Consider the following 60,948-nt stretch of genomic DNA (forward strand, 5'->3'; position numbering starts at 1 on the left):
AGCATTTACAACCTCACAGAGCCACCCTGAAACTGAGACTTCAGTTTGTGTACGAATCAGATGAGTCTGGCAAATAAAAAGACCAGATAAATCTGCAAATTATTTCAAGGTCACCTGTTCCCTTCTTCCTTATTTTCTGCAATATGTGCAATGTTACCATGGTGGGGAGTCATAGTAAACAAAGACAAAGGCACAAGTAATTCCCGTTACCCAAATGGTCAGGCTCAGGCACCAGACTGCTCTAAATGCTGGATTTCTGTACAGGCATTTTTAAAACAATTTGGGTATGTCTGGTCAGACATGGTCATCAATAAGCACAGCAGCCACACCCACCTACTCTTCAAACTTTCTGTTTGCATGGTTCAGCCAATCAGGATGTTTTGAACAGCTGATATATGTAAGGCTTGCAAAAAATATATATATTTTGAAATATGAGTCAAGCAAAGTTACCCTTTGAGGTCTGTCATCACATATGATAACTCTAACCCTAATCCTACAACACACTTTGGGAAAGAAGCAATTATTCAAATCAACTTTATTTATAAAGCGCCAAATTACAACATTCACTTCAAGGCGAATATAAGGTAAAGACCCTATGAGAATACAGAGAACAAGAAACTTCTGGCCGAACCAGGCTTAGGGATGGGGGGCTATCTGCTGCCACTGACTGGGTGTGAGGGGGAGGAACACAGGACAAAGACACGCTGTGGAAGAGAGCCAGAGTTTAATATAGTAACATTAAGATTAAAGATTGATGTGTAAACACATAGTGAGTGAAACACTCTATAACACTATATGTACTATATTTTTTAACAAAAAGGAAAGTTTCCAGCCTCATTTTAAAAGTAGATGCTCTGTCTCCTGAATAAGCACCAAATATTTTAAATCCCCACTGATAGCAAATGGTGCTTTGGTATATCAGTCTAAAGCAAATATCTGCATAGTGCAACATAGTCAATGTATGCATGGTTATTTTGTTGGCTTCAGTCCTTTTTTGTGGTATAAAACTTGTATGCATCAAATTGTCGATAAAATCATCATAACTGTAGGGTCCATGAGTTGAAACAGAGATTCAGTGAGCCTGCATCTTGCTGTCATCTTAAATCGGTCATGTGATTTGGACATGCCGGCACATCCATGGACTCCAGAGGGTTAGAGTCCAAGGATAAAAATATGAAGTTGGAAATGAGCATACAGCTACACATTAAAGTTGCAGAAATCATGATGACAGTTAGCAGAACTAGATGTATTCATTACCTATCTCAGCTCCATTGGAGCAGTTGAGCATGCTACTACCATGGATCTGTTAAAGCCAAATTAATATCTGTATGTTACAGACTAAGTGTCTTGGACGCTTGTGACGACAATGCTAAAATGCTAGCTAGCTTGGTTAGCTAACGTTCAAAAACAGACACTTCCTCATTTGTAAGAAACGTAAAAAAATATAAAACACTATTTAATACTACAACTCTATCCTTCAGCAAGAAGGTTCTGAGAATTAATTTGTGGGCCAGCTGGGACCCTTCTGTGGGTTCTTTAGTACTCTGGCCTCCTCACAGTCAAAACACGTGCTTGTTAAGTTAATTGGTGCTTCTAAATTGGCCTTAGGTGTGAATGTGAGTACGAATGGTTGTCTCTTGTCTCTCTGTGTTAGCTCTGATGGACAGGTGAACTGTCCAGGATGTTTTCTGCCTCTTGTCCAGTGACAGCTGGGATAGGTTCCAGCCGGGAGACCCAGATTTCAATTAGCAGTTAAGAAAATGGATGGATAGCCTTCTTGAGAAGACCTTTGGTGCACAGCTGTTATTTGTGAGAGAACCTTGATTTTCATTTTGACAAAGTAGCAATAAATAAAGTTCAAAATGAATAAGCATTATGTTCACCGAGGCTCAAAAAAGGGCTAATTTTGAGGTCCCAGTGAATGTCAATAATGGGATTGAGATTAACAGTGAATTACCACTTCCAGTGACGTAAAATCTCTATTCGAATGCCTGCCAGGTTGCTGAATCCACCCACGGGCACCCACGTGTCTGATAATCTGATAAACATTAATTTTTACACAACAAACACAGTTTGTGTCACCATTAATCATGTCTGCATGTTACAGCGGGTACATAGCACACTGCACATATGTCACACCGAGATGCGGCGCCTCGATACAGTATGCAGGATGTGTCATAGGTTGCACGTGTCATCCTGTCTTCATTCTCTCTCCCTCCATCTCTCTCCCGCTCTCTCGAAACCTGCTTTCTAATCAATAACTCATCTCTCGATGTCGATTCCCCTCTACCCCCACAGGAAAACAAATGTCCTTCCACAGGACAAACAAAGAGAGGGGAGGATGATGGTGGCAGGGGGTGAGGAGGGATGGCAGTGAAGTAAAGAGGTAAGTAGATAATTGAGAAAATACTGTAAACCCAGTGAAATGGCAAAAAAGCCTGTTGCAGTGAAGAGGAGGGGAAAGGTGGAGAGGACATGGGAGGGAAAGATGGGGAGTAGAGTTACAGAGGGAGGTGGAGGGAGAAGGATTAAACGGGCAGCCATGGGATGGATGATTAGCCCCTGTCTCCAAGGTTACACTTTACAACTGTATCACTGCAGAGCGGGACAGTGGTGATGTGAAGGAAGAGCGAGTGTGGGGCAGTGGAAGGGTGACACGGACCGTTCATCACACCAGAATGAATTAAAGAAGACAGAGACACCTCTTTCTGGCTGTGACCTTCACATCCAGAACTAACTCCAGCCTTGACCTCCAGACGAAGCTCACCTCCCAGAGTAACCATGCAGATGACGCCAACGTAGCATAAGCACCAGAGCAGAAAGAGAGACAAATGGCAGTGAGGAGCAGAGTGACATCCGACGGGCCCCAGAAGGGAAGAGGCAGGAGGGAGAAATCACTTAGATTCCAGCCAACTGCAAGAATTGGCCTTTAAAAAGGGAAGGAGAGACAAACCCCCCCCCCCCCCCCCCCCCCAAAAAAAACCCCCCAAAAACTCATTTGGTCCTCCCTTTTCCTTTTTTTCTCCGCCTCTTTCTCAAATCACTATTCCAATCCCCCCGTCACTTTGTTCCCCACTGCCTTCAATCACAACTATTTTAACATAAGTAAAGCTGAGAGAGAAATAGACTCTTGTGATTGAGTTGCATGCTTTTGCCTCAGTGTTTTGTCACATATAAATTGCCCTGGATTTCATGCAGTCTGTTCTAATCTTATACATACTGCTGCTCTACCCTTGAGTCATGTAGATACTCGTGTCGGTGAGGTGAAAATGAGAATTGTTAGGTGGTTTTGCATAATCTATTCAGTGCGGTCGTGGACTGCACTCTTGATAGCATGTATGCAAAAGGAGGTGGCGTTGTATCAGCATTTTGAAGTTCCACCACATGACTCCACTGGAAAGAGCTAGCATTCGCCTTACTGATATCCTTCCACCATGCACTTAAACTAATCCACCCATGCAGAGGACGTGTCACTTTTTTTTTTCATATGGTAATACAAGTTACATGATGTTCATGCAATTCAAACCTGTTTTATTTAACACTGATTGTGCACAGACTTCATGCAAAAGAGGACAGTGCTTGTTTGCATTCCCCCCCTTCATGCACACACCCACACAAAGGCTGGAGGAGTAATACATAATGTGTAACTGGATTACAATAATCTGATTACAGAATTTACAGAATTTTGGAGGGGGGGAAAGGAAAAGCTAAGATTACATGCTAGATTACAGCTTTGAAAAAAGAATAAATACGTCCTGGTTTACATGTCAAAGCTGCTTGAAAGAAAATGGAAAAGTTCATGTATTAGATTTGAACAATTGGAGTAATCTGAAACAAGTAAAGCCAGATTGCAGTACCTACATATAAAACACCGTGGCGAACAAATTCACACAGTGCTGAATATTTTTAGTATTTCTGCACTGTTGCTTTGAGGTAAAGTTATATTTCTCTTTATTTTCATGTACGTCATAAGCCCACGTCAACAGTGCCAGAAGGGGGAGACAAAAGTTGTGCACTGCAGATATAAAGGCAAACAAAGTAAGAATGATACATTGGGTCTTGAATGCTTCTAAAAAATAAATGAGGCATTTTAGGCCAATTTATTAGACTTGATTTTTCCACAAGGGAAACACCAAGTCAAGTTTTCACACTGGATGCTGTCTTGCATGTTCGAATGATACAATATTTAAAGGTTTTCCCTTCAAAGCTGTGTTAACGGATTTACTTTACTGACTCTAAGGAATGTTGGTCTTTTGATTTTGCTGGTCAGTGCACCACTTTGATTCCAAAAACGATTTGATGGCTTGTTGCGAAGTTTTTTTATAAGGTTCTATGGTCCCAGTGATGGATAGGAATATGTTTTTTTATCCCTTGGCAACACCATGAAGTGCACATCGTAGTGCACATCGTAGTTTAAGGTAAAATGTCTTAAACAAAAAGTGCCAGCATAACATTTCATTTTTGCAGCTATGCTATGCAGGCAGTCTTCAATGCACGTGCAAATTTTAGTTTAAATTTGGCGAACGCTAACCACAACTGTGCACTTTGCCTGCACGTTGCTTGCTGCAAACCACTGAAAATAATGAGTGTCAGATCAGAGCGCAGGCAGGTGCTAGATCCTGTCCGAAAGCACCTTAACAGATCTGCTACCTTGGCTCAAAATTATCATGTTTTTTTAAATATACATGTTGCTGTGCAAGCACGATTTTAGCACTGCAACTTGCAAGACCCAAGACCCATCAAGTCTTTGATCTATTAGCCATCTCCAGCAGAGAATCATTGATTATGTTTCATTCCTGATTACATTATTGAACACGTTTTAAACCTGGACATTTAGAGAACTGTTCAATGCCCCAGCTAGAACACTGAACATTCTTTTTGAGGAAAGAGACATATATGCATGTTATCTGTTTTCTCGGATTAATTGTGCTCAGATCTCGACAGATTTGCGGCAATATTTAGTGAAAAATATCTTTTCAGAACTTTCATCCATAGTTTTTCTCAAATGATTATCTGGTCCAGGGCTGCAAAGCTGTTTTAGTCATAGGACAAGAGGCAGTATGCCCGTCTGTCACATACAATCACATCTTCACCCAGTTTAAAATCACTAATTAAACTAACATCAGTGTCGTGGGGCGATCGTGGCTCAAGGGTGTTCGTCTTGTAATCGGAAGGTTGCCGGTTCGAGCCCTGGCTCGGACAGTCTCGGTCATTGTGTCCTTGGGCAAGACACTTCACCTACCGCCTACTGGTGATGGCCAGAGGGGCCGTTGGCACGATATGGCAGGCTCGCCTCTGTCAGTCTGCCCCAGGGCAGCTGTGGCTACAATTGTAGCTGCCATCACCAGTGTGTGAATATGAGAGTGAATGAATAGTGGTATTGTAAAGCGCTTTGAGGGGTCCCAAAAAGCGCTATATAAATGCAATCCATTATTATTATTATTATTCTTGGAACGCAGCTGGAGTATCTAGAGAGAACCCACGCAGGAGGGACATATGCAAACTCAGAGTACTTTGGAGTTTTGAGTCCCCAGTTTGGACCTTCTTGCGGTGCTTCATCATTGCACCACTGTGGATGGATGGATAGCACCAGACCTTGGTGCTTTTCTTGTCCACTGTCAGGCAGATAGCCACAAGAATTATGATATTAAAATTGTTTATGATAGACTTTATTTCACAAACATGACAGGAGAATCAGTATCACAGTAAAGCGGATTAAACCTAACACACCCCTACACCCATAATCTGCACCCATACACGCAAACGCACATATAAACGCACACAAATATTGTAAGCCAATAATTGTAACCCTGAGTCAGTACTATTCCGAAGCTGACCTCTTGGCAATCCCCCAGCCAGCACGAGCTAAGTGTTCACCGCAGGCTAAACAACATCCCACAGAACAACACACGCAGACATGCACCCACGTGAACACAAAGACACACAGGCATACAAGCAGACGTAGGGCGCAGGCGTAGGTCAGCAGCTCGGGTCACAATACACACCCTGCAGCCAGCCGGTCCACAGCCTCAGTGTCAAATCAGGTTTAACACAGTGACACAATCTCTTGGAAACACACTGCTGCAGCACGCTGAGGGGAAAAAAATGATGCTGACTGAAGGAAAATAACAGCGACATGGAAGAACACACACATTAAAAATTCACATGAATTCATTCACACATATGCGAGGCAAAATAACCTGCGGAAACAACATTTGTTACTCTAATGATGTGGCACACATGGTCTTCCACTTTTTTTTTTCTGTCTCACTGATTTTCATTAATAGACCTACAGTCATAAATAAGCAACACGATCTCACATTGCAATTTGTGAAAAAACGTTATTTTTATTTCATAAATTTCTCAGTATGGCACATGAACAGAGATCGAATGTTCTGAAAAAGATTTGGCACGGAACCTTGAAGCAGAACAAATCCACCGTTCTCCACACACACCATCTCTCTCTCACACACACACACGCACGCGCACACACCCCTGTGACATGTTCCTTCAGTGTTAATATGCACATCTGTGGTTATAACAGGTTAAAACACAGTCTTAAAAACAATCACAAGAACAACCATAGTCAATATTGCAGAAGAAAAGCTGAAGAGAAACAAAGAAGCAGATGGAGGCCATGTTTAATTGAACAGAGGGAAGGAAATATCAGAAGCCTTGGTTTGTTGTGGGTTTGTTTTCCATTTTCCTGAGAGAGGATCGGAGTGGTGCAGGGGGCTAACCTGGAGCACGACTGCACGTGTACTTGTTTATGTATGGGAGGATTAAGGGGTTAATGCAGAATCACAACATCTAGCTGCAGGGGGGGTGGAAAATGGCAGTAGGAGAAGGTGGGTGGGGTGAAACACCAAATATGAGGTAGATAGAGAAGAGCGGAGGAGGAGAACAGAAGGGTTAAGGGGATGAGAAGCATGAGGGGAAGAAAGGGGGATAATGTAAGACGTACTCCTGTGAGCAAGCAAGCATACGAGTGTGTGTGTGTGTGTGTGTGTGACTCAGAGGGAGAGAGAGGGGGGAGAGGCTGTGACTGAGGCTTTAGCTACATTTCTTAAGGAGAGGGTGAGAAAAGGCAGAGAAGCAGGAGAAGTCAGCCATGCTCCTCCTCTGCCTCCCTTGGGTCGGGGACAGAAAGGAGTCATTTCCCCTCTGGCGCTGGGTGACATATAAGCACCACAGCGGCCCTTCCTCCTTCATGTCTTTATCTCTGCCGCACACAATTACACAAACACGGATACCGTGCGCACTCGAGTGCACACAAGCACGCACGCAGCCCACTCGGACGTATGCATAAATATGCATACTTATGCCACTCATGCGGCTATTACACAAGCGCACACTGAGCTGGAGCCTTACACTGGTGCACACGCATGCAAACACACTCGCACATGTAGAGTAAAAAAACTGTACAGATATGGAGTGACAGGATGTCTCTCATTGTCAGCTTTCATTCCTCCTGTCATCCTCGTCCCTTTGCAGTCTATCTCTCCTTTCGCTTTCTCTATTTCTGTCTACTCTGTCCTCCCTCGTCACTCTGTTTCCTTTGGGCTCAGAGGGTGGGGAAGCCAGAGGCGACAGAAGCTGTTGCGTGGTAAGCAGGCTCTAGCGAATGTGGCACTGGCATGACGGGATGCACAGAAAACGCCGCAGCTTGAGCACAATCGAGGCCACTGCGGTGCCCGTCGAACGTCGCTCGTAGCCGTTCTCGAGCATCAGGGTTAAAAATATAACTTGAAAGGTTGGTGTCACATAGACTGCGAGCAGAAATGAGAGCAGACATGAAATGAGGGTACTAAGGGCCAGACCGGATAAATAAATCAGCACCAATGAGAGAAGCAGCATGCCTCACTGGCTGACATGAGGGGGTGGAGACAAAAAAGGGTAAAGAAAAATCAATATCTCCAGTAAAAGTTTATTTCATATTGATGACTGTTTACAACCGCTTCATCTTTTTCTAAACTTGAGAGGATGAACCAGGTCTGATTCAAAGCTCAGCCGGGGAAGCCTTAACTGGGTCAGTGCTGATTTCTACTCTAGTTTCACCTCTCCGAGACCAGACACCGTCTGACTTGACACTGAGTTGACATCCAGTGAGGGTTTGACCTCATGTCCTCTGGGGGCTCTGTTGCCTCAGTAGACAGATAAGCGGTTAGACAACTCCATTATCAAACCACCAGCCTACATACATATGGCTGTCGCTATCTCCTCCCTGCCCCCCATAAGGTGCTCCAACCAGACCTGAATTTACACTTCAAAGCGTTGAAATGTACTCCGTGGCCCCTGCCCAGCTTCAAACAAACATCACACACACACACACCAGAGTGCGAATATGATGCCGAGCCAAGGCTCCCAGAAACAGTAAATCTGGAAGCTAGACTGCTGTGGATAGCAGGGAATATGCGTTTGGAAACTTAACTGTAAGCATGTCCGCTGAGAGGAGCACAGCTGCTAGGTCAGCACATCCTTTAATAGTTACGAGCTTGTTCAGGCCACAACACAAGTCCCCGAGTCGGCGCTCATCACAAAACAGGAGGGGAGTTTTCCACAGCGCTCGAGGGCATGAAGTCTCTCCAGAAGTTTCCAAATCCCAACACGAGCCACAACATCCCAGATTGTTCTCAAAACACAAATCTGCATTTGAAAGTGCAATATGGTCGCTGTCAGATGAAAACCTTCCACAGCCCCAAATGTCAGCTTTTCAGGATCTAAGAAAGAACGGGCCTCTTTTGTGGAGTTCTGAAAAGGTTTCACTTCCAAAACGGCCTGTAGCGTCTAAGAACAAATACTAAAATATAATCACTCCACTGATGTTCAAAACTGCAGTTGGAAGGTTTTCACACGACAACACTGATATTCTCCTTTATGAAGCATTCATGAGAAGCTCTGTGTTAAGCAGTGCTCCAGCTTTATGATTCCCATTAATCGGTACTTTACAATTACATGGGCTGTGAGCGTGTCCCATTTTGCTATTCACAGCAACTCTGTGGATTTTTCTCAGTTTTCCTCTGAGCTGCAGCTCAGCGGCCCTCTGACCCACAGCTGAGTGACACAGAGGAGATAGTCATCTGGGATGAAACACCACTCATCACTCTCACGTCACGGCCCACACACTCTGACAGCCCTCTCTGACTCCACACAGCTCAAAGCTCACAAGACGGCCAAAATGGACATCTTGCGCCCGGCGCCATTGTTTCCAAGGCAACAAGGAAATAAGCCATGCGCTAATGTCCCAGTCGCTCTCAAATTACGGACACCTTCACAGGATGTAAAACACACACGTGTGGACTGAAGCATGATGGCAGCAGTTCAGAGGTTTGCATTAACCTTCGCTGCACTCAGCTGCAAATTGTTTAAGAAAGCTGCACCTCAATCAATAAATCACTCCTTCAGTCAGTGTCAAGAGGGCACGCGTGCCCTGGTGTGTGTGTGTGTGTGTGTGTGCACGTGGTTCTTAAATGTATAAGTACCCAAGTGCACGGTCAGGTTTGAAAAGTGGCTGCAGAGCAGGGTTTTCACAGTGATGACACAGAAAAAATGTCTTTGCACATCTCATCTCAAGCTCTGGCAGGAAAAAGAGCATCGCAGTGACAAAAAAAGTTCCTCAGTTCTCTCATAATGTGACTGAACACAGTGACCCGGGCATCTGAAAACTGGTGCCATCAAATCGGCCTTAGACCAGTGTGACGGCGATAAAGCCAGCATAGCGAGACAGGGCTGCTGCTGTTGGGATGGTGGAGTGGAACGGTGTGGGGGGGCTGGCTCGGTGACACAGTGGCACACAAAACACTGCTGCACTTATTAGAATCGCAGCACTCATCATGTGAGGAGACAAGCTGCAACATTTGGCTCCCGTGGACCGTCTTGATGACCGTGTGAAAAATAATAGCTATAACGATGCATATAAATTACAACCCGTTTGATGCTTCTGGCCTCTGCAATGTGGAGAAAATTAGCACTGGTGACTGCACATGCATCATTGACACCCTGTGTATCAATAATGCATTGAGTTCGGCTGTCACTTCTCTGCTATTTTTAAAGGGGGGGGGGGGGGGGTGATAAAAAGAAATGAGGCAGCGTGATGCTCACACGGGGCTTGTAGTGCTGAGGTTAACATGTGTGCGGGGCTGCCCTCGGGGACAGGCCCTGTTTTCAAACAGTGCTGGTCGCAACAAGCGGCAGATTGAACCAGTGTCCTCCCATCTGCAACTACGCAAACCTCACCCACCGCAAGCGAGCTGCCCAAAAATCACTTCATGTGCAGCATTACTGTTATGACTAGTCACATCACCATCAAGGTGATTAACCACAAAACAGCCACTGAAAATGCACATTAAAAATCACTTAAGCTTCGCCAACAGGCGTTTCCCTGAGCCAGGGCGAAACAATAAAAATAAATGGCACAATCCAAAACGCTAACCTTCATTAGCTGGCTAAAAGTGTGAGGTAAACATAAATTGCTGCTCATCTTGACCCTTGACCCCGAACTTGACAGGGAGCTAAAAAGACGATGAGGATTTGGTGAAAGAGGAGGTCGCCTCGATCGAGAGGACGTTTCATCACTCTTAGTATGCAGAGAAAGAGAGACAGAGAAGGGGGGGGGGGGGGGGGGGGGGGGGGAGAGCTGCTTACGCAAAAAATAAATAAAAAAATGTATTTTTACTTTAAGTGTCAGTGAGAGGATCACAAAAGTTGCCTGAAGCAGAGGGAGACAGACAGAGCTGGTTTAAACTGGGGATTTAAAATGGAGGTCTGACCGCCCCTCCACCCTCTTCCCCTCTTTACACAACCGAGCTAGCGAAAGCCCACCTGAGCACGCACGCACCTGTGCAGGAGCGCACACACCGAGCAGCGCTGCATCAACAATGGTGTAACATCTCTTGCCATAAACAGCGTACCGCTTCAAATGTCCTGATTTCCTTGCCTTACACAACAGTACAACGGGCATTTTATAATCCAGAGCTGCACATGCACTAAACGCACTCAAGCTTGGACTCACACGCGCACATATTCTGGTGATTTTCACCTATTCCCCGAATGGGTGAATGAGCGGGTCCCTTCCTGCACAGTAAACACAGCATTTCCATTAGATTGTTGGGAGTGTGTTCAGTGCTCTGTGACTCAGACACTGCAGCACTGTGACTGTGTGTCTCCAGCTCAACCGCTACTCTCTCTCTAACACCGAGCCTCAATAACATGGCCTCTGGTTTGTGCCACTTCACAGGAGCTATAGGGGCTACGCAGCGCTTTCCAAAGTGGCGAGCTACCACAGGCGATAGGCAGGGCACGCAGTATTTGAAGAATTAGGGGGGAAATAGATTTTGTAACAGTCCTTGCTTTCAGCCACAAACCTGGCGCGCGCACACACACACCACACTCTTACCCACCAGCATGCCCACATGATAATTTCACTGTTATTTGCACACACAGAGGCAGATGAATATGTAAATAACTTGTGAGCAGAATATGGATCCCTTGTGCTTGGGAAGGAATATGTTAATGAGAGATGCAGGGTATGAGTGTTAATCACAAGTGCTGGGTGCATAAATGTGTGGTGGCCTATGCAAATTAAACACATAGGGGAGAGTGGCATGTAAATCGTATGATTCACTAAGAGAAAGTCAGCGGTGTGAGAAGTATAGTTGCTGGTGTAAACAAATCAAACACATTAACGAGGAACATTACCGGGGTGAATTACTTGGCATGGAAAAAAAGAAGAGGAGTTCTATACCCTCTGCTCTCGTCTGTTTAGCATTCGAAACCCAAATCAAGACGCTGTGATAAGGGCTGTCGCAGCAGCAACAGTTGCCAGGGAAACCTGATGGCAAGATGCTGAGGGTTGGAGGGTGGAGGGAGTTTTATGTGAGGACATGGGCACAATGCTCAGGTTGATTTGCTACCACTGAAGGAACACTGGCCGGCTCGTCGAGATATGGCACCTCAAAAGGAACGAGACGGACAGGAGAGGGGGAGGGCGACCGGCTGCCTTACGAGGAGCCGATGCTGACGGCGTTTGGCGCATTAGTCTGAGGGTGTAGTCATGGCAACGAGGTGTTGACATAGCGCAATCGCACTCTGAGCACTGTGATGGTGATGACATTCACGAAAAGTACAGAGCGAGTGTGATTGAGCTTGTAAACCGGAGCAGGGCCTTTCCTGTCCCCCTGTGCAGAAAATAAAAGGACCCAGTGCTGACCATTTCACATTCGCTATGTCTCATCTCAAGAAGAGCCAAAGGGACACAAACAGTGATACTACAAATAAAGTTGATTGTAACATAAAGGAGAAAAAAAATATATAGCCACCAAATTTCACAGACTTCCACTGCCATTTTATGTGCCAGTTTTTTTTTTTTAATTTTAAAAGTGACCTCTGCTAACAGAACATCTCTCATAATTATAACCAGTGTAATTAGCTAATTATAATAACAATAACAATATTACAATAAAGATAACACTTGATTTAAAAATAAAACAAAAAAAATCAAACTAGATAAAAACCCAAAATGAAAAACACTTATCATAATAGTTTTGTTTCCTTTTTTTTTTAAAAGAGATCTATAAGGTTCTATATTTTTTTTTCATTTAATTGTACTTTTTCTTTAGAAAAAAAGTTCCCCCCATCTCTGTTTCCTGTACTGCACGTCACTTCCTTCCTCTTCACTGAACGAGCATCGCTTACCTTTAGAAATGCTTGGCAATGCCTGTCGTCCATTTAGTAGTTCCCTGCTGCCATGAAATCCACTCACACACGATAACACTGAGATACAGTTGCGAGATAATCCTCTGCAAAGATGCAGTCTTCGTCAAAGGTTCGTGTCCTGTCTTTAACGTGTGACAAACATGAGGGTTCCTGACTGCTTGAGACAGTTGGAGGAGTTGGTGAGAACTGGACTGAGGAAGCCATTTAGAGGGGGCCAAGTTATTTCCTGCTGATGCATGTGGAGTAGTGGCACGCCGTCCCACTGCTGTTCATTAGCCGAAGTCCAACAGGATCAGTCATAAACAACTTCAGCGTCATATACAAATGAAAAAAAGTACTTTTCAGTTATTTGTAGGCACAAGTAGTAATAATAATAGTCGCATGAATGCTAATAATGATAACATAATCCCTTGGATAAATCTCAAATGATCGGCTGAAATCAAATCTGGAGACGTCTGTAGAGCATGCTAAATCAGCATGTGCAACATTTTGTGTCAGTTCATGTGCTAATCATTAAACGTTCATTATGACAAATAAAGCTAAACCTTGTTATCATTATTACCGTTCCGATTATTATTATTAACACTCCCGCTAGGCTGTAGCTGTACCAAACGATGGAGAGCTGTTGTCGTATTTCGTATTTTCGCAGTAGAGCATAAACACGACCCTGTTTATGTGAATGCGACAGGAGAGGGGAAAACACGCTCTGTGGCTACAAAAAAGTCAAGACCAAAATAAATTCACTCAAACATTTTGTCTGTTTTGCTTTTTTTTGTTGTTTTTTTTTCCCCCACTCTCCCACGTGTCCTTATGCGGCACAGTCAGTGGCCATTTTGTTCCAAGTTGAGGGAAGTAGTAAGGGGGAGGGGGGGGAGGGCAGTGGGGTGGGGGGCACTAAAACAACTGTGTGTGTTTTTCTTTTTAATATATTCTTCAGACGTCGTAGTTTTTAGTCAGAAGCTTGATAAAGATTCTTTATAATTTACTTCTTTGAATGAAAATATATTTACGGTATATATAATATGTACTTTAGTCCTTTTTTTTAATACATCGCTCTTTGTCCTTCATGCCACGGGGTTTCTCTCCTCCCATGATAGCCCACTCTGTTGCTTTCTTCCCTCAAAGAAGACAGTAGCCAGTAAAGTGTGAAAGGGAAAAAAGTGAGAAAGTGAGAGAGAAGTGAAACCACTCGGAAAAAACAATTGCTGTTGTTTTCTCTCCCTGCAAAGTACTAGTCTGTGTTCTGAACAGTATCGCTGCTCTGCTCTGTATTTTAGTGCTTCCTGGAAACCTGGGACAGCACTGCTCACCCAAATCATTGTTTGTTATTCGGAGTCTCTGCCAAACACTAATCTGAAAACATGTTCAGTAGCCAATATTATGTCTCCCTCTAAATATATACACTGAGTGTGTCTGGAAATATACGAAGCTATCTGTAAAAAACATACAGGCTGTTGTTCATAGCTGTCCACTGGGTGAAAAGAGTTGGCTTGATCTTGGACTTTGGCAAAGACTATAGCGGGTTGCGCACATGATTGTGATTTTTGTGGTGATCGTTCCATGTGTTGGTGTCTGACTTAGTGTAAAATTATGTTCAGATGCTATTTGTGGGACTGATCAGATGCAGTACTGTCTCCTTCAGTCTTCCTATCTGCTTCTACCTGCCAAGATTGACAATACAAAGCAGCAACTACGAGAAATTTCATCTTTTTTTTCTGAAACCCATCCACGAGGACGGTATAGGCTACAGTCAGTTCAAATATTCGCGTACTTTCTATATCACTGTCACTATCCAGCATCCCTTTCCTCTTACCTCATACTTCTACCCTCACTTTCACTCAGATTTGAGTCTCTTGCACATTTTCCTTGGAGCCACTCTTAAAAAGTAGTGGCTCGTTCTGGCCTTTCCCCATCAGGCCTTTCAGAGAATTGTGGAGACCCAGTTGAGGAAGGGGCACTGGGGAGGGCAGAGTGCCACCTGTCGGTGTTCCCCCACCAGTGGAGGTTGGAATCTGGGAACAGGATATGTTCTGTGACTGAGAGCATGGTGAGGGGTTGTTATTGTTGTTGAGGCCCACAGATCCTGTGCCCAGGCCCAGGCCCATCATGTTGTTGTTGAAGTGATGAGTTTTGTAGTAGTGGTTGAGGTGCTCCGATCGAGCCAGGTTGGGCAAGTTGACTATCTCTGGGTGGTGCAGCCTGAGGCTCTGGGTACCTCCAATTCCACTGCTTCCGCTCTGTGTCACGGTGGCTCCGCCTGAGATGCCGCTGCCCCGACCACTGGCCCCAGCGCCGAGCTCATCCTCCACATTGATGATCTCGATGGCACGTGCAGGGCCGTGATGTTTGTGCAGCTGGTGCTGCTTCCTAAGCTTGTAGAACACCACCAGCATCACGGCTGCCATGAAGGTTATGGCTACGAAGCAGCCAATGATGATCTTGGTGGTCTTCATCACATCATCCATTAAGGTAGCGTCTGTGATGGGCTCAGTGAAGGTGGGTCGAGTGGCGCGGGGAGAGGAGGAGGACCAGCTGATAGGCAGAGAGGAGTCTGTGGTAGCAACACCGTCTGGCCACAAATCAGAGGGAGTGGGGCCAGGTGGAACACGGATGAAGGTCTCATTGATGGCAACCAACGCATAATCATTACCTCCAACAGTATCCACAGTTTCCACAGTAACTGTTGTAAAATAGGTGTAATTGACACTAACATCAGCAGCAGTAACGTTGAGGACAGCGGTTGCAGTGGTATTTCCAGCAGCGTTAGTCACCATGCAGGTGTACTGGCCCGTGTCTCGCAGGGTTACATTGGTGAAGTTGAGCGTGCCATCGTGCAGGACCGATATCCGCACGCGGTAGGAGCCGTGGGTCATGAGAGTGCCATTAGGGGTGATCCAGTTGACGGATGTTGTGGATGTGCTCGTTCGACACTTCAGCTCGGCAGCCATACCCTCGGTGACATTGAGGTCTGTAGGTGGCTCCACAATGACGGGCGCATAGCAGGTGAAGTGGCTTTGGTCAAGCTCTCCAATGTATTTGCCTTTTAAGAATGGTGGAGCATGGCAACGAGCGCAGCAGGTGGTGTTGCTCGGCACCGTCTCTTTTAACCACCAACTAAGCCAAAGCACATCGCAGTTGCACACCCAGGGGTTGTGGTTAAGGTGTACCCTCTCTAGCTGGTGAAGGGGTGTGAAGAGATCGTGGGGCAAGGAGTGGAGGGAATTATGGGATAAGTTGAGCTCTTCCAGGTTTTTCAGGTCATCAAAGGCATTGCGCTCAATGACGGAAACCTGTGAGTGCATTAGCCACAGCTTGCGAAGAGAGACCAAGCCTTGGAAGGAGCCGGGACGGATGATCTCCAGCCTATTTCCTGACAGCTCCAGCTCTTCCAAGCGCACAAGAGCTGTTAGTTTGGGAATGTCTTTCAGCCCACACATGCCCAAGTTTAGGTACCGCAGATTGATGAGGCCAACAAAAGCTGCGTCTGAGATGAAATCCAACTTCTTGAGCTCACCCAGGTCCAGGCGACGTAGCGAGGGCACACGGTGGAAGGCATAGCCTGGCAGAGTCTCGATGGGGTTGTTGCGCAGCCACAGCTCCCGCAGCTTGCTGAGGTACTCAAAGGCATGTGATGGCACCAGCGTGAGGCGGTTGTCAAAAAGCTCCAGCGTGTTGAGGTTGGGCAGGCCATTGAATGCTCCAACTTCAATCTGACGTATCTGATTCTTGGACAGCTGGAGGATTTCAAGGTGCCTCAAGTGCTTGAATGTGTCCGACTTGATAACCTGGAAGGACAAGTAATGATAAAGTTACTGCAAAACATGTAGGATTATTAATGGAGCTTACTGAAAGAAAGGTATCTGAACAAAATGAAAAAAAGGAAGCTGTGTTTTACAGCAGCTATTTAAAACAAACTCGATTACACCTTTCATAATAACAAACCAAATACACTTATAAAATGTTAATTTGGCTGTCATGCATTAGTTCTCAATGAGAATGAAGATCAATAACAGCTTCCCTAAATGTTTAATTTGCTTTTTTATTTATTAAAGAATACCAAATTATATAAAACCTTTAGCAGACATGCAGCACTAATACTGACATTGTTTATTGTTTATTGTTTGTTTTTTTCCTTTTAGGGACAATGCACATTAATCAAGATTACTGTAATGTGTCAGTGTTTTCATTTTACAACTATTAAATTAATCTTTTAAAATATTTTAACTTATACAGAGAAGATTTTAAATGATTGTCAAACAATACCAAACAGCCATTTAACCAAAAAATGTCTCATTATATTACACATGACAATGGCAGAAAGGACACAGTGAGACAAAATAGAAAAAAACAAAACCAAAACAAAACACAAGCACGCAGCAACTAAGTGTGATAGCAGCTCTGGTTTCTTCTCTTGTGGTTATTTTAAGGTCTAAGATTACTTGCAGACTGTTATGCTCATTCCCACCTGCACATTTTTATCCTTGGATTTTGTTAGAATGCACTGATAGTTAAAAGTTAAAAGTTCATTTTAGCGCTCTCCCTTTAAGCTAAATCTCTTCCGATTTGCTTGTTCTCAAAAACAGGTGGGCTGGACCTCTGTTCCCATGGTCAGAGGGATGAGTCCGAGATGGCTGTATTACACATCGGAAGTGACTGGTTTATATAGTTGCATTAATACATTTAAAGTTGGATGTCTAGGCTTGTTCCTGCAAATATGATACACAGAGAATCAGGTGAGCAGTGAATAAACCTCTCCCCCTGAGCCTACAGGTAGAATCAGAGAAGGTGGAGGGGTTAAAAGAGCCTGCAGCAATGCAGGGGAGCAATGGCACTGACAAGTCAGAGGGAGAGATGCAGAATTTTTCAGATTAAATAGACAGATAAATTCCCGTGACAGATTGGTGATCTGTCCCCCATTGTAGCTTGAATAGTCTCTGGTCACCCCACGATCCTGAATTGGATAAGCTGAAAAGGATGGATGGATGGATGGCAAAACTGGAACAATGTGTTTGATTTCACAAGAGGAAAGTGAGTGGTTGATGGTAAGTATGTATCCATCAGTGATATCCACTCTCAGTGACATCATGCAGAGCCTAGAGTAGAAAAAAACTGCCTGAGCCTGAACATTGAGAGCAGCTTGAATCCTGATCTTTGGGGTCACGGGAATTACTTATTACTTAGTACTTATTTTGACCTCATTACTTGAAATTTTTCTCCGTATAACATGAGGATCCACCAACAGTATGTGACAGTATATATTTTCCAGACAACAATAAAAAGCATAATCGGCCCCTTTGCTGGATGTTCCAAAAAAGGAGAAAATCCTATTGCGACGGCTGAGTGGCCAAAGAATATTTTCTTCCCTGAAAGACAAATGTCTTCTTTAATTCTGCATTCTGTTATTCTTATGTGTTAATCTGTTTCCAACATGTAATTAAATTATGTTAATCTGTTCTTAGCAAATAATCTTTGGAATTTGGAGATGGTCTAGTTTTTGTAATGTTACAAATCAGTGCGAAAACAAACACACAAAGCAAAGCAAAACAAAAAGAAAAAACATTGCTAATGAATGACTTACGGGCTAAATGTATGTTTAAGTAAAGAAGCCATACATTTAAATAAAAATGTATTTTTCTCCTAATACTGATAACTGCTGACCCTCAGTGATTCCTGCTGCTGTCTGCATTTGAGAATGAGTCCCTCTGACTATGGAGATAAACATGATCAAATTAAGGGTTTCCCTGGCCTCCACGTTAGACTTTCTCTTAAAACAATATGCATTTGAGTAATGGAGTTACACTGAGTGCTCTGATTTACAATCAGAGGTTGTAAATAGCAGGGATACAATAAAGCTTAAGTCAACAACTTTGGCTAACACCCACTGAGAATACAAATATTTAGGACAATTCTGGACTGAAAAGATGGTGGATGTCCCACCCACGTCCTCAAAAACTCAATCAACAGCCAACACCAACGAACATATGAGCCAAATGTGTTCACATACTAGAGGTTCATGATAGGGCAAGCTGTGAGGCTGCACCTGCTGTCTTTGTAAAGGCGTCATTGTGAAGCCATAATTCAGTAGACTCACCCAAAGTATGTGACAATGAGTGAATCTGCACAAGAGGTAGTTTATTGAAACTAAAGCAACAAACATCAAATGTACTTCATCCCCAGCGAACCAGCTTTTAAAGCCTGAAATGCCCAGATGAGCTGCATTACCTGACGACCCTCCCATGTCAGACTATTGTCAGTAAAAGGAGGCAGGGACTCCCATGGAGATAGTTGGAGGTACGTCACATTGCATGGAGGCAGTATAAGCTTTTAAAGCTTTATCCTGGGCAAAAATATCAGACTTTTTAAGCTTCAAAAGATCTGATTTAACTAGTGACTCTATATTAGCCAAGAAATTTCTCTCCCTATTCACCAACAATTTAAGGAAGATACTGAGGCGTTCCAAAACCAGCTGAGAGACATAATCTCCCCAGCTTGCCATGGGTTTCCCCCAGGATCTTCTCCCACTAGGAAATGCCCCCAAACTCTCAACTAGGAAGCATCCAGGAGCTTAGACTGCTGCCCGCAGGACCCGGACCTGGTTGAGCTGTAGAAAAGATGGATTGATGGAACGGTGGATGGATGGATTCTGCACATGTAGTTTCACAATTGCTCTGTTTCCCATTCATTTAGAAAATAATTGCCAATTGGACGGCTATGGAATTGCAAGACTTGCTTCTAAAAGGACTGTTTTTGCCATTTAAGTTGGGGTCAAATACACCCAGTGACCAAAATAAAGTTTTAGGAATTTGATCAGTAGCCCACATTATGACTACAGCACAGCTCAACTTGTACTGATGAAAAATGGCAAAAAAAAAAATGGTCACTTTTAATTAGTAGTTTCATGCTTCATTCGACAATATATCACATGACAAAAAGCAGTTAAACTCTTGACTTTTCATTAAATCTGAAAGCACTGTGGTAAATTTACTGTAAACCCAACCCTGTCTTAACCCTGACCATATTTCAGCGCTTGCTGCAGACACAAAAGTGCTTTTCACACCGTTGTTACCGTGAGACTCAGGGGGCTTGCTACTGACACATTATAATCCCTTGCTAATAAGCTGATTATCAGTGTTGGACTACAGTATTCGCATAAAGTGTCACGACAAACCACAAAGGAACTATGAAATTAAATTAATACATTTTTACTAAATTTGGTGTGACAAACAAAAAGAGATGATTTTGTCTGCAGGAAGACATGAATCTGAACTCTATGGGTGCCACGGGCCCTGGACAGAGCACAGTAGCATTGGTGTGGTCCAACTGGAGCTCATTTGGCGTGAAGTCAAAGACACACAGTTTAGTGAGCGCGACTAAAAGCCCCTTAAATCTCTGACTGTTTGAGATATGTGCAGCCAAAGCCCTCAGTGAGGCACACAGAGGCTCCTGGAGTCAGGCCATTGCTTCTTCTGTATGTAGAGCAGGAGCGGGGGGAGAGGAAGAGGGGAGTTGATAGGCAAAAGGAGGGAGGGGGCGAAAAGGGAGGGGTGAGGATGTTAAGAGGGGGTGGGAGCTGTCAAGGCTTTACTCTGAGGGTACTCAGTGAAGGAAAAAATAAGCCAGAGAATCTAGGATGCCTTCAGGTGTTAAAACATTTTTAGATTTTTAATCATTTCAAGTGGGGCTGCAGGATACAACAAGCCGAATCCAAATTTTGTAGGCTAAAAACAAAACGCAACAAATACTCTTCTTATTTCCTTATTTTTTTCTCCCCTTTCATGTTAACAGCATCTCTTAAAGCCTCACGTACCAAATCAAGTGGCGTGATGTCCCATTTCTGCTCCGTTAACGTCACATAAAGTTTAATAAGATGTTTTCTCCGAGGAATAGAGAATATCAGGCTGCTCGGTCCAATGTACAGAGCAATTTGACATTATAAGAGATGCACTGGACAATTTTAACAACGTTTAGGATACTCGTTGCTTTTCATTAGAGGAGATAAAATGTTGTGGAAATGAATTTAAAACCACAAAAGAACAAGGCACTGTCAGGAACATGAGGATGGATCCAGCTACATCAAATGCTGCAGCAAAGACTAAAATCAACCCACTCGGTTTATAAATTTAGAGATTCATGTGCTTTGTATCGATGGTCTGTGGTTAAATGATCTTCCCCTGCAGCTGTAAAGCCACAAATGCTGTCTAGGGACTCGAGATAAATTGGTAATGCATACAAAAGGCAGCTCAGTGTCATGGAAATCTGCCTTGCTTTCAATTCATAAAATATTCCCTCAGTTCACTAGAGGCTTAAGTGTATTTTTCTACCATTATAGCCGCTTACTTTCTTGTCTTTTCTTAGAAATAAAGTTTCCAAGAGAGAACCTGTATCAACAAGTTAATCCTAACATCCACAACTGCAAACGCAAATGTTCGCTCTGATAGCGGGCAAAAAATGCAAACACAAGTGTTAAAGACACATAAGTGTGCTGGTGTCTGTGTATGTGTTGATTTTTAGATGTGTGCATTATGATGTGAAAATCCTCAATCTGCTATACAAGATGCGACTGTGCTATATCACTGACTATGCAAATATCTCCTTTCATAATAAAAGAAATAAATGAGTTTGTAGAGAAGTGTCAATAGGTTATTTGCTGAAAAGAAATGCTGAAAATGTGGCGTATTTCAAATGCCAGAATGAGTGTTTTCTCTGTGCATTGATTGTAAAAAAGAGAATGAACCATGACCTCCAATCAATTAGTGTTATAGGAAAAATGACTGGCAGTCAGCACCTTCAGAAATTACATCATGCATCATGATGCAGCTTATGATGCTTACAGAAATAAACTGCATGTATTGTATGCTTTTCTTTTTAGCAGTTTATGTGTGAATATTTGTGTCATATTCCAGAGTTTCCCACACACAGACTTTACTTCGGCGAGTCGGTTAGTATATTTTGGTGAATCATTTTAGCATCTTTTTTTTTATTAATCTCAGAGAACAACATCATCTGCAGTATATTATTATTAGTATATGTTATTGGACATCCCTTCACTCTTGTTTGGAAAATCCAGTCATTATTAGCCAGCTAGCTCCAGCCCTCCCCCTTTTGTGTTTCCCCATTAGCTTAATGGCTAGGTGACTGGATCACTATTGTGAAGATCTACTATATAGTTTAGCTGCGTGAATCCTTCCTCTCTCACTCTGGTAGACTCCAATGGCTCGTTCTTGGACTGCAGATTGCCGTGGTAGTCCTTGTTCTTGAGCTGAACTGTATTCAATCTACAACCTGTAACAGATAGTGAACCGCTTCCTCTGCTGCCACCCAAAGGTAACCGAAGCAGAACAATCAGTATCAGTTGGGGGATGTGAGAGTCCTTTGAGAAGCAGCTGATTACTAATACATGATACCTTTTGGTAACTGAGATTCATAACAACAACAAAAGAAAGACTTTTTTTATTGTTGCCATTTTTTATAGCACTATAACTACTATAGGTAGCATATTAGTTCCTTGTTGTAGTGGTTAACACATTCCCCTTTACATCTGAAGGATACTGGGTTCCAGACTGGCCGGAGACAGAAACCCAGCCTCAGGGAATTAAAAGCTGGTGCTCTTTTTATGCCAATCCCAACCATTTCTCGATTCCCTGGCACAGCCCTCCCAAGACAAGTAAAATTTGGAAAATCTGGAGTAAAATCCAGAAAATCCAGAAAAAATCCAGATCAAAAATTTGAATCTATCTGCTGTGTCTCCCATGAGCAGGTACTTTTCTAGGTACTGCAATTCTTTTGAGAAGTGAAAGGGGAGGCATGTAGCTACAAGTGTTCTAGTCTACCTATATACTGTATGCTAAAGAAGGAGGCCCATTAAAAAACCATGTGAAACACAGAAGAATTCCCATAGCACCTCAAAATCCCTATGTGGGAGAGGGCGACCAGTGTAGCTGTTGCAATTGCTCTGTCATAACTCATTGATAAGAAAGTGATGATTTATCCTGATTTATCCTTATCTATCCTGCTTTGCAGTCCAAGGAGGAAATCTTCCAATTTTGCAAGAAATTTGGAACTAGTACAAACAAGCCACTGGTACAAACTACTAAATATCCAGTATTGTTAAATCCTACTGTTCATCCGTCATAACATACTTAGCAATTAAAATATTTGCAAAGGAACAACTTATAAACTGTTGTTTAGCTCACACGCCTGCTTTTGAGTGCACATGTACAGGGCTGTGGAAACGTGTTTGCCCCTTTTCTTATTTCTTATTTTCCTTCCATATTTGCTACTGTTTCAGGTCACCAAACAAATTTTATTATTGGACAAAAGCAATATAGAAAATGCAGGTTTTTAATTATTATTTCATTTATTTCATTTGACTAGAAAAGCTACCCAACCCTAGCTGGCTCAGGTTAACACATTTTTCTGGAGTTCAGTTTCCTTAGACACATCCAGGCCTGATTACTTCCACACCTGCTCTTAAACACTTAAAAAGGACTTGTCCGACAAAATGAAGCAGGCTAAAAGATCTGAAAAAGCAACGATCTAAAGAAACTCAGGGACAGGTGAGAAACAAAGCCATTGACATCTATCAGCCTGGAAAGGGTTGCAAACTATTTCTTAGGCCTTGGTACTCCAGTGAACCAGAGTGAGAGCCATTATCCACAACTGGAGAAAACCTGGAACAGTGGGGAACCCTCTCAGGAGTGAGTGACCTACTAAAATTACTTCAGGAGACAGAAGAACTCAGAGCAACATCTAAAGAAATGCAGGCCTTACTAGTTGGTTATTTAAGGTTAAGGTTATTTATTAAACAAGAAGAAAGAGGCTGGGCAAAAATGACATCAATAGGAGACTATCCGATTGTTCAGTCTGACGTCACTAGCCGTGTCTGGGTCTAAACTCCGCTGCAGGTCCATATATCAAACGATCACTATGGCATTACTGAGAGTTGAAAAACTGTCTAAAGTCTTTCATCTTTAATAAAATGATCAGCGTTCTGCTCTACCAGGTGTAACAATTGAGTTTAACATTCCAGGCATCCATGAAAACGGAATTTATGACATTTAACGGAGTTAGAAGTTAGCAGGGAGTTAGCTCGCTAGCTTCTATCTAACTACAATATAGCATGTCCTGACTGCGGAGTTTTGGAAACAAATTCAAACGTACAGCTCTGTTATCACTTCCAACATAAATGAAGACAGAAAACTAAACAGCAGTGATGTTTGTAGGGTTACTGAAGTTTGGCTAGCTGGTATATAATGATGTGCTACGTGACCGCTAGCGACATAGCTATGTTAGCATAATATAAACAAGCTAACTTTTTTTCCACTCGATAAAAGTTAACGTGAGTGTTCTCGGTGGTCAGGAACAAATGTAATCGCATGGCAGGATGCTGTAAAAGGACCAAACTTCAGCCAGGAGAACAACTGAGATAATCCATCCACAATACGAGGTTAGTCATTCATATACTGCTGCATGGGCTGGGCTGTAGTTACATCCTAAGGTTTTAAAAACTGAGCTTAAATAAATGATTAGTGGTAATAAAAGCCGAGGGAGGTCAACAGGGATCACTGACTGTTTTAGGAGCTTTTTGAGATCAAATAGAAGAAAATACATAACATTAAACATGTTAACAACACAAAAGCCATATTAAACGCAGACTACTTTAGACCCGGAAGTAGGATTCGTCGCGTCATCACTGAACAACCGGATAGGAGAGTTCCAAGCTGAAAACCACTGCTGACCAAACAGAACACAAAGGCTCATCTTCATTCTGCAGACAAATGAGACAAAAGTTAAACTTTTTGGAAGGTTTGAGTCCTGTTTCATCTGGGATTAAACTAACACAGCATCACATGAAAAGAGCGTCATAGCAACATTCAAACACGGTGATGGTAATGTGATGGTCTGAGGCTGCTTAGCTGCTTCAGGACCTGAAAAACTTGTTGCAATTGATGGAACCATGAATTCTAGCCTCTACCAAAAATCCACTTGTGTTATGTAGGACAATAAAACGCACCGAAACACACCGACAAGCATCTCTGAATAGCTCAAAATAAAAATGTAGTTTTTGGAGTGGATTAGTCAGAGTCTGGACTTAAATCTGACTGAGATACTTTGGCTTGACCTTAAACAGGCCTTTCATGCTCTACAACTCTCCAATGTAGCAGAAATGAAACAATTCTGCAAAGAAGAGCGAGTCAAAATTCTTCTACAATGATGAAAGAAACACTTGACTGCAGTTCTTGCTGCCAAAAGGACACAACCAGTTATTAATTTTAGGGAGCAATTGCTTTTTCATATAAGCCCAGTTGGGGTTGAATAGTTTTTTCTCTTAGTAAATGAAATCATAATTTTAAAAATGCGTCTTGTATTTACTCTTTGTCTAATTTCAAAATTGGTTTAATGATCTGAAAAATGTAAGTGTGACAAATATAAAGGAAAAAAAACTTCACAACACTAACATCATCATCTCAGTGAATAAAAACATTAGTCATGCTTAGCTCTGCAATGCAGACTGAAATGATTTGACCTCCGTCCACCATTATTTACCTGTATTGAGTTCTCCTGCAGGTTGAGGTATCGCGTGTTGACTGATATGCTTTCTGGCACCTCCTCCAGGTTTTGCCTGGTGCAGATGACTCGGCTGGCCTGGTTGGAGCAGGTGCAGAGGGAGGGGCAGGTGGAGGCGGCTCCCACTAACTCCGGCCCAGGGAGGAGGAGCCGCAGCAGCAGCTGGGCCAATAGAAAGAGGAAGGGGGAGGGGCCGGGAAGGCAGGTCAGCGTGGCGATGCGCATGGCAACTGGGACATGACCCTGCTCTTTAATCCGAAGGTACAGGTGAGGTGACTCCACACTGGTGGATCTGTTAGAAAAGGTTTGCTTTCCCTTTGGTCCTCCAGTGGCAATTTGTTCTTTCTAATTCCGCATGCTCTGAGATGTTTCGTGTCCTCTGTCGAGCTCTGTGTTTTTCCCTCTTGTTTTTTGAACATAGAAATATGCAGATAAACAGATGTTATTCCCTTTTTTTCTGGTGCTGTCGGGGGATTCGAGTGAGGCTTTTTGTGAAGTGAGAAGAACCCAGGAGTTACTGTGAAGAACAAAAGAGAGAGAGACAAAGAGAAGAAGAGAGAGAGCAGATATTAAAGACAGTAGACAGACTACACTTTGTGTTTTTACCAATAGACAACGAACAGAACAAATAATGGGTAGGCAGCTACGATATAGCTTATCATGGGAGGGATTGTCAAAAAATCTTTCAGAAGCATTAGAACTTCTGTGTCACTGCTCATATCAAATCCCACATAATCCCTGAGCAGACATTTTGTCAGAAATCAAATCCTTACACACAGGGCAGATGGAAGCTGATTCTGTAATTAATGTTACGAGGTGGAGGTGTGGAGATACGGAAACAAACAATGTGAAGTGGGACAATCAGGTATTTTGGTTTTTAAAGGATTGCATTTTGTAAATCAATAAATCAGAAAGAAATTAGTTCTTGAAACATTGGCATAACCGCTGTAAACAGATAAGCAGTGTCACACAAAATCGTACTGAAACAGCATGGAAACGGTGCAGTTTTGCTTTTGAGGTTTTCCTGTGCAGATTTCAACTGCTCAAAAGTTTAGTTAGAAGAACACTCAGAGAAGAAGTGATCTTTGTACACTTGTTTCATGTTTAAAAGAATAAGATCTGTCGCCAAATAAACACGACAACTGTTGAATGCTGTGTTTGGGTGACAAATGTCACTTGCCTGAAATGTAATTCAGGAAAATGAGTTTTGTTGATTTGATGCAATACAGCGCTGAAAATATTAAAGCCTTGAAAGACAATGACATGGATCATTTTGTGCAACTTAAAGTTACACTTGTGAAGAAATGCATATGAATTCTGCACACGTGTTGTCAGCTCGACATGGGTCAGAACTCTTCACTGTGTAAAACTAAGCTCACCTGTATTTACACATCTGAAAAGGAGTAGTTGAACCAAAATCATTTTTATTTAAGGAAAAAGAAAGAAAACCTCAAAGACGTGGCAATGGTGGTGAAGAAGAACTCCCTTTTAACAGGATGAAATCTCTAGCAGTATGTGGGTCAGAGAAGGACACCCATATGTACTGACTAGTTTGGGTTGAGTGGAAAAAGACCCTCAAACAATTTACAGGACAAAACATAAACTACATGATAGTATATTTAGAAGTATATTATGGCTTTTACATTGCTTCAGAAATGGTAGTTTCAGTGGGTAGGAAAATTGTCAGTTTGGTAGGTCGAAGATAAACACAGCGGCATTAACAAATGGTTTGTAAAGTCACGTTCAGACGCCTCAATTTCTTTCTTTTTTTAGTTAAAACAGGTGCATGTTTTCTAAAATGGTCATCTCCATCCATCTTTTATATACAGTCTTTGGTTTGTAGACTTTTTTGACTGTTCAGGGGATTACCTGAATTATTAAAAGTAAGTTATTTAAAATCCATCTAAATTAAACCCAATTAAACCTGCAGTTATATCAATACTTCCAACATAAGGAACAAATTAGTAAACAAAATAGTTTCCATATCAGAAAGGAATTACATATGCAAGAATGTATGCATGGTTAGTCAGATTGAAGAATTTCCACTTAAAATCTCAAAGCTGTGATATTAACTACAATAATCTAATTATTAAAACGCTGTGGAACATACACAATACACCATTCTCTGCATCAACTGCAATATTTCTGCTGTCTACAGAGTGAATAACAATGTTGGGTTTTACAGGAAATGTGTGATTTGTAGGAGCAAAAGAGACAAAAAGCACAACATTTTGCAAAGGTAGACGTCAGAAAGAATGAAAAACAAGATCTAGGGAGCGGTGGGGTTTCTGGGACATTTGGTCTTAATTCTGAGAAGCATTAATAACACCACTAGTGTGAGATAGAGCCTTCCAGTCATCTCTGCTGTGGTCTCATTTGTTAGCACTAATTATTCCAAGGTATAACAAATAATACGACAATGATATATTGATGTTTGAACATGAACACTTACCACCTTTAATTAAAGTTATCCAGACCTTGAAAACAAACTGAAATCAGTAAGCGCTTTTTTTTGTTTTGTTGCAGTAGCACAGACACAGAGGTGGGACTAAAATGCGGCCGTTCAAGTCCGAGATGCAGAGCGCCTCTGTATCCCTCCCTGCAAGCTGTTTAGAACCTGAATAACCTTAAATAAGGGCATCCAGCAATCTTAGATATTAATGATGATAGTTGTAATGATGGGACTTTGACACGCAAACTCATTTGACACGCTGAGCATCCTCACTTGGCACAGTAAGAAAGGAGATGTTGGGGGGAGCAGAGAATGAGAAGGAGAGGAGGATTATTAATCTGATAGATGACTGTATGGCTGCAGGCAGAGAAGGGAATTATCAACACTACAGTAATAGATGAATACTGAACAGCTGCAGAGAGAGGGCCGGAGAAAGAGAGACAGAAAGGAAGAAAGAGATCGAGACGGAGACAGATGGAGGGAAGGGTGAGTGAAAGGGATGATGAGGGATAAAGACCCAGAGAGAGGTATAAATAGTGGGAAGAGCAGAAAAGAGATGAGTTGTTAAAAAAAAGAGAAGATAAAAAAGTGGAAGAGGGAAAATAGGGAGGAAGAAAAGAAGAGACATTAATATTAATCATCTCTCACTCACCAAGAGAGGGAGAAAGAGAGAGAGAGAGGAGAGAAGGGAGGAAGGCTCAATAGAGAGATGAATATAAAGCAGACAGAGATGGAGGGAGGGGAATGACAACACAGAGACGCATATAAAACAGAGTGAAGGAGAGATGGAGGCAAAAGACAATACAGAGGGATGAATTTGAAACAGGTGGAGATGTAGAGGAAGAGATGGAGGGACAGAGCGGGAGGTTTCTCCTGAGTGCCAGGGGAGTGGGAGGAGAGGCAGGCTTGGACTGGCTGGGCCAAGATTGATCAATAATGCGTGTGCTCAAGTTCAATGACATTAAAACACACACAAGGACACGATGACAAATCATATCAGCAGCAGTGGCGGCGGTGTCTCTGGTCAGAAAGAACAGGGCACCAGCGGTGGCAGCGAAAGCAACAGTCCCACTCGTCTGCAGCTGCTCGTCATCAGCCGATGGATGAAGAGGAACTCGCAGTGCTATTTCTGGACCAGCTCTCACCTTTCTACGTATTTTAATTTCCAGCTACCTTTTTTTCCCCTCTCCTTTTGGCGAGATTTAAGTGCCAGAGCTATTTCAGGTAGACGGCATCAGAGCAGGGTGGAAAGGTGCAAAAGGGGGGGGGGAGAAAGAAAGAGCGCAAGGGGGAGAGCCGGGGGTGACTGGGGCTGAGGTTAAGATGCTAGCTCAGATGTTGGGTCCATCGAGGAGAATGAGGCTGCTTGAAGCTGACAGCTGGTTAGAGGCTGGTTGATTGTATTCTGCCTCACCGCTGTCACTTTCCACATGTTACAATAGTCTCTAACTGTAACCCTCCCTCCTTATCTTCACTCTCCTCTTCCTCTCTCTATCTCCCCTGATATCTTCTTCCTCCTATCTCCCATCTCATTCTCTAAAAGTGGGAACACTCTCTTCCTCTTTGCAAACTCTTTCACATTCATCCCCCCTCCCTTCCCAGCTGCCTCACACCTCCCCTCCACCCTCTCCTTCTCCTCCTCTACCCTACTACTACATATTTCCTGGACCTCCACCCCTCTCCCCCCTCTTCCCCCCCCGTGTGGCACACTGTAGTGTCCAGTGGCGGGGGTAAACGCTGCACTGACCCCACAGTTTGATGAAAGATTAACCTGCTACAATGATGCATATTAACCCTTAACCCCCACTCTTTCTCTTTCCAAACACAAACACACTGCAGCTTCCTCCCCCCACTCCCCCACTCCTTTTGCTCTCTCATTCCTCTCGCTGCATTCAAATCTTAGCCAACAGAGTTACCATGGTTACCTATTCACCACAGTCTCCCACTCCGTCCAGCTGTATCCCACCGATTCCACATCCACCCCGCTCCACCTCCCCGTCCTCCCTCATTAGCACCCTATACACACGTATACAAATGGCATGGACCAAGCGTGAGCGCAAATGACATCAACGCTGCACAAACCACGAGGTAGGGTAACGGCAGGCCGCGGTTACCGTTTGTAGCAGCGATGTCGATACAGTTTCCTTCGTCCAGCGAGTCGCCACAAATGTCAAGCAACCACAAATCACAAGAACAAAGGTCAGGGCCGTTTTTCCCTGAGAGCGATGACGTAGTGGCACATTAACAGGTGCATAAATCGCATTCATACGCAAAGAAAACAACTTTTTGGAATTTTTAAGGCACATACAGCCTGTTTTCCCAAGCAGCTTCTCACATGCACACATTACTGTAGTTACACAGATCTTTTTTTTTCTTCTTATAAGATTTTTTAAATGTTCTTAGAATAATACTAAATAAAGCTACTACAATTAACATGTTTTAAATCATTGCTGATCACATGACAACTTGAATCTATTTGTTCATAATGAAGAACCTGCAGAAATCTATCATGCAGCTCCCCACTCCCCCTGAGCTCAGAGACATTTTAGATTTACTTTATTTAGGTTTGCTGTCACTCCTCTGATAGCTTGTTATTTGTCCACAAAGGGCAGCTTACATTAAAAAATACTTTAACATGCCCACTGTAAATCATCTGCTCAGCACAGTCAGTTAATGCAGTTTTAAGATTTGAACCCTAGTTTTAGGGACTTTAACCATCCATCCATTTCCTTAACTGCTTATCCAGCTGAGGTCACAGTCAGCTGGAGCCTATCCTAACTGACATCGGGCACACCCTGGACATTATGCGTGTCCATCACAGGGCTAACGCAGACAGACAGACGATCATTCACGCTCACATTTATATCTTCGGACCAAGTCTGAATCACCAATTAATCTAACATGCATGTCTTTGGACTGTGGGAGGAAGCTGGAGAATCCAGAGGAAACCCACGCGGGCAAAGGGAGAAAGAAATCTAGCAAAACTGCCAAATAATTCTGGTGGACGTTTAAAAAAATGATCATAAGTTATAGCTCTGTGTTTTCAGTATGGTTTTTATTTTTATTTAGTTTTTCACTCCTTTAAATTCCAGTTCAGCTTCCAGAATGGTTTTGCTCATTTCAGTCTAGTTTTTATTATTTAAAAAATGCCAAGTTTTAGTTTCTGTTTCAGTTTTTTATCTTTTCAGTTATTATGAAGGGAGTATTTGACAGAAGCTAACAGTTTAATTTTCAATTTTCACATAATATTGAAATGGATGGAAGTGGATCACTGGAACGTCAGGTAAAATAATTTCACTTTTTTGGGTCATAATACATCACAGGTATTCCTTCAGTATTCTCTTTAAATTCCCCCCGAGCTACAAAGAGCTGATATATTTGATTTTATTGGTATATTCTGTTCGCACAAAACTTTGATTTTATCAAATAAACCCTGACACCATTCTACACTTAAAGGATTTCCCACATTTCATTTCTCAGTAATTTAAAGTAAAGTTGTGTGCATCTGCACACTCTATGCTTGCCCACTATGAATTTTTAATGCCCGACTTGCTAGAGGCTCTGTAGAGTTGAAAAGGTCAAAAGACCCCCATCTTGATGCTTTTGATCCTCGCTGCAATCATGTATCCTGTGAACCTTATTTCATAAAGACTTGTGACAGCTTCTAAATTTTGGGTAATTGAGTTTGAATAATTTTACTCTCCACTTCATCTCCGTCTGGTTCTTTCCCCCATCAGATCGAATCCTCGAGGAAAGAAGCAGAAAAGGGAGTGAAGCGTTCTCCTTTTTTCACCACGAGAAACGTGTGATCTTTAGTAGTGTATACTGACCAATAATGGACTGTTGCTCTAAGTGATATAAGAAGAAAGAGACAGGATGAAAGACAACCAGAAAGATGCGCTGACAGTCGAACAAGCAGCAAGTCGGACAGACAGGAGCACACTCCTTCTCTGCAGAACCCTGTCTGCACATCAGCATGGAGGCCCATCAATAATGACTCGGCACACACCAAGATGGCAGCTCATGCAGCCACGAGGAAAAAAAAGAAAAGAGGAAAGCTCATCATGTTGGTTGTGTGCTGTGGGAATAGAGCTATGACCTTTCCTGATCGCTGTGACATCTTGCCAAACGGGGTTGTGCCTGTGAGGCTTTAAGACAGTGGAAAATCTGCTCTCACACACCCCAATTTCTGAGGCAAGGAAGTAATTTTAAATAATAACCTGAATCTGATTTTATTCCAAGCTGCAGAGAGCAAATTTATTTACCTTAAACCTGCAATGCTGTTATCATTTCAGGGACGGTATGCTTCATGGCTGCCGCCGATTCAGTCAATTTAATGAATCAATCTAATCAATTTACCTTTTATTAAAATTCAGTTAGCCGTCTAAGATGTCTGAGATGATGAATATGACAAAGCTTTTCTAATCAATGCACATATTGATCAGCTACACTGCCTGAATCTTTTAATCTGAACTGAATTCATTGACCGGATTCCCCAGAAAGCAGTTTCGTTTTTGTCGTTATTTTGTGTCCAGGGCTCTCCTGTAACTCAGTTCATAGGCTTTATCACCCTGAGAAAAACACAACTGTAAGAAAAATTGGCTTCTTCTATCTGAATTACATCAATATCACCCTCGTAACCTACAACAGAACACAATGATTTCAGTAAAAATTTGTAGATTTTGCAGCACACAAGACTGTCTGCAAACAGGAAAAATGCTTGTAGTCTAATTGCTAACAACTGGCTCTGAGTTAGTGATCTGGGGTGATGAGGGCAAGAGTAGACATCCAAATGCACCTCTTGTCTCATTTACTCCTTCTTTCTCCTCTAACTTTTAGTTTCTGCCAACAGGGCAGAGTGGATGTCCCCTCACAAAAGGACACAAGTCTTGGCACCCCGAGGCATCGCTAGGGGGCGAAGTCTCTGGGGGGGAAAGCAAAGTCTTTGTGCAACAGAGGATCATCCCCTCTCGCCCTCATCTTTTCGAAGAGTCTTTTGAGCTCCGTTTTTAAGACATGCTGGTCAACTCACTGGGTTTCTTCTTTTCTCCCATGACAATACAGCTTCAAAGAGAATGTGACTGATAACAGTGTTTTGTTTAACACCCAAGACTAAATACTTTTGCAATGTAATAAATACATATTTAAATTACAATGAGCTAAGATTTAGGAACAAATATAATTAAATTGGTTTATCATAAAGCAGGCCATCACTGCTGACACCTTAAACAGTACAGTGGCCTGGATTACAGTTTGGGAATCACTAAGATATTTCTTGGAACTTGATGTTCTTAAGATCTGGTTTAAAATATTCTTTAAACTCACGCATCCTTTCTTTAAAGTGTAATAAGTTGTGGAAGTTATTATTCCAAAATAGCACTCCGACACATTGCATTTTTTCAGCTTGTTTCCTAGGTTTCCAAAGCTGCAACCTTTGAGATTAAAAAATGAAGACAAAGCAGAAGCTGACAATGGCTCCAAAAGCGACTCAGTCCTCACAGACTCTCATGTTAAAATGTTCTCAGCATGTTTGTTTACAGCAGAAACAAACATGTTGCGAGCGTAGTATGAAAAAATATTTGTGTTCACTATTTCCAATTTCCCATGTCTTGTTATCTGTAGGATTATCAATTTTCAATGTATTAAGGCTTTAAGGTATGTTTAATTAAGGGCTTCAGCTACTATCTGTCTGCTAGGCTTGAACTTAGCTAATTTCTGTCACTAATCTCGACTATCTCACTGCATTCGTGGTGTCAGTGCTGTTTTGCTATTTGACAAATTATCCAGCTTGCTGTGCAACAGTCTATCCAAAATGTGTGAATGTTTTCAAGTCTTATTTTTTTCAACCATTCTCTTCCACTTATCTGAGAGGCGGGGTACACCCTGGATGGATCGCCAGTCTATCACAGGGCTACACAGACAGACAGACAGACAACCGTTCACACTTCCATTCACATTTAGGCGCAATTTTGAACCATAAATTAACCTAATCCCACTAACTGCATGTCTTTGGACTGAGGAAGCCAGAGCACCCGGAGAGAACTCACACAAACACGGGGAGAACATGCAAACGCCTCACAGAAAGGACCCAGCCATATGGTGAAGTCTCAGGCCATTCATGCTGTGAGGCAACAGTGCTAACCATACTATCATATCATATTTGCATTAATTAGAAGGTTTCTGTGTCTTTCTGAGGTACCTTTCAAGCTACATATGCTAATTAGGGTTAGCCGCTAGCTTGGCACCGCCCAAAATGCCACACGCCAGGCTTCACAATGAAGGCACCATCTTATACTATAAACTTAATGGAGGTTTTTTCCTGTTGAAAAGGAGGTTTTTCTTCCCACTGTCCCCAAGTGCTTCCTCATACGGGGATGTTTGATGGTTGTTGTTTTTTTTATCTTGTTTGCTTTTCGTGTTTGTTTAATATTGTTTAGGGATAAAACTGACATTTCACTAGCTGGGACTGCATCCTCGTTTTAGGTTTGAAAGCATTTCTAGTAGATAATGGCATGGCTTGAATGTGAATTGAGGCTGCGGTTTGGGGAAGGCCTCAGAGGGGACTAGCAGCGGCTCACGGGCCAGGCAGGCCCCCATTTGCTAAAGAGAAGTGAATGAATAGAAAAAGGGGAGGGCGGATAGGCCACGAAAATGAGAACGAACAGCTAGTAGAACCGGTCGGGGTCATATATACGTAGAGAACCAGAAGGGGCGTGTGTGAAGGTGTTTTCTCGCTCCTTATTGGAGATGCTACATAAATACAATTGCACTGAATTAAAATGAATTGCCTCACCAACTAGTATTATATGGAGGGTTGATATTAGCTTGGCTTTCTTTTTTTTGACAGATTGGTTCAGAGTTGGCGACTCTGATGTTGGAAAACTGCAATACTGTAGTCATCAAAGTTTAGATAGCTGTTGCTGCAGAGTCAGTAAATCCTTCCAGTCTGTGGGGCTGTCTGCTTCTTATGCCACAGTGTCTTTCTTGTTATTTCTAAACATTTAATACAAGCTGCCTATGACTATTTGGAAGGTTCGGAGGTCTTAAAATGCAACTGCCAGGTTCTGCTGACTAACAAAAGCAGCTAAATGAAACTGTCTTTCAATAAATAATACATACTGTGCAGATTAATCAGTTACTGCTTTCAAATTACTGTCTGTAATTAATATAAAGTCACTTATTGAAGCTGTTTGAATTTAAAAATGTGTGAATTAGCGTGTAAAGTAGTCAAAATCCAGTCTTTCACAAGTGAGTGCATGCAGCATCCAGCTGTCTACCAGAGAGACGTGGCAGTTTTCTCATCATATAGATGTGATTTGACCAGGAGACAAATGTCTAAATACCAGATCAGCTCAATCATAATTTCTTAAAGTGACTCAGATATCCAAAAGAGGCCGGCCCCTCCAGTGAACTGCAACACACAGCGCCAAACCAAATCAGTCTCATCTCACTGCGTCTTATTAGAAGGGAATATGACAGATTGCAATACAATCAAGTAGGAGGCTGGAGCGAGGTCTTCACTTTCCTAGACGATCGTTTCTTCAGGCCTAGGCGGGTCGAGGCCGTGCTGGTCTATCGCAAGTGTGATCTCTGTGCTGCACAGCTCATAAGAAGCAGACAAATTTAGGATGTGATAAATCAGCGCTAATATGATTACCCCCAGTGTCTGCTGGTTAACATAAAACAACCACTAAATTTTCACTTAGCAGGCACTTCTCACTCAGCCTGCATTGTCTTGTTTATCCCGACCAAGGAAAGCAATTCGTGCAGAAAAGCATCCGAGTATACAGAGGTCAATCTAAATATAAACCGTACCGCCAAAGTAAAACGACAACAAAAAAAGAGTTACAATATTAAAAATCTGAATGCGGGGAAACACATTTCACTTGTTTCAGCAGCCAGCCATAATGTCAAATGGTAATCCCGCCACAGAGACAGTTTCACCATAATCAGCCCATTATAATCCCATCCAGACCTTCCACAGTCTGCTACCAACCAGCATTAATTTTTAGCCCAGTCTGTTCATGTTCATCTAGCCTCATTTTTCCTTCACTCCCAGCCCCGCTTTGGTCCCAGGGTAGTCTATCACACTTAAAGCTTACCCTCTTCACAGGCACTTATACACATTTAAAGCATTTGACTAACTGCCAGGCAAAATTGACTTTGGGATGAAAGACCAGGGGGCTTTTAAAAAAATGAAAGGGGGAATTCTGCATCAGGACACAGGAGCACTGATTTAATGGAAAACAAAAAAAAGAAGGGGGAGCGGGACTGAGAGAGAGAGTTTTATTCCGCAGAAGTAGCCGAGTCACGCACAGGGCTTTCTCTTTTTAATGATGGAGCAGGGGGGTTGGGTATGGGAATATGGGGCTATGACAGAAGGTACTTGTGAATAGTTTTTAAATGGTGGGGGCGCTGAGGGGGTGATGCTGCTGTGTTACATTGTGCTGGATGGGAGAGAGGAAGCCCCATGCTCTCCCACTTCCTTCCTTCTGTCGGCCTCATCCACTGTGTTTACCCTCCCACCCTCTGGCAGTGAAAGAAAGCCGGACGAGCACTGGCCTTGCTGGTGAATGAAGCCCTGACGTCACTTGCCCACACACACACACACACAAACTGTAAGGAGTGTGACTAATAGCATACTAACGCCCTTTGTGTTGTCTCTGTTATACCTGATTCATGTCTGGCTCCCAGGGGAAGGAGGCCCCCGGGTTATTGAAATATTCAGAGACGTTAGATGTTAGTACAGGTGAATCAATTAAACCAGTCAATAAATCCCCCATCCCCTCAACAGGGACTTAAGGACAGGGGTGTATTACAGCACTATGCTACATTCAAGCAAAAACACCACCATTCTATACTGTATTGAGTTTTTACTCCCTGATATTGCATGTAATGATTTCGGCTTATGGAGCAACATATTCGAATTAGATTGAGTCAATACGTGTTTGATAGCAGATATCATTAAATGGCTGGTATGTTGTAATAGGAGAGAAGGGAGACTGTGAGTGGGAGAGAAGGTGGAGAATTTGGTTTCGAGAGCAAATTCCTATTATCACAGATGAAACAAGCCCAAAGCACGCTGAAGCTGAGATATGCATCTGCAAAGACAAACATGGAAGTACATTCATTGTCATCCCGAGATATCTTATCAGTCCTTATGAGGTAAACGGAATTAATGTCAAAGGACTTCTTTATGCTTTACAGTCAAATTCAAATCATTTCTCGGCTTGCTAGCTAATCATAATGTACTCCTGTTTAATTAACCCCTTAATGAGGAGTGGGCAGTATATAGGGGTCGCTTATCTTATTTGGGATTTCATGTTTTAATTATCACCAAATAGAATCATGGTAGCTAACTGTGTAAGAGAAACAGATAGAAATCAAAGAAAGATCCAAAACTATAAAATATAACCTGACTATATGTATGTCCTCTGCTTAGTTTCACTTAGACTGTCAGATTTTGATTAATAAAAAAAACCAAAAAACTAAGAGGTCTAGGAAATTTGTAGTCGAAGGGTGTGGAGGGGGTATATTTGCTGTTTTTGAAATTTGCTTAGTTCCACTGATTTCTCAGGTTTGGATGAGTTGGTAAAAATAACAAAGTGCAGGGAAAAAAGTAATTTTTGGCATTTAAATGTCTCTGTGAATTCTGTCTGAATTCACAGAGACACCCATGGTTAGCACTGTTGTCCACCCATTATACTGAGTCTAAACCCACTTTACCTCAGTTTCGATCCCCTAGGTGGGGTTCGTTACAGCCCAGATACCACAAATGGTTCTGGTATGGACAGGAATCAGGGAAACTAAGAGTAAATCCCTTGCCTGCAGGTTGGACTGACAGTAATCGTGGCTCACGAGTTAGCAGTTTGTCTTGTAATCGGAAGGTTGCCGGTTCGAGCCCCAGCTTGGACAGCCTTGGTCGTTGTGTCCTTGGGCAAGACACTTCACCTACCGCCTACTGGTGAGGGGCCGATGGCGTGATATGGCAGCCTCGCTTCTGTCAGTCTGCCCCAGGGCAGCTGTGGCTACAACTGTAGCTTGCCTCTACCAGTGTGTGAATGCGAGAGTGAATGAATAGTGGAGTTGTACAGTGCTTTGAGGTTCTCGAAAAGCGCTATATAAATGCAATCCATTATTATTATTAAAAAAAAAGAAGCAACCCTAGACAACTCTTTAGCACAAAAAGTTTAGTTTAGTTTAGTTTAGTGAACCTAAGGGCAGGATAAATAATGTACAAAACACACCCTTATTAACACAAATGATATCACAGTTATTTAAGCAAATCCAATACACCTCTCAAATTTATGTGTTAATTGCAATTAAAAATAGTGCGTTAAAAAATAACACATTTAATCACACTTTGCATTCCAAGCAAAGGGGAACTTTTGTCAATGCACGACTTCCTGGTATACCGATTTTACCGATGCACCCATCAGAGCTACAAAGAATCAGAACAAAGCGTATTGCTAGGACTGATCAGAGGCAAGTTTAATTTCAAAAGACTACCCAACAGAAGCCTTGATAAAAGTGTGATTTTGTGCAAACTGTGCAAAAAAGGAGTTGGCATACCATCGAAGCACTTCAACCTTACGTCACCATCTAAATGCAAAACATGTTGCAGCGAGCACAGAAACTGTGGGAACTGTTAGCGCTAGCAGTGCCAGTTCGGCAGCCCAAATAACTGGCTTCAGGACCAAAATTAGTAAGTCAACATTGGACAAACTTACAAATTCTCTCGCAAAATGGATTGCTCTGGACTGTAGACCACTATCAGTGGTAAAAGATAGAAGCAAGCAAAATTAGATGCATTACAGACAGCCCTGCTAATATGGAGGAACTACACCAGGAGCAAACAAGACTGGGGCAAGAGAAAGAACCAATCATACAGGATGTTTCCACAAAGTAGAATTCAACGCTGGATATGGTTTCTCGTCTACTAAAGAATCAAGAGGCTGTTTTTGCTGCTTTAGACAAACAAAAGCACAAACTCCATCAGAGCTGGTAATACTCCAAAAGCTGGCAACTGTTCTTGAGCAATGCAGGTAAATAAAACTATTTCTAACTTATTGTTACTGTTTCTTCAAAAAGCTATATGGTTGAGTTATTGTGTAGATTAATAATTACTTTCTTGAACTGTCTACTACAGATTTGTGGTTTTACCTGCTTTCTGCCATCTGCATCACATCATGGAGATCTCCAATGATGACTCAAACTACATGGTGAAATCCAAGACTGCTTTCACAAAGGACATAGCCCAACGTATAGCACCTCCAGTTTTTTCAGCAGTCTGTGCTGCTAGGCGGTAAGCTTGTTGCAATTCAGTTTAATTATGTATCTGTGATCCGTCAAGCATCTTTGTGTCTCATCCTTGAATGTGAAACAGATGTCCATGGGCAACAGGGCCTCTCTACCAAACATACGCAAGTAGGGTGAGTACCCAGTTGCTTCATTCTGTGTGCAATTGAACACGTGTGCTACATGACTGATGGAATGATTACACATGTATTTCTTCTTGGGATCCAAGGTTGCCACAGTGGAAAGTAACGTCCGGTTAAATCTCTCCGGCTGTGGATCTCCTTGGGGATGATAAAGGGTTGTCCGGGATTTCAGATTCCTTACACTCTTAGAAGATCTTGAATCAGCTTACTCTCGAAATCATGTCCCTGGTCCAAATGTATTCATGCCAGAAGTCTGTCGAGAACACTGATTAGTCTCTGCTCATGTTCTTCCAAAGTCCTTCCAAACACTGTCAAATCTTCAAGGTACACTATTACCTTAATCATGTGCATGTCTCCCACCGCTTTGTCCATTACCCTTTGAAAGGTTGCAGGAGCTCCTGTTATCCCCTGGGGAATCCTCTCAAACTGAAAGAATCCCAAAGACATTTGAAAGCAATTTTCTCCTTGTCCTCTTCGGCCATGAAAATTTGGTACTATCCACTTTGCAAATCCAAGACTGAGAACCACCTGCTTCCAGATAAACAGTCCAAAACCTCATCAGTACGAGGAACTGTGTATTGAATAGTACAGGAATAGTTCTGCGATTCAAGGCTCGATAGTCCACACACATGTGCAACCGCCCCGTTTTCTTTCGTGCCAGGACAATGGGGGAAGCATAGGGACTCCTTCATTTTTTTTATTATTCCTGCTGCCAGAAGTCCTTGAAGGTGGTTGTGTAAGTCATCTAAATCAGCTGGGGCGACACGATGGGACCGCTCTCAAAAGCAGGTATGGTCAGCCAGACGGATGTGGTGTTGCACTCCTTTAGCCAAACCCACATCCCATTCATCCGTCGAGAAAACTTTACCTCTCTCTGCAAGTTTCTGCCTAAGCCTCTGTTTCTATTCAGCTAGAATCAATATTTACTTAAAAACTTTGTTCACACATCATTTGAGATATAAAAAAAAATTAAATTAGATTACATTACAAAAAGATTAAAAGCTCATTAATATTTCTGTAGTGGCGAATTTCTGTCCCAAGCTTTGAAAAAATAATTCTTCCCCTTCTTAATGTGAGCTGTCCAGGTTTATTTCTGACTCATACATACAAACAAAGCTATCATATCACAATGTCATAGTCAAAAAACTGTTTGCTGCAACAGCGCACATTTCCAATGCTGTGCTGGCTCATTCTATTCCACTACCACACGTACGGCATACAGTGCTCATCTTACCCAACACAAATTAAACACACAGTATATATTTTCCTCATAACATCTTATACAAATCAAACATGTAACACAATAAACCAAACAGTACCGAAAATATTCTTCTATGGATTGGCTCTAACAATTTCCATCGTCAAATAATAAAACTGATTTCTGGTTTAACTAAATACACAAGGCAGTATTAATTTTGACCCGTTTTCATTTTCACTCCTGTTATTTGTGTTCCAGTTGAGTTACATTTATTTAACCTTTGTCCTTAGCTGAGCTTTTTAACATGCAATGGGTTAAAAAAAAATACAGTTTTCATTCTCATATAATACAGAACACACAAAATATAAAAACTACAATAAATACACAAAACAGGGTACACTGTTTTAAATATATCTCTGAAAAGTAATACTTTAATTTATTAATAGATAAAACAGCTACAGTCCTACTTTGCTCTTCGACAACCCCTAACCTTTGCAGGGAAAGAGCTCATATCTGTAATTAATATGATTGCCTTTTATTGTCTAAATTTAGGTGTGTAGAGTGATATTTTATAGTTGTCATGCTTCAAGTCACTCTGTTACTGTCTTTAGCAATATCTAAGATAAACGCCTTGCAGGCAGCCTGTTGTTACATTTAAGGACTAATTTTAAAGACGCACACACACAAATGAATAAGACTCTCAAAGCTAAGTAGGCTGTATTTTTTTAAGATGTGACAATGATGCCACTGAAGAGGCTTTTCAGAGCCTGACTGCATCAGAATAGGAGTTGTAATAAATATGACATTTTTATAATATCAATGGTAGTGAATTCACTTTTTATGTCTTATAATGTCTTGTTTCCACTTGAGCTAAACTGTAATTTTGTGCTCTTTGGCGTAACCTACAGAAGGTCAATAGAGCTTATGGTGGTGTGATAAACTATTAATTAGACAATAATAATCCCCCCACCCCCCCAAACCCATTTTCTCCCTATTCAATAAACTCCTTAATGTGATCTCATGACAGGACATGCAGTCTGAGATGATGTTACGCTCTCGCAATTTGGTGTAGTTTGCTGCAATAAATGATTCCGTTTGGTTATCGGAGTATTATTACAATAAGCGCTTATTTTTAGAAAAGAGCATAAAAGCCTGATTAGGTTATTCTTAAACTGGAGCATTCAGCGTTCCACATTTTAATCACCACTCATCCTTGTCAAATAGGATATACTGCAGCCCCCTCTGCACCACATCCGTCTCCTACCTCGCCCTCCTACTCAAAATGTCCAAAGACACGGTGTTACTCTCATTAGGATGCTGAATGCAGAGAGGAGCCCTGATCTATTCAGAATTGCTCCTACAAGAGCGGGGACCTCCTCCCCTTCAGAGGGGGCATAGAGCTCCAGATTAAAAGTCACTGTGTTCACCACCCTGCTAAAGCACTCCCATTAACAGACATTACATTACCTACCCCACATGTTCAAATCTCTAACTGGGGGCTTCATACCACTTGTCTTTACATGCTGGGATAAAAGTCTTTTTAATGTTAACATCGTCACATTCACTACGCCACCTCCCTACTTCAAATGAAATCCACTTATTACTGTCCGTTCTGTGGCGCTGCCTAGTCGGGACGCCGATTTTGTGAACAATTAATCCGTATTTAAGGTTGTTAAGTGTGTTGATACACTGAATTCCTGCGCGCTGAGGGGAGAAGCCAAAGCCAGCAGCTAATCAAAATGTCTCTCAGCGATTTACAGAGCAATGCAAACTGCACTTTTTTTTTTCCTTTGGAGGGGTAGGTGGGGGGGGGGGGGGGGGTTACACTAAAACCTTTTCCCAGTGTTTCTGAGCTGAGCGTAAGTTGCTCCCAGCTGTTTTGGAGAGGAGGACTTCTGGGTTTCACGCTGCCCTCGCTTTCCTTTTTTTGTCGTTTTTTTAGCTCAGTGTAGAATTTCTTGCAGGAGGTCACACTAAAGCATGTCAACTCTGGCTCCATGTGGCTGTTTATGTGTGTGACATTTCTGTGATGGGGTCAGACTATGCCGTGTTCAGTGCGTGTATCATCATACTTTTTTGGTCAGTGTACAATGTGCATGAGCAAAGTTGAACTGGTTTCTTTAAAAGAAACAAAGTTGTAGTACATCTGGAACACTGTATCCGTTGCTCACTCTTAACAAATATAATAAACAGAATACTGGCACTTATAATAAATATTGTTTTTTGTATTTTTATTTATGCATGAGTTACTGCCATCATCAGCTCAATCCAAAAAACAATAATGTGCCATTTTGCTGAAACAAACATTAATCATTGCATCTGCGTGCCCTGGATTGAAGTCAATGAAAAAAAGTAATCCTCAAAAAGTAAAAGGTACTATGTCATTTACAATTAAAAGTTAGGTTCAAACAAACACAAAGGGAGGGTTAGAGTTGCATTTTAGCCACATGCTAAACAAAAAAAGATCCAGAAACTATACAATTCTACCTTTTAAATCAGATTTCTAACACAGATTTTTTACAGGTTTTTTTTTTTACATCTACAAGACTGAATATGCTAAACAGATTTTTAAAAACTGAAATAAAGGGGTAGATGTAGAGCTGGGCGATATAAGATTTTTTCATATCACGATATGTTTTTTTCATTTCAGGCGATAACGATATCTATCACGATATAAGCCAAATAACTATATTTGTAAGATTTAAATGTGCCGTTGCTCACAAGTAAAATGTGAAATAATCAGCAGCTTGTTTTTATTTATATATTTATTTCCCATAATAAGTTCAACAGGGTAGATGTACTTAAGGAACATGAGACTTTTTCAGATAAATAAAGGCAAATATTGCAAACTACACAAAAGGCAGCCGCTAAAGCGTTTAAGTTTCAAAATAGAACAAACAAAACAGACTAAATTGTCAATTCCACTTAGAAACAAAATATTAATTCTAAAAATAAATTGTTTTACAGAAGAACAGACAAAACTGACTAACTTTTGTCAATATCAAGTAAACTGAGAACTAAAAGGAAATTCTCAATCTCTCCTTGTTGTATAGCTTAGCTTTTCAAACAGTTTTAACAGTTACTTTAGTCTGACAAAAGCCGAATGACGAATTAGCGCTTCCAGTCAGAGACTGAGGCTACGTCCACACGTACACGGGTATTTTTGAAAACGGAGATTTTCCGTTTTCGTTTTAAAAAATAATCCCGTCCACACATAAAGGCAGAAATGAAGGAAAACGCTGCTATGAACATGCCAAAGCAGCAGGTGGAGCTAGATTCCTAACCATGCAGAAATGTTGGCCAATCACAAGTCTAGAAGCCTCGGTGGGAAAAAGTAAACAAAGCTGGGGCATAGAAGCAGAACCGAGTCGTATGTGTGGAGGGACAGTAACTGTGTATATGTAAGCATTTAAACACTGCAGAGAGTAGAATTAACAGTAACAGTATTGTAGAAATTCATTTCACCGAAACAATAACGTGGTGCACAGTGTGACGTCAAAAAATGCGCACACCTTTGACGCTGCGTTTTCTCCGTTTTTCTAGTCCACACGTAAATGCAAAAACTGAGTTTTCAAAAATCTTCGTTTTCAGTGACCAAAAACGCCGTTTACGTGTGGACGAAAGGTGCAAACGCATAGAAAAATCTGCGTTTTCAAAAATACCCGGGTACGTGTGGACGTAGCGCATGCACCAGTTTATTGTATTTCCAGACTTGCTTTCGGCACAATTTACAGTGCACGCTACTCTGTTTTTTGTCAGACTTGAAATAGCCGAAATACCTTCACACTACGGAACTTCTATGGCTCTTCCGTTCGACAATCTCTCCGGCATTGGAACCATCATCTGTTTTCTCTTCAGTAACCTTCGGTCACGCTCGGTTGATTTTTCTAGTCGGCACACTCATTTCCTCCATTACCCGGGCGGTACGGTGGCTGGCCGCTTCCCAAACAAATACACGTGTGCGGCTTGGCACTTGTGCTGTACGTAACAAGTCACGTGACGTGACGCTGCGGCTGTGATTGGTTCGGCTCTGCGCTACGTAATTTGGATTGGCTGCTCTTTTTTTTATTTTTTTTTAAGAGGACAAGAGCGGCGAGGTCTATCGCGATAGTTAAATTTTTCTATCGAGAAAAGGTTATATCGCGATACATATCGTTATCGTTCTATCGTCCAGCTCTAGGTAGATGTAAACCTAACCGTATCACCATCACAAACTCTGGGGTCACTGGTGACCAGGTGGAGGTTAAGAGTTTAAAATGGATAACAGGAAACAATTCAGTGATTTTTTTTTTAACAGAAATGTGTTTGTATCCCATTTTAGGTGGAGGTACCATTGAAATGTAAGGAAATACACTTTATGGACAACTGAATATAGGATTGTCAAATAAATCGATGCAATTGATACAAATTACTATTGGATTCGATGCTCATTTGCAACAGTATCAATACCAACAGGCAGGCACACAGCCCCTCCCCTCACTAGCAGCTGAACACATGAGCAGCAGTCACCACACTGACCGACACGTTTTGAGACAATGTGAGAGGTCAGCATAGCTCCAGTTTCAACAATGTTAAACTCATAAGTGTTAAGCTGGCAGGAGCAACATTAGCCATCTGTTATAATTCGTTATCATTAAGGCAGCAGTTAGCAGCTACAGCTAATAACAAAACCATAATGTTAATGTGGGAGCCAGGAAGCAAACATTATCAGTCCAGCCCATAGATTATGTTAATTTAACAGGATAACATAATTACTTGAGTCTAAAAGGTGTAACTTTCCTCTTAAAGTCCCAGATAGATGCTGTCAACCAACAACTAGAAAGAAACAGTGGCAGCCTACCTTGACAACTCCATGTGAGCAGCAAAGAAAATCATCTGATGTCAGTTTGAGTGTTTGAAATTTTGCCTCTTTTTCATATTTTAAATTTTGTTGTTTTTGGTACTGAAAATGGTTTTGAAATTGGGTTTGAAATTCTAGTATCGTGACAACACTATCCTCTTACACACGGAGTTGCTAGCGCAGTTATCTTTCACTCCTCCATAATTACATGTTCAGCTAAAGATGAATTGATGCTGGTTTGTTACAGTTATTACAGGGGTGTAATCTGCCTGTCATAACTTAGATTACCATGTGTAATTCTTGCTCTGTATTATTGTCATTTTCTAAAATAATCCACTGATTTTTCGTAGCCCTCTATTTGCTTTGCTGGTTTATGTAACAGGATGCATCTGTTAGGGAACAAAAATATTTTTATCTGGATACAAATGGAGATGACTATTTGTTTTTCTTCATTGACACTTCTCAATTTATTGCATTAAAGTGGGTGTTCTGCAATCACTTGTGATAATAGTGACGTGCAGCAGTTGGCTGTCACAGTCACATTATGCTTTTATCATTATGATTCTTAGTTTGGACTAAATACAGACGCTGCAGTTTGGCAATAAATTGTAATATCTGACATTTTTTGAGGTTTTAACAAGAACCTGAAGGCATCAAGTTTATCTATGTTTCATAGGAGTCTACATTTAGTACTGCATTACTGCTCATGAAAATTATATAATTTATATATTTTTCACATCACACTGAAGTCGCGTCAAACTAATGTGCATAATGTCTTTCAGCATGAGGCTTGGCAAGTATAAGTACTCCTATAAAACTCTAATATTTGGGATATTTTTTGTTTGGCAGTTTTACAGATTTGTTGCTCTTAATATTTAACTGTTAACACGCCTTTATCCCTAAAAGTCGACCTTTTTCTGCATATGAACATGGTCAACTTTGCAAATAATGAGGTGAGCGTATGTATAAGTAACAGTTGGTGCTGAAATTTCAGACTGCTCCAAACATTTCGTTTGAAACCATTTTTTTCTGCTAGTTGATGTTTTTAATTTCATTGAGCCAAAGGTCCCTAAAATAGTCACATCAGGCACACATCTGGTTGTGAGCACACAACCCCCATCCACCTGATGTTTATGAGGCACAGCCAATCAGAAGAAGGACAAATTAAAGGGAGAGGATGTAGGATAAATAATGATCATTCTGAACTGTGAATCATGCAAAAGTACTCTTAGTACAGTAGTGAAGTCTTTAAAAACAATGGAGCTGGACATGCTTGCGGGCATTATATATGTTAAAGTCTTCTGTTGAACAGAATGTGTAGATTAAAATATATATAGATCTTTGGGGATATTAGCTATAACAGTTCTGCTGATAGGTTTGATCCTTGATCATTTTCTTTTAAAAAAATATATTGCCTTCACACATTTCCAGTATCAGTGCAGCTGCTTATTATTTAGAGTCTGAACACAGTGTAGGAAAAAAAACCAGGCCTGTATATGACTCAGGTGTGTAAAAGCTCGACTATTAGTTTGACGTCATTGTTGTATAACGACAAAAACATGCCAGAATTGATAATAGCGGGTAATAAGCTTGGAGGCGTTCAATTCCGATAGATGGGATAATTTGGAAATGGTTCTCAGCTGCCATTCCCATCAATGACAGAAAAGGTCACACACTACTGTTTTGCTTATTAAAACTACACAGAAGGCAACTTATTTCTGTGATACTGGTAAAGTGGTGTTAATTAATTAATTTGTTTTGTTTTTTTGTTTTTTTTTTTTGTGGTCATTTCAAATACAGTTTCCCCTGGGCATGTTAAAGCAGTGGTTCTCAAATAGCCAGTTTAGAGCCTGCGTATGATTGAGGACTGCATGGGGAAAATGGACACATCAGTGAAAACACTTTCAGTTAGAGTGTGTACCATGTCTGCTCAGCACAGTGCTTTATGTTGTTAATAATCATTTTCATACTGGTTTAGAGTTTTTCAACCATATCCAAGGTGGCTGTTTTTTAATATTGACAGTATCTGTCACTGTTAGGAAGATTTAACCTGCTTCGATGACTAAAACAGGGGAACTGAAATTACAGACATACTCTGTTAGTTTCCTGCTGGGCTGCAATATCATGGTATGACATGAACTATGTGATAACATGATTGCATTGTTATCCTAGGCCTCAGTCCTAGTAGGCGTAGAGATTACTTTACAACCCCGAGGCAACCACTGTTTGCAGGGAAAACTGGTTACTCAGTGGTTGTTGGAAGTTGCTGGTAGGTGAAATGAGTTGCTAAAGATTCGGTCATGCAGGCCTAAAGTCTAGTGCAGGGGTGGGCAACTCCAAGCCTCGAGTGCTGGCGTCCTGCAGGTTTTAGATCTCACCCTGGGTCAACACACCTGAATCAAATGATTAGTTCATTACCAGTCCTCTGGAGAATTAGCAGACTACCCCAGTTAAATGGTGGTGAAACTGTGGAAAGTGGAATGCAAATCAGAAATAAAGCTGGTTTGCCTTCAAAGCGAAAATGGGACTTTTTAAAATGTACTGGTTGCAGCAGTAAGTCACAAGTTTTACTTTGACATTTTTCACTTTCCCGTTTGCGTTGCCCTTTCACTACTGCCTGGTGAGTAGTTGGCAAGCGTTTGCAGATAAGTTGGCATCTTTGATACAAACCACAGTGACTTGCTGGCTACCAAAGTCATCACATGGAGGTTTTTGGTTCTGCACTCTCTTTGAAATCTATTTCATCTACTGACAGCGACCAGTCGCCATCCAGTCAGCTGTTATACATTTTTCCCTAGCGACTTGTGGTTGCCAGGTGATCACCGACCAGTATCTAGACCTGTGTGCAGAGGCATTAAGAGGTCAAAACTCCAGCTAGACTTCAATTACTCAACCAACATATTTGACTTTTTGCCTTATCAGAGCACATCATCAAAATCAATCTTATTTAAGATGTTATAGACAACATTTTACATAGGACGGGTACAAAGTCGGAAAAAAAAACAGTCATCTACATTCACAAAGATATCTGAAAGTTAAACATCTACAAGGATGGGCTGATATGGTCAAGTGATTTCAGGCCAATCACAGACAAAGGGGAGTGTCCAAGAAGAAACATGGGTGGAATGATGTTTAAATTTTGCTCCATAATGTCTTTGGACGTCAACACCAAGTGAGCACACAGTTTTGTATTTTTGGTACCTATACTTATTTTATTTAAAAAGTTGATATGTTTCCATTTTGACCCTGGCAAAAAGCCACAAGCCAAAATATGTCAGTCAAGTGAGTGTTGCTGGAGTTTTTCTCTCTTCTGACTTTATTCTCTCCTCAGTGCATCTTGGAAGTGGGTGAATTTGTGCCAAAGACCTCTATTTATTTATTTTTTTTCATTCTTATGAAAAAATTATGATAGCAAGGGCTGCACTTTGAGAACCATATGCTAAAGGACAAAATACACTTCAGCATTTCCACTGCTAAGGGAGCTTAATGGTTTGCACTATTTAGGTAGTGGCAAAGCCCCAGAGTGTGCACTTTTTGCTGTGTATAAATGTAATGGTTGGAGCCTGGTTTGATGCACATCCATGTATCAGGACAAAGCTCGCTGCATCTCTAATTGGAGTGAGGAGTCACTGCGATTCAACAATGCTGTGCAACAGCCCCACTTTGAAGTTAACAAGAGCGTTTTTTTATATGTAACATTAAGTCGAGTCCCCCACACACTTACATCATTTACACACACGCACTCCAAGCTAGCCGCTCCGACTGAGCACCTTTAATCACAAAAACGTTTGTTTCTAATTAGAACAAGTAATGTCATTACAAGTCTTCCTTTACTACTCAAGGTCAAAGTGAAGGTCATCAATACATGATTTCACAAATGGAGTTGTGGACTCTCTTCCAGCTACATAGTGTAGAGTAAAAATGAGCAAATGCCTGAGAAATAATGAGAACAGCAACAGTTTAAAATAAAAACGATTACGATATTAACTGCCTGTGCAAGTGAAGTGCTATTCTTTAAAGCAAAGGAGAATGCTATGACTGCATATGTTCTATTTGAAAAACATTTTCTGTTACATGACTGCAACACACCACTCAACTGTCTGCTCACTATAAAGAAAAATAAATTAGATTAGTTATAAAATGGGACGTTTTTAGCACTGATGCTGTCATATTGCTGGTGTTTTGCACATTAACAACATACAGAACAAAGTGAATTATTTAACCAAAGGAGTTCTCTGCAACATATGATGCCAGATTTTACACTGGAACAAGGCTCAGCGTTTAACTCGGACAACACGAGTGGAAAAAGGGAGAATAAGTATTTACTAAGTGTCGTGCAACATGTGGAGCAGAGGTGGGTACACTTTTATTTTGTGTGCATCTGTGTGAATGTCTCCGGCGAATCCTCGCGGTTTTACGCATAAACCTTCGTCTTTTTCCCAAACAAACCGACGGCGTGTGCGTTCATGAGTGAGTGATAAGCAACACGCTCTCGGCCCCCATCCATTCAGGCCTCGCCCCAGCCTTCTCTATGAGTGACACACTGACTAATACACAGACAGATAAACACTCACACTGACAAACACGATAAGGCTTTGCCCACAAAACACTGACACGGACTGACTGATGGACGTCTCCATGGAGACTAGTCACCAAGACTGACACAATGTCTCTCGCCGCTGAGCGCCGTGCCAACTGAATCAGAGAGGTGAGGGAGAAGAAATGGAGATAGAAGGCGCGATAAATAGTGTGCAGCACCAGAAAGATTACAAAACAGCGTTGAAATGTTCCGGCCTGCGTGTGGATGCAGTGCAGATCTGCTCTAAAGCGCCACGTGATCGTCTTCGCTGCCCTCCGATCGGCTCCTCTCACACCCTAGTCTCACCCCACCACTTACACCTCTCCATCACTTTTCCCCCTTCACACTCCTCTTCTCTCTCTCTACCTCCTTTGTGCTCATCTCCTCGCCCCGCTTTCCTCTCTCTACACCTAAGGCATGTTTATTTCCACACCTCACCTCCTCTGCTGATTTCTCCACCCTTCTTCCTCTGCAGGTTCTTCTCTCCAGCCCATCTCTCTCCCTCTCTGTCTCATTCCCCCCTCTCTCCCTCTCTCTTACTCTCTCCCACGCTGTGCGAAATGGAAGCTCTCACAGAGACCTGAGGTTGCCATAGTAACCTGCCATAGTAACCACTCACCATCTTGCATCTCTCCGTCACATCGGCGGGGGCTCGGGGCGTCCGCGGCCCTGCTCTGCAGCTCCCAAAGCGGGGTGTCAGTTCGCTAAACCCTGCAGTGTGGAACCGTGGAACAGTCCCTGGATCGAATCTGATTTTGGCCAGACAAAAACTCTAAATGACTACGCCTCTAAGAGGAGAAATAACTGCGTGATAACTGAAAAAAAAAACAACAACTATTTTATCTTCGGATTTGTTTGATCGGTCAGGTCACTGTAAACCCACAGCTGAGAGGAAAAATACAACCATTAAAGGAACAGTTCACTCCAAAATCAAAGATACAGGCCCGTCCTCTAGACTGTAGTGTTGTTCATCCATCTAAATTAATCTAGTATGAGTGCCCTGCTTTTAAAGCTATCAGCTGTTCAGATGCCTGCCTTCTCTTGGATGTATTAGAACTAAACGGCACTCGCCTTGTGGTACTCAAAAATCCAAACTCAACAGCAATGCCAGAATTCATGACCCGGGTACTCTAAAAGCCCACAAACTTTGATGTGAGCAGTTTCATTTAGTAACTATTTTTTTACTTTTTTTTTCTCTCGCACTATGCACCACTGCTCTGTCACTCTTAGAAGATCTACTCATCCAGTGAACACAGCAGAGAGAGGGAGACCTCTGTTCCTGTGCCAGGAGAAGTCGTCGTGATGCTGACCAGAGTTTTTTTTGTTTTTTTTTTTTGCAATGCCTTTAAAAGAAATCCTCTACAGGGGTGTGAAAAGTCGCTTAATCTCCCAGCAAAGTCACTAAGTTAGCAGCAGTGAGGTCATCTGAAGTGTGATGCTCACTACTGGGAGTGTGAGGGAGGTCAGTCACACAAGCTGAGTATACAGTCAACATTTTATAAAAAATAACCAAATCTGAAAATTCTGAATTAAATACTCAACAAATGGATATCCAAATGATTTAGTATTTGGCACAGTCTAATTTTTGGTCTTTATCTACCTGCAAAGACAGGTGAATACCCATGACTGCAGCATGGGTATTCATCATATTAGCTAACTGGATGTTTTCTGGATTGGCCGATGTAGACAGTAGAAAGAAAATAGCTCCTAAGGTGAAACTGATCACAGCAAGGTTTGTGGATTTTTAAAAAATTAGTGTTTTTTTTGATAAATGTATCATGACTTCTGGAAAGAGAATTTTACGACTTCAATGGTATTTTGTCATGAGTGTAACAGATCTGTTTTTCCTTCTCCTTGTGGGATGTTTGGTTCGGGTGGTTTAGTGTGTCGATATATGATAACTGAAATGTGCAGGTACTTGGACATGATTGATGTGCCATCTTTCGGCTTGCAGATGATTGGCTCCAGGCTGAGGACAGTCTGGTGCCATCGTGGGCAGAGATTTATTCATCTTCCTCCTATTCCAACCTGCCACACGTGTTTCCACCTGTAGCTTTTGCTATGCGGTTTGCTTGATAGACTGAAGGAGTTTGTAGTGGTGGGATGCTGTTTCTTTTGACATGTTTTCCCCATGCTGGGCAGGTAAGTTTATGTATTTTGGTTTATTCCTATCAGTTAGGTCGCCTTCGGTATATTTCTTTAGATAGAACTCTTGGTTATTTTGGTCTTTGGTCACTTTAAAGATAACTATATCAAGTTCAACAAGTTGTTTCTGTGCCTCATCGGGAAAACTAAGATTCTTCACGTTTCTCAACCACCCCACTTTTGCACTTTGAGCACCACAAGGCAAGTAAGGTCTAGTTTTTTGGTATTCATGAGAGGGCAGACAATATCTCCAAAAGTACATAGCAGCTCACACCAAAGCAATCTAGATAGATTGGTCTGGGATGTTCTAACTCTTTAAGTCTCTATTCTAACAGAAAAGTTCAAACTAAGCCTCACTGAGGCTTTAGTATGGGAAGTGCCTTACCATATCAACTGTTTTGAGTTTGATAGAGAAACTTGAGCCTGAACACCTCGCCACTGCACCACCCAATCTGAAAGCTACCACAAGAGAAATATGCAAGAGGGGCACAATATATAAATAAACCAGTACAACTGAGTCAACACTCTACATATATCGCGGGGAGTCCGGGGACTTGGAAAACAAACAGTGAAGACGTGCACAGGTTCATGTGATGGCACCGAGAGTAATCGTCCTAACCATACAGCAGAATCTGCGATTTATCACAGCGATGGCGCGTAGCTTTGCTAACTGCCTCCTCTGGGGCCCTTAACGGCCTCCAGGGACGGCTGCTGGCATGTCGTATCGCCCACCCCCACCTCAGGAGCCGCCATCTCACAGTGACATCAGCACAGCCCCCATTGCTGCCCCTGAAAATACGACAACCTCCAACCAGCTACAAAAAGGACGTTTGGATTACGTGTCATCTTGTGCGACAGCATGCCCACGCTTCTCTCCAGGCATCTCATTGTGATCTCTCAGAGCGCCGTGGAAACCAAACCTGTCTGTGTCAGGCTTGAATCACATGTAAAAACAACAGCGGGAGGAAGAAAAAAAAGAGCGAGAGAGAGAGAAAACATTTAGCATCACACTTTGGTCATCAGGATTATAATTTCATGCTTCTGTTTCTTGCCATCTCCATCATCAATATTTATACTGTCATCAGCATCAGTATGCCACAACTGTTGTGCCTCCGGCCGGCACAGCCAGCCAGTGAGGCAGACAGAGGAGGAAAGGCCTCAGCCCGACTCTGCAATGCTGTATTGAACTCTTATGCCACCACTGACCCGAAACAAACTCCCTCAAGACTCTGTTCATAGATGCAGCCAAGCCGGCAGTAGCTGTAAAGCAGGGTGGTCATTGAGGCTTGACCGCCTTCATTACCCAATCACATTTACTAATACTTAATCTAACCAGGAGAAGATAATATCTCTTCTATTTGCCAAACTCAATATCAGACACTCAGAGCTGACCGCTCTCTCTGGTGAGCTCATTTCAGACAGCACAAACCGAAACTGCATCCTGACTGCCACTCACGGTGACACGAGGAAGAAACAGCCGCTTTCAGCCATCTTTACTAGGAGATGATCGGATTTTCGAGCACCTCCAGGCAGCTCTCCCAATGTGCCTTCATGAACTCATGAGGTAGGAGGGGGAAGGAATCGCCTTAGTTCATTTTTTCAGGCGTCGCTCTTCACTTTAGGTCATGATGAGAATATACTCCTCAGGGGAAATCTCACCATTTCTAATTATGTCAATTCAATGGATTATAGCTTTCATTTTGTGTCATTAACCATTGCCAATCTTCCAACTATTATTCAATAATTAATGTCTGGACAATCATCATGTTCCCCAAAGGGCCAACACCCAGGCCTGGACAGAAGACTCAATCAAACCAATCATGGCTAATTATACCCACCGCGCCATCATAGGGAGCTTAGCATTTCTGCTCTGCACGGGTCAGTGCTCATGCACTCCCTGCCCCCTGGTTGCGGGGATTCAAATTGTGCCACATCATGCACAAAAACAGAATCTCAGATATCCAGGTTCTGGCGTGGCGTGAGCACGTGGCGACTGTGTGCGATACGATCCCAGCGTCTCAGATGGGTCCCTCGTCTTGCTGCATTTTGAGCTGAACGCTGGAGGTTCCTCCCACAATTCTCTGCCTCTCTTGGCTGATCGGTGACTCTCCCTTCACCCTTCAACCCGTGTACATCAGCAAGTCTTGCAGCCATCAATCAGTGACACCGCCGCTCTATGAAGAGATCAGCGGCCAGCTTGCCCTGATTAGAACAGTTTAAGTGTCATCTATAATCTCTATCTGGCTCTGGCTCTTTGTCACAGAAATGAGTGCGTGTGCATAAACACACAGGTATGCACAAACTCAGGCAGACGCCATATTTAGGGCAACAGTTACTCCCTTTGCATTCTAATGTAGCAGCGAATTAATGCAGTCCATTGTCCTTTTACAGTAAGGGGACAAAGAAAGGCAAACTACACTTTAACCAGATTAAAAGCACCCTGGCTTCATTTGGGAGATGCACAAATCATTGGGACAATATTTTAGGGGGCAATCATTTATATGCTGGACTCCTCTCATGCCCTTTGCCACCTAGGGTGTTTGTTTTTGGAGGATTTGCTTCGACTTTTATATATCTCCTCTGGAAATAATCCGCAATGGCTCCACTATTCCGACAACGTTAGAGCAGTGGGGGGCTGAGCATTATCTCAAAGTCACACCTTCCCTCTAGGCCAGGTGTGCAGGTGTAATTTACCATGTCCCTGTTAACCTGCTTGCTTGTTTTCATCAAGCTCATCGGCCATGCATAAGTGGTGTGCCTAGGAAATTAAAGAGCAGCTTGGCCTGATTCCTCAAATGACTGAAATTGCTCAGCCGGTGCTTAATTTGTGACACAGGAAGGAGTCAGTGGGATGTGTGTGTCTGTGTGTTAAATTTATCAGGTGACAGTTGAAATTTGCAAGATGACCCACATGCTATTTCTTTTTTTAAGTGGTCAGACTGTAGAAGAGGTTCAGAAAATCCTTCAGGAAAGTGTTGACTGCTATATTTTATTTTATTTATTTTTCCACCTTTCGCACATTTTAGAATTAAAAAGAAAATCTGCCAAATGTCCTTCCTTTGGTTGCCGACAATTTAGACCTTGGAGCTACCAGTGTCTAAATGTTCCCGTTACATGAACAGAGTCCATGAAGAGGAAATCAGATGAATAAAACATTCCACCTGCATCCCATTTAACTAATCTGTGTTAACCTTTCCTTGTGAATCGTGACATTGTTCAATTTTAATAACATGCATATTAGGTCAAGAGGTGTCATGACTTTGCACCTTCAGGACTTCATAGAGATCTGACCTACTGTAAGTTGTGCATTAGATTCCCCCTATTTCAAGGTCTTTACTCATTCAGTACAGGGTCTTCTTGATTTTATTTAAAATTAAAATCCCAATAATGAGGATCACAAGAAATCACGTCCCCCCATCCATAAAAACCACATCACAGAAACTAAATAGACTGCTGTCTTGTTTGAGTGGTCACAATGTGGCTGTCTTTCAGTAAGTGAGGTAACGCTTCGGTTTGTGGGGTTGGTGGGAGGAGGGTAGCAGCAAAGTTCAAGATGAACAAATTCCGGTGACATTCCGGCCTGGCTTTTGCGGCAGTGAGATGTCTTGATATTTTGAAGCGCTGCCCCGAGCTGGAGCACCTTGGCTTTAAATGCGATATCATGTGACAAGCTTTTCATGAAGCCCGAACCTTGCAGTTACTGGTGATGTTGTAAATACAGTTCACGATCAGCTAAGAAAGAAGCCTCGCTACCTCACTATTGACCATAAACCAATATGATTGGATGAAATACATGCTTTTACGAGCAACATAAAAACTTACCATCCTCTTAAAGTTTTACGTCTCTAGGCTTATTTTGGATCCAATAGAAAGGATGTGCAGTGGAATGAGGGCCCATAAATGGTATATGTCGTGGTCATTTGCTCGACTGTTTAGCTACAATGGTGTAGAAATTTATAGGTACTGTAAAGAGCTTTGAATTGCGGGGTGTAAAATGCAAGCAGCAAACAGTTCTACTTTAGCAGTATGAGAGCATGGGAAGAAATCCATACTGACACAAGCCATCTTCCAGTTAAAAACACACACACACACTTCTTCTGAACCTCCCTGAAATTCGGCTTCATTTTCTTCCTTCCAGGCATGCAAATCTGCTAAAATGTACACTGTTGGAGGGGCTTCTCGGTGCATCAACACCCCCTTCCCCTTCCCACACATAACTACAGACACACGCAGATCCTTCCAACCTTTTTCTTGTCTAATCCTGCCCCAGTGCCCCAGTTCACCTTCCTACACCCCATTAATAACCTATTCTGTCTGTCATAAAACTCAGGAGATCATCCAGCTGGTCCACAGCACACACATTGCCAGCAATCTCCTCCTGCTAGTCCCAGTCGGTTCGGATTTCTCTCAAACACTGCACATTAGCATTTAAATCCCCTCATAACCATATCATTGTGTTGCAGATAGAGGCAGTAGATCTTCATTCATCAGTCCTAATCTATCTGTTCCTTGTTCTCAGCCGGAGGGGCCCCAGGCTCTGACTCAGAGCTTAACCCACCGCGCGTAAGCCGCAAGGTGCCTGCGCATTTTCCTCCAAATCTGGGGTCATCAACAGGGGCCAGCGAGGGTAGCTGAAGCCCAACACACACACATTAACATTGTAAACTGGTCCGATTAGGGGGGGGTTTAATTGAGTATATTTGAGTGAAAGCTGCGCGTTAAACGGATCATATATTAAGCCCTGTCAACAGCTTGTGCTACAGTGGATGCTCCTCTTATCTCCAAGGTTAGATTAACTTGTGCTGAAAAAGCACACAGAACACAAACAGAAACAAGAAATACATCCCAAGGAGCTGGTGCAAAGTTTGAACTGCGCATACGGACCAAATCCAATCATGCAAATCAATAGAATTGAATCGATTCCCTGTGACACACGTCTGTCTTGTTGTCACGCGTAATTCCTGGATATCAGCCACCTTTAGAGGCCTCTCTCGGATTCCAAACGAGGACAGTTCCCAAATCACATCCGGTCATGATACACGCAGATTTCCAACATATTAGTAGTTTGTAGCGCGTGAAATGCACTTAACTGTCCGCCAGACTCTCTCTTGCGCGCACACACACACAAGCGGACACACCAGACAAACACCAGAATGTCACGAAACTGCACCCGGACTCTGAATGTCATCGAGACACTTACCTTTATTTTATTATGCTTCCATCAAGTCCTGAAACACATCTTCGCTCAAAGCGCGCGTGTCGGTACTCCGAGAGCTCTCACCTTCCCTCAAATAACAGCGTATTCCACTGCAGAGCCGCCGACGCTGTCTTCTCTCCCTCCTCTCGCTCTCCTCTCTCTCTCTCTCTCTCTCTCTCCTCCGTCTCCCTCACTGTTTCTTCTCTCTCTCTCTCCCTTTCTCTCTTTTTCTCTCTCCCTCTCTGATTGATTCACCCTTTCCAAGTGCTGCGCTTCTACCGCTGGTAATGAGAATTGTCTCAGACATCTTCAGGTGGATGGAACCACTGGTCGATTCAGAGGGGATGGGCTACACTGCCGGGACAGTTTTTCTTTAAAAAAAAAAAAAAAAAAAAAAAAAAAAAAAAAATTATATATATATATATATATATATATATATGTATATATATATATATATATATATATATATATAGTTATTTTAAATTCTTACTTTTGAAGCAAAAAAAATGTTAAATGAGTGATTTGCGTTGGTCTGCGTTGCACATAAAACCTAAACAGTCAGTTGCAAACGCGCTCGTAGCATTAAACAACCTATTAATAACGCAAAAATGGGATTACATAATAAATAAATGCATCCAATGTAACAGTAATTATCACCTTCCTATGTGTTATGATTATAATTAGTCACAGGAACCCACACTTTCGTTGCATTTCACTATTCAGCTGCGGTGTTTTTTTTTACATTTGATCCCAGAGACAGTCACGCACGTGTCCATATGCTCGCATAATCTCTATAAAATGACGGTGATGGTGCTGTTTACTGCTTGTTACAAGGAACACTGCTGCTTGGTCGGTTCCCTTGGCAACACTCACGCACACGCAGTGCTGAGCCCCACCTGTACAGCGCTACCTCGTTGGATTTGAGTCCTGCTGCCATTGTGGATCCCGTCGTACGTGTGGCATATACAGTATGCGCGCGGGTATATTGATTGGCATCCTAAGATGGAGGAAAGGAGGGGTATTGTGTTGGGCGCGGGGGGTTGAGCGTGTTTATTTCCCAGAAATTAACTTGCCTTTTTAAAGAATGTGAGCACTAATGTGATTGGTTTCAGGTGATGACAGTTTGGGCAAAGCCTCTCCGGGGATAGGTTATTAAATGTGGGAGTGAGGCGAGGTTTAAGGTCAGGTTAAGGTTGGAGGTCTGCTCGGGGTTGAGTTGTCAATCACTTCAGCAAGATATTAGCGGGGAGATGTGCGGTGGGTGGTTGAGCGTGTGTCCATCAGATAACAGAGGGTAAGAGGGAAGAGGGGATGAGTGTGTGAGTGCTGTGGGGGGATTCAGACGGGTGATTAGTGCTGGATTGATAATGTTCTATATCGAGACTCAGTGGATCACTCTTCTCACATTCTTGCACCTCAACGCCAGCACTTCATCACAGGCACGTGTTTTCATGCACACACTCCTCACACACGTGTCTTCCTTTCAGCACTGCTCCCGGCTATCGCACACACACACATATACACACATACAGGCATGATTTAGACGGGGATCAGGGTTATGACTGACCCCTGCATATTTAGTCTGGATGCAGCAACAGGGTGGCCAACCTGTTCCTCTCTCTTATTAAACATTGCACAGTGCACACTCTACGTGGCCTTGGCTGCTCTCTTCCACTTTATGCACAATATGTTCTCGCTCACTTGACCCCCACCCCCCACTTCCCCACCCCCCCACACACAAACAGCCCCACGCTCTGCAGTGAGGGTCTAGCAGCATCCACGCTCTGTCCCAGTCCTCTGTAATTCCAACAACAACGGCTCTCGCTCAGTGCTTTTTGCATTGCGTCGCTCCTTCGCCCTTCTCTCCACCCCACCCTCCCTCCTCCCCTGCTGCCTTCCTGCCTCCCTCTCTCTCGCTCTCTCTCTCTCTATTAAATTTCCAGTCACACAACAGTGCAGTGGATATCCCTCCCTCTCTCTAACTCTCACACACTCTCCACCAACACGTCCCTCCTTCCCTCCCTACTCCCTGTCCTCCTCTCCCTCCTCTCCCTCCTCCCTCCCACATACATACCTCAGTAGTCTGTGGAGGTGTTGTCGTCGTCCCGGATCTCTCCCTAACGCTTGCTCTTGATATTGACTGTTCTCTCCCCTCCTTCACTTTGAACCTCTCAATCTCGCTCACTCTTGATATAAGGCTGCTCTCTTTTCACCTCCAGTTGTCTCACCTCCCCCCTCTCTCCCTTTCTCCTCCCTCCTTGCCTCATTATTTAAAAGAGCCCCCTCACATTTCCTCCTCTTCCTCCCCATCCCACCCTGTTTGTATCTCTGTACTGCAGTGTCTGCTCAGGCTATATGGTATGGAGTATAACCTTCCCTCCCCTCTCTCTCCCTCTCTCCCTCGCTGTGGTGGGTGTGCGGGGCTCGCTCCATCAGGCCAGACTTTAACTGACTGATTGAGTGGACACCACAGGCCGATAAATGAATAAAGATGGGAGCCACTGTGAGGATTAATGTGCCTCATATGAAGACAAAAAGCTTGCCATCTAGTATTTCTGCCTCTGCCCTGTGGATGAGGTTGCTCACGCCTTCTGTGCTCTGCCTTGTATTGCTGTGTGTTATGCTGTGCTGGCATATTGGTTGAGAGATGTGCAGGCGCTCTCTTTGCCCTGGGTTATGTTTAGGTCCTGTGGCCTCGGCGGTAGTTGCTGTGCCGGGGTGAAACCTCTGCCATCGCCTTACTGCGCTGGAATGGCGTGGTGAGAGGAACTGGGGCAGATATGCCGGTGGTGTAGGGAACAGGCCTCCTGCCTTTCTCCTCCTGCCGCTCCCTTCTCACATGCTGTCTCAAGACTGAACTCTTCGCAGCCTCCGAGGCCCTAACAGAGCCCTGATCCGTATCTGATGGCGAAACAGCACGCCACAGGCTGCAGAAATCCTAACCCGTTTGATACCAAATTGAACATTCTGGCTGTCGTGACAAGCAAGCAAGGGTTGAATGCTCCAACGCTTATGGCAGTGTAGACCATAAAACACTTGGCTTTCACCCACAGAAAAACAAGAAGCTCCTTTAAACACGAAGTTAACCAAGCCTGTATCTGCAACACTAAAGCTAATACTCCTCCCTTATCACTAACAGCCCTATCTGGCAACCGCATCCATTAGGGCTCAATGGAGACATTGATCCTCCCACACCCAGGCCAAGTGGACCTCGACCACAAAGCTCCTGAAGACAGATCCAATTTTAGGTGTTATACGCTGCTCTTACCTGCCTCCTTTTCTTTTCCTCATCGTCTCTCCACATGCACCCTAATCTCATCATCACATCTTCAAACATGACCACCGCAACTCATTCGCACTACGTGGTGAGGCTGAATAATAAGACATGTCTCTCGTGCCTTTCTGTCTCTCGCTCCTGTCAACACCACCTCCGGCAGGGCGTAAAGCAAACTCTGCCACAGGCCTATAAACCCCATTATGCCGAGCAGTACTTCTTGCACCATGCTGTATAATCTTCATCTCTAGCTTATAGCCAGGCCAAACTGGCCCTTAAACTGGTCCGCTGCTTTCCTCGCGGTGGCAACGCAGACAGCAATAACCAAAATGTCACCCAGCCATCAACATTTTAATTTCAGGCCCAAACCACTTTGCAGTAAAAAGTGGTCAAACAGCACAGACTATGGGCATACTGTGTGTGAGGATGTGTCCCGGCACGTAAGGGTAACTGCACTTAATATGTGTAATCGTCTTTTTAATGCAAATGTCATGAATCTATATGAGGCACACAAAAGAAAATATCTTTACTCAAATGCTTG

At 42.6% G+C, this 60,948-nt stretch overlaps 1 protein-coding gene across 3 annotated transcripts; it reads right to left on the minus strand.

The window, feature by feature from the left end:
• Positions 1-13,583: 13,583 nt before the first annotated feature.
• Positions 13,584-59,322, minus strand: lrrc4ba (leucine rich repeat containing 4Ba). Of its 3 annotated transcripts, XM_082531924.1 has the most exons (4): positions 59,208-59,218; positions 57,137-57,504; positions 25,261-25,798; positions 13,584-16,499 (listed from the first exon to the last, which is right to left on the minus strand). In XM_082531924.1, the coding sequence occupies exons 3-4, from the start codon at positions 25,504-25,506 to the stop codon at positions 14,553-14,555; spliced, it is 2,193 nt and encodes a 730-aa protein (XP_082388050.1). In that variant the 5' UTR covers positions 25,507-25,798; positions 57,137-57,504; positions 59,208-59,218; the 3' UTR covers positions 13,584-14,552. The 3 variants fall into 3 exon arrangements, with proteins under 3 accessions (XP_082388050.1, XP_082388052.1, XP_082388051.1); XM_082531926.1 differs by lacking the exon at positions 57,137-57,504 and having other exon boundaries at positions 59,208-59,322; XM_082531925.1 differs by lacking the exons at positions 57,137-57,504; positions 59,208-59,218 and adding an exon at positions 44,152-44,408.
• Positions 59,323-60,948: the final 1,626 nt, after the last annotated feature.

Source organism: Aulonocara stuartgranti (assembly GCF_965226115.1).
Source record: "Aulonocara stuartgranti genome assembly, chromosome: 4".
Taxonomy (NCBI): Eukaryota; Metazoa; Chordata; class Actinopteri; order Cichliformes; family Cichlidae; genus Aulonocara; species Aulonocara stuartgranti.

Coding starts and splice junctions, on each gene's coding strand:
- lrrc4ba (XM_082531926.1), bottom strand. CDS start 25,506: ATGCGCATCGCCACGCTGACCTGCCTTCCCGGCCCCTCCCCCTTCCTC. Junction 16,500..25,260: donor TGCAGGAGAACTCAATACAG/GTAAATAATGGT, acceptor TTGTCCTTCCAG/GTTATCAAGTCGGACACATT.